Source organism: Aotus nancymaae, unplaced genomic scaffold (assembly GCF_030222135.1).
Source record: "Aotus nancymaae isolate 86718 unplaced genomic scaffold, 86718_ANA_hifiasm-v0.15.2.pri h1tg000004l, whole genome shotgun sequence".
NCBI classification, from domain to species: Eukaryota; Metazoa; Chordata; class Mammalia; order Primates; family Aotidae; genus Aotus; species Aotus nancymaae.
This window is the reverse complement of record NW_026988415.1, coordinates 52785335-52857423: the sequence shown is the minus strand read 5'-3', so window position 1 is coordinate 52857423 and position 72089 is coordinate 52785335. Positions and strand designations below refer to the sequence as shown.

The window sequence follows — 72089 nt, the reverse complement described above, 5'->3', positions numbered from 1 at the left end:
CCAGGACAGGCATGGTGGCTCACACCTGTAATCCCAGCACTTTGGGAGACTGAGGCTGGTGGATTACTTGAGGTCAGGAGTTTAAGACCAGCCTGGCCAACATGGTGAAACCTGTTCTCTGCTAAAAATACAAAAATTAGCCAGACACAGTGGTGTGTGCCTGTAATCCCAGCTACTCATGAGGCTTAGGCACAAGAATCTCTTTTTTTTTTTTTTTTTTTTTTTTTTTTGAGACAGAGTTTCACTCTTGTTACCCAGGCTGGAGTGCAATGGCACGATCTTGGCTCACCGCAACCTCCGCCTCCTGGGTTCAGGCAATTCTCCTGCCTCAGTCTCCTGAGTAGCTGGGTTTACAGGCATGAGCCACCATGCCCAGCTAATTTTTTGTATTTTTAGTAGAGACGGGGTTTCACCGTGTTGATCAAGATGGTCTCGATCTCTTGACCTCGTGATCCACCCGCCTCGGCCTCCCAAAGTGCTGGGATTACAGGTGTGAGCCACCACGCCCGGCCAAGAATCTCTTGAACTCAGGATACAGAGGTTACAATGAGCCGAGATTGCACCACTGCGCCATCGCACTCCAACCTGAGTGACAGAGCAAGACACCATCTCAAAAAAAAAAAATATATATATATAGTGACCAAAATTCTGGTAGTGATATGGACAGTGAAGACCAGGCTGAGGAGGTCTCAGATGGAAATGAGGAACATATTAGGAATTGGAGCAGAGGTCACTTTTGTTATGTGTTAGCAAAGAGATTGGCTGTATTACACCCCTGCTCTAGGAATATGTGAAATTTAAACTTAAGAGTAATGATTTAGAGTATCTGGCAGGAGAAATTTCTAAGCAGCGAAGCATTCAAGATGTGCCATGGCTGCTTCTAACAATGTATGTTCATACGTGTGGGCAAAGAAATGACCTGAAACTGGAAATTATATTTAAAAGGGAAGCAGAGCACAAATGTTTGAAAAATTTACAGCTGGAAAAGTGGTAGAAAAGAAAAACCCATTTCCTGGTGAGGAATTCAAGCCCACTGCAGAAATTTGCATAAGTAAAGAGGACCCAAATGTCATTACCCAGGACAATGGGGAGTCTTCAAAGGCATTTCAGAGACAGCCATGGTAGCCCCTCCCATTATAAGCCTAGAGGCCTAGGAAAGAAAAATGGTTTGACAGATGTGGGACACTGCTTCTCACATCCCGGCTGCTCCAGATTGAGGTGTGGCTCTAACAGGCCCAGGTGTAGCTTGGGCCACTATTCCAGGGGGTGCAACCTGTAAGCCTTGGTTGCTTCCATGTGTTGGTAAGCCTGAAGATGAATGGAGTGCAAGAGTTGAAGCTTAGGAGCCTCTATCTAGATTTCAGAGAATGCATGGAAAAGCCTAGATTTCCAAGCAGAAGCCTGTTGCAGGAGCAGAGCCCTCATGGAGAACATCTATTAGGGTAGTGCAGAAGAAAAATGTGGGGTTGGAGCTCCTACACAGAATCCCCACTGGGGCACTGCTTGGTGGAGCAGTGAGAAGAGGGTCACCATTCTCCAGACCCCAGAATAGTAGATCGACCAGCAGCTTGCACCGTGAACCTGAAAAAAAAGCTGCAGGCACTCCACACTGGCCCATGAAAGCAGTTGTGGAACTGAACCCTACAAATTCACAGGGGAGGAGCTGCCTGAGACTTTGGGAGCTCACCTCTTGCAACCATGTGACCCAGATTTGGGACATGGAGTCAAAGGAGATTATTTGGAAGCTTTAGGGTTTAATGACTACTGTGCTGGGCTTTGGACTTATGTAGGGCTTGTAACCCCTTTCTTTTGCCTGATTTCTCCCTTTCGGAATGGGAGTATTTACCCAATGTCCTATACATATATTGTACCTTGGAAGTAAATAACTCATTTTTTATTTTACAAGCTCATTGGTAGAAGGGACTAAACTTTTCTCAGATAAGGTAATGCAATCACTTAAGACTTTGGGGAACTGCTGGGAAGGCAAAATTATATTTTGAAATGTGAGAAGGACATGAGGTTTGGAAGGGGCCAGGGACAGAATGACATCATTTGGCTCTTTGCCCTCACCCAAATCTCAGATTGAATTGCAAACTCCACTGTTGGAGGTGGGGCCTTGTGGGAGTTGATTAAATCATGGTGGCGGTTTCTCATGAATGGTTCAATATTATTCTCTTGGGTGTTGTTCTTGTGATGGTGAGCCGTTTCTCATAAGATCTGATTGTGTAAAAGTGTATAGCACCTCCCTCCTCTCTCTCTTCGTTTTTCTCTGGCCACATAAGATTTGCTTGCATCCCATCTGGATTCCACCATGATTAAAAGTTTCCTGAGGCTTCTCCAGAAGCCATCATGCTTCCTGTACAGCTTGTGGAAATGTGAGGTAGTGAAACATTTTTTGTTTATAAACTACCCAGTCTCAGGTATTCCTTTATAGCAGTGCAAAAACAGACTAATATAGACTTTACAAAAAGAAGAAAAACCAAGTTCAAGAAAAGTGAAAGGCAATCAAATTACAAGTTAAACATATGGCCAAGAGCCATTCATTTATTATTATTTTGCAATTCAACTATTAAAAGAGAGTAAGAATGAAACAGCAAACTTGCCATTTCTATATTTAAGGAATGCTTTATTCACAGAATTACACGTTTTCACGTGTTATACATGTTTTACACCTAAAGTTGGGAAGGGTTGGACAGATAAATCTTTATTTTTGTTACACCAAAGCACAAAGAAAAAACAGCATTATATAAATAGTAATTTAGTGTACTTTTTTTTTAGTGGAACAATTAATTTTAAAATTCAATGAGCTTTATACAAAGAAAAAAGTCTGTAGACACCAAAAACATCAATAAAGTAAATAAACAATTAATTTCCAAAATGAAATTACAAGCTGAAAATAAAAATTAGAAAATGATTTAATGTATAATACTATCAAGGAGAATAAAATACTTAGGAATAAATTTAACAGAGGAGGTATGATACATGTATGCTGAAACTGCAAAACATTCCTAAAAAATTATAAAAATTCTAGATAAACATAAAGGCATACCACCTTTATGGATTAGATGAGTTAGTATTGTTAATATGACAATACTCCTCATATCGATGTAGAAAGTCAATGAAATTCCTATCAAATTTTCAGGTGGCTTTTTATTTTTTTACAGAAATTGACATGCAGAAATCCTAAAATTCACAGTGAAATTAAAGAAAACCAGAATAGCCAACATAATTGTATAAAAACAAAAGTTGGGGCACTCACACATTCTTACTTCAAAACTTAATATAAAGCTACAGTAATCAAAACTTTGTGGTACTAGCATGAATTAGGACATATGAATCAATGGAAGTAAATTGAGAGTCTAGTCAAAATGAAAGAAAAAAATGTTAAAGGCAACTGGAGAGAAAGGCCAGGTTATTTGCAAAGGGTAGCCCTTTTTAGCCCGTGTTCTCCAGCTGACAGAGGTTTCAGTCCTCCCTAGAAGAAAGCTCTCAGGGAGAGGAGCAGGATGCCATCTTTGCTGTTTGGGCTACAGTAAATCTCTCAGCATCACTTCTATATGCTGAGAGTGAACAATCTGGAAAAGAAAAAACAAATCCCATTTATAGTAGCCACACATAAAAGGAAATTCTAAGGGGTTACCTTAATCAAAAAAGTGAAAAATGTCCATGATGAAAATAATAAAATACATATAAAATAAATTGCAAATAACACAAAAAATCAAAAGATATACAGTGCTCCTGAATTGAAAGTATCAACATGGTTAAAATGTCAATAATACCCAAAGCAATTTACAGTTTCAATGCAAGCCCTATCAAAGTATCAACATTTTTCACAGAAATAGAAAAAAAAATCCTAAAACTTATACAGAACTACAAAATAAATAGCCAAAGCTATGCTATGCACAGAGAACAAAACTGGAGGAATCACATTACCTGACTTCAAATTGTTCTACAGAGCTGTAGTAATCAAAATAGCATGGTGCTGACATGAAAACAGACACACAGACCAAGGAAACAAAATAGACAACCCAGAAATAAATCCATACACCTATAGTAAACTCATTTTTGACAAAGATGCCAAGAACTTACACTGGGGAAAAGATGGTCTCTTAAATAAATGGTGCTGGGAAAAGTAAATATCCCTATACAGAAGAAAGAAACTAGATCCCTACCTATCACCATATACAAAAGTAAAATAAAGATGGATTAAAAACTTAAATCTAAGACATCAAACTATAAAATTACTACAAGAAAACATTGAGGAAAATCCCCAGGATATTGGTGTGGGCAGAAATTTCTTGATCATTATCCACAAGCACAGGCAATTATAATGAAAATAGATAAATGGGAACACGTCAAGTTAAAAAGTTTCTCCACAGCAAAGAATATGATCAACAGAATGAAGAGATAACCCACAGAATCAAAATAAAATGGAAAACTACCCATCTGGCAAGATATTAATAACCAGAATATATATTAATAAGAAACTCAAACAACTCTATAAAAAACATTCTAATAATCCAATCCAAAAAATGGACAAAAGGTTTTAATGGACATTTCTCAAAAGAAGACATACAAATGGCAAACAGGCACATAAAAAGGTGCTCAACATTATTGATTATCAGATAAATGCAAATCAAAATTACAATGTGTTATCACTTCACCCCAATGAAAATGACTTGTATACAAAAGATAGAGAATAACAAATGCTGGTGAGGATGTGGAGAAAAAGGAACCTATATATACTGTTGGTAAGAATGAAAATTAGTACAACGGAGGTCTCAAAAAAGAAAAGAAAAAAGAAAACCCTAAAAATTGAGTTACCACATGATTCCAAAATTCCACTGCTGGGTATATATCAAAATGAAAGGGAATCAGTATATCAAAGAGATAATTACACTCCTATGTTTGTTGCAGTACTATTTACAATAGCCAAAATTTGGAAGCAAACTGTCTGTCTACTGATGAATGAATAAAGAAAATGTGGTACATATACTCAGTGGAGTACTATTCAGCTATATAAAAAAAATGAGACCCAGTAACTTGCAACAACACATAGATACGGGGTCAAGTAGGATTATTTTGAAGCTTTAATATTTAATTACTCTCCTGCTGGATTTTGGATTTGAATGGGACCGGTTGCTCCCTTTTGGTTTTTTTTTTTTTTTTTTTGGAGGGGGGGTTGATTTTTCCCTTTTGGAATGGGAATATTTATGCAATGCTTGTACCCACATTGCAACACATTTTTTATTTTCCAGGCTCATGGGCAGAAGGGACTAACCTTGTCTCAGATGAGACTTGGAACTTTGTACATTTGATTTAACATTGAAATGAGTTAAGACTTTGAGGGTTATTAAGAAGGGATAATTATATTTTGCAATATAAAAAGGACATGAGATTTGGGGGTCCAGGGGAGAAATAATAATGGTTGAGATCTGTGTCCCCACCCAAATCTCATGTCAAAATGTAATCCCCGATGTTGAAGGTGAGGTCTTGGGGCAGTTAATCAAATCATGGGGTAGATCCTTCATTAATGGCTTAGCACCATTTCCTTGGTTCTAGTGATAAAGTTCTCATGAGATCTGGTTGTTTAAAAGTGTGTAGCACCTCCCTGCCACTTGATCCTACTGTGGCCATGTGATGTGTGTGCTCCATCTTCACCTTCTGCCACAATTGTAGGATTCCTGAGTCCTCCCCAGAAGCCAGACAGATGCCAGCATCATGCTTCCTGTACATTCTGTGGAACCGTGTGCCAATTAAACCTCTTTTCTCATAAATTACCCAGTCTCAGATGATTGCTTATAGCAGTTCAAGAATGGACTAACAGAACATACAAATGGCAAACAGGTATATGAAAAGGTGCTCAATATCAGAGAAATGCAAATAAAAACTACAATGATATATTATCTCATCTCACTTAATGTGGATTTTCTGCAAAAGACAAAAACAAATGGACATAACAAATGCTGGCAAGGATGTGGAGAAAGGGAATCCAAATACACTGTTGGTGGGAATGTACTTTAGTACAATAACTATGGAAAATAGTTTTAGTTTGCTCGAAAACTAAAAATAGAGCTACCGTATTATTCACCGTTAGGTATGTATCCAAAAGAAAAAAAAAGTCAGTATATCCAAGAGATATCTGCACTCTCACGTTTATTGCAGCACTATTTACAATAGCCCAGATTTGGAAGCAACCTAAGTGTCCATGAGCAGAAGAAGGGATAAAGAAAATGTGGCACATATGTACAATGGAGTACTATTCACCCATAAAAAGAATGAGATTCTGTCATTTGCAACAACATAGATGGAACCAGAGGTCATTATGCTAAGTGAAATAAGCCAGCCAAAGATAGACAAACTTTGCATGTTCTCACTTATTTGTGGGTGCTAAACATTAGAACTCATGGAGATAGAGAGTAAAACAAAAGGGAAGGGATTCGAGGTGGAGAGCGTAGTGGGGATGGTTAATGGGTACAAAAATATAGTTAGATATTATGAATGAGATCCAGCATTTGATAGCACAACATGGTGACTACAGTCAACAATGATTTAAAGAGTATAATTGGATTGTTTGTAACACAAAGAAAGAATAAATGCTTTAGGTGATCAATACCCCATTTACTATGATGTGATTATTAAGCATTGTATGCTTCTATTAAAATATTTCATTTACCTCACGTATTAACATACCTATTATGTATGCACACAAATTTTAAAAAACGAACTGAAAAATGAGAAGCAGACACACTTTTGGACCAAAAAACCAAGCCTCTCTGCTGTTTCTCAGAAATAATTGGAAAAGGAAACTAGATTGTGATTAGGTTACCTGATCGGATTAGTTAGGTTACTTGGGAAAAGAAGACTAAGCCTAGGTTATTACGGTATAAATGGGAAAAGTAATCACTGTAGGTCAGAGATGTTGGAAAAACTTTGGTTTTTAGTAATAGTTAATTATCAAAAAAATGGAATGAGAAAGAAGCATGGCTTTGTAAACCTCCCATGAGCTAGCTCTTCCGTGACTTTGGATAGGATTTAGATGCAATGAGTGCAGGATTTCTCACCTATGCGATGAAGAAATATGTAATCTTTAACATTCTGGTAATTTCAGCATTACTGAAATAAATATTTGTTCTTAAGATGACCATTCTGAAGGGAACAACTCCTGTGTGTATGCTTTAATACATTTTATTTAAAAATGCAAATCCAATATTGCATAGCTCAAATATGTGCCTATATAGAACTTGCACAATTTGGTACTTTTTTTACTTTAGTTGCACATAATTTTCTTCTTGACCCATATATAGCCACCATAATTCTTACATGTTTCTGTTTCTCCCACTTTGTTTTCTTTTGATCACAACTGTCAGTTCTGATCATGATACCATATTTAGAATGCCAAAAATTATGTATGTAAATTACCTAAAAGCCTGGAACATATAGATAAACAGTATCTACATTTTTGTGTATTACACATAACATACATACAGTCATGCCACACATAAAGACATTTCAGTCAATGATGGACCACATATAAATGGTGGACCCATAACATGATGATGGAGTTGAAAAATTCCTATCACCCAGTGAAGTCACAGCCATCCCAACATTATATCATGACACATTATTAATCTGTTTGTAACCTGTTTGCTGGTGTAAACAAACCCACTGCACTTCCAGTTGTAGAAAAGTATAGCATATACAATTACATACAATACATAACACTTGATAATGATAATAAATGACTATGTTACTGGTTTGTATATTTACTATACTTCCTATCATTATTTTAGAATTTATTCCTTTTTCTTATTCAAAAATAACTATAAAACAGCCTCAGACATGTCCTTCAGGAAGTATTGTCACAGATAACAGCTCCACGTATATTGTTGCCTCTGAAGACTTTCCAGTGGAACAAGATGTGGTGGTGGACGACAGTGATATTGATGACTCTGACCCTGTGCAGGCTTAGGCTAATGTGTGTTATTGTGCCATATTTTTTAAACAAAAAAAGTTTAAAAAGTAAAACAAAAAAACAAAATATTTAAAAATAAAAAATGCTTACAGAATAAGGATATAAAGACAATAATTTTGTCTACTGTGCAATGTGTTTGTGTTATTAGCTAAGTGTTATTAGGAGTGAAAATATTTTATAAAATTAAAAATTTATTGCCAGGCATAGTGGCTCATGCCTGTAATCCCAGCACTTTGGGAGGCTGAAGCAGGTGGATCACAAGGTCAGGGGTTCGAGATAAGCCTGAAACCCCGTCTCTATTAAAAATACAAAAAATTAGCAGGGCATGGTGGTAGGCACCTGTAATCCCAGCTACTCGGGAGGCTGAGGCAAGAGAATCACTTGAACCTGGGAGGTGAGGTTGCAGTGAGCCAAGATAGTGCCATTGCAACAGAGGGAGTGCCCGGGCAACAGAGGGAGACTCTGTCAAAAAAAAAAAATTAAAAATTTATGAAGTCAAAAGTTACAGTAAGCTAAGGTTAATTTATTATTGAAGGAAGAAAAGTATTTTTTTTTTATAATTTTAGTGAAGCCTAATTGTACAGTGTTTATAAAGTCTACAGGAATGTACCAGGCCCTCACATTCACTCACTGACTCACCCCGAGTGACTTCCCATCCTGCAAGCGCCGTTCACGCTAAGTTTCCCATACACGTGTACCACGTTGTAATCTTTTATATTGTATTTTCCTCTACCTTTTGTGTGTTTAGATATATCTAAATACATAACTACCTCTTATTTTATTTAAATTGCCTACAGTATTCATAACAGTAAAATGCTGTATAGGTTTGTAGCCTAGGCATAGTAGCCTGTAGCCTAGGTGTGTAGAAGGCTATCCCATTTAGGTTTGTGTAAGTATACTCTATGATTTTCATAGAACAACAAAATCATCTAACACTAGAAAGTATTCCTGTCTTTAAGCATACATACATATATTTTCATATTCTGTGACTTTTTTTTTTTTTTTTATTTGAGACGAAATCTTGCTCTGTTGCCCAGGCTGGAGTGCAATGGCACGATCTCGGCTCACTGCAACCTCCGCCTTCTGGGTTCAAGCAATTCTCCTGCCTCAGCCTCCAGAGTAGCTGAGATTACAGGCATGCGCCACCACATCCGGCTAATTTTTTATTTTTAGTAGAGATGGGGTTTCACCATGTTGGCCAGGCTGGTCTCGAACTCCTGACCTCAGGTGATCTGCCTGCCTCGGCCTGTCAAAGTGCTGGGATTACAGGTGTGAGCCACTGTGCCTGGCAGACATTTTTCATTAAACAATTTATCCTAGGTTTCTTTCCGTGTCAATATAGATCTACATTATTACTTTAAATGGTCTTCAAATTATTTAACCTTATGAATAAATCATAACTTATAAACTGAGTTTTCTATTGCTGGACATTTACACCGTTTCCAATATTTCAGTATTGTAAGCAACACTGAAATGAACAGCATTAAAATTGTTTTTTCTTCACTATTATTTCCTTATGACAAATTCCTTGAACATTTGTTGGTTCGAAGAGTATGCACATTTTACAGGTTTTTGTTAAGTATCATCAACCATACACCAGATATGTGTACTGTTTTACCTTTCCATTTGCATTATGTGACAGTGCATTGTCATTTTAATTTCTATCTTTTTTATTGCTAGCAAAGGTGATTTGTTTTAATTTTTCTGAATTGCTTATTTCTTTCTCTTACAAGTAGTTTTATCTTTATATGTTGTTTCATAAATGGCGTTAGTATGGTCTTTACTTGCAAATATCAAAACAGATCCTAAAATTGAATGAGGAATGTAACTCAGTTTCTTCTCTTCTACCTTTCTTTAGGTATAAGTTACCATTAGGAAAACTATCACAAGGCAAGTTGCAAGATACAGGCCAAGTAAAGAAACTTAAACATCAAGAAATTTTTATATATATTTTTAAAAGTGCCTAATGCATTTTTGCTGAATAGAAATACACAAATACCCTTTGTGAGCCACATATAATATCAAATAAGTGATTCTACTCCCAATAAAATAACGATTCCCTTTTTACATATAAATATTACTATAATTAAAGTTTGCCAATACCATTGGTGATCTCGTTTCCTCATAAAAATATATTGAATGAAAATCAAACTGCTGGATTAATAGTTCGTTCTTTAAATGTGTAACTTAATACATAGCCATCTATTCTGTTGGTTCTTGTAATGTTACTTCATCAGTAATAATTATACATGAGGAAATACTGACACTATCTTAACAAACCTAATCACAACCTTTGAAAAGACTTATTTCTAAAACTGTTGTTCAGAAAATCAAGCAGAGATTTCCCTATGCCAGAGAAATTTTCTGAGGCTTTCCCATGTACAGCTTAGAGATTGCTCATTTAGTATAAATTACAATCAGTCAGGGTTTATTTTTCTAAAGCTTCATCATCTAGGCAGATTTTTAAAAATTGCCATGGTCTTTTTCTAGGACGTCAGACTACTTAAATACAGCTGTAGTCTTTCACAGGATAATTTCAATTAATCGGCAACCTGCTGACACCATTATTATGCTAAGAAAACACATTTCTTCCAATATTTACACTTATATCACATTTGTTGAAAATCTTTCTTTGTACTTGAACCCAAGAAAAATATTTAACAAAATAATAAATAGATGTGATTTATTTGTCCTCATGCATTTTTTTCATTTGCCTTTAAATCTAGAGACTGAAGAACTATCATAAAATTTGAAGTACACGTAAAGTATTCTAAGTAATGCATTCTATTCCCAGAGTCCTTGTTTTCTATTAAATTAAAGGAACTGTTTTGTTTAATGCAAGCCAGGCTGGTGTGAGTTAATACGAATTCCAGCAGATCAGCATTATGATATTTGGCCTGAAGTTGTAAATAGTGGTAATAGTTTAAGAAAAATATTTCAAGAAAGACCTCTACTTTCCTCAATTGTCATTTCTCACTGGTACAGTGCAAATATTTTAAATAGATGCCATTTATTATGTCAGTCATTGCCTTTCACCTTTTGTGTTCTCTTAAACTTCTGCAAGCAATGAAAAGAGAACCCCAGGACACCCACTGTTGGTGGGAATGTAACTTAGTACAACCCCTATGGAGAACAGGTTGGAGATTTGTCAAAAAACTAAAAATAAAACTACTGTACAATCCAGCAATCCCACTGCTAGGTATGTATACAAAACAAAGGAAATCAATATATCAAAAAATATCTGCACTCCCATATTTACTGCAGCACTATTTACAATAGCCCAGATTAGGACACAACATAAGTGTTCATCAACAGATGAATGGATAAAGAAAATGTGGTAAATATATACAATGAACTACTATTCAGTCATTAAAAAGAATGAGATCCTGTTATTTGCAACAACATGGGTGGAACTATAGGTCATTATGTTAAGTGAAAAAATGCAGGCACTGAAAGACAAACTTCACATGTTCTCACTTATCTGTGGAAGCTAAAAATTAAAACAAACCCATGGAAATAGAGAATAGAAGGATGATTGCCAGTGGCTGGGAAGGATCAGGGAGGGGTGCTGGAGAGTAAGGATAATTAATGGGTACAAAAATATAGTTAGATAGAATGAATACAATCTAGTATTTGATAGCACAACAGGGTTACCACAGTCAACAATAATTTATTATACATTTAAAAGAATAAAAGATTATAATTAAACTCTTTGTAATACCAAGAAAAGATAAACACTTGAGGTGTTCAATACTCCATTTACACTGATGTGATTATTATGCATCACATGCCTGTATCAAAGTATCTCATGTATCCCATAAATATATACACCTACTATGTTCCAATAAAAATTAAAAATTCAAAAAAATAAGGCAGTGATTTTACCCCAGAAAAATGGATTTCCTGATAAAACTATATTTTTTTCACAACCAATTCAATAAATTATTGACTGTTCTCTACATCCCCTATTAATACCTTGGCCAAAACTAAAAGAGGTTTTCAGGAAAGCATTCCAAACTCAAAATAGTCTTAAAATTCCTATCTTACAGTTTCACTGGTGTTATCAATGAAATATAAACATAGAAATGGGGCTCTAGTGTTCTAGAAAGGGTCCCAGTATATTAAACATTACCAAAGAAAAAAGTGTATATCCTAGACTTTCATAGACAACAGATTGTGTGGAATATTGGAGAAACTTTGGAGGAACAGATAAAAATTCAAAGCGACGTTGAAAGAGTGAAGATTTAGTGATGATACAAACAAGTAAGTGTTTAACAGAAATCAATTAAGAGTTATTGATTCAGGGAAGAAAAAAACAAGAACGGGCAGGAATAATTACATGAAATACATCTTTCATGAAATACACGAAAGATGTATACATGAAAGGATCTTTTTCTCTTGAAGCAGGCCTGGATGAATTAATACCAATATTAACATCTGTAATATCAAGACATTTCTCCTGGAGTCCCAAGCAAAAATTACTTATTGCAATTGTGGCACTAATAATAGTAATTATTATTTGAATGGTTACTGTAGCCCAACACTATGCTAAGTGTTTGAAAAATAGTATCTCATGTAAGTTTTACAATAATTCCATGAAATAGTCATTTAACAGTTCCATTTTATAATTATGATAAATGAGGATTAGAGAGTCAGATGACTTGCTTAGGGTCACACAGCCAACAAGTGACAAAAGTGAAAATCAATACAAACCTCTACAATATCCAATTCTCTTACATTTCCCTTTGGGCTCTCCTCAAGGATGCTAAGGAGCAAATTGCTTTACCAGGTTCTTTTCCCTTCTTACATCTATTGATTTAAAGGCTGTCTATGGCTGCTAACAATAAGAAAACAGATGGGTAATAATAAAATACAACAAGTTGGAAAGCTAAAAGAAATCTTCAAGAGTAATGGAATACCCTACAATTAATTGAAATATAAATTTACTAAGCCCATTCTCATTATATCCCTGGGTATGACGGATGTGAACTGGGGGCTAACCACTACCTAATGGTCTCCCTAAGCTATAAATCTTGACAAAGTTACCCAGACATGAGCTACAAGTGGTTTCAGGGGATACTACCACTAGATAAGATGGAATTATTAACTTTCCTCTTTAGTTGGGCACCTCAACCCCTGGCCTTCAGTTTGCCCTTATTTCTTCTCTGCTGTTTCTCTTGGCCCTATCTAGCCTTGGGTATGGACAAGGAAGGAGCTTTTGTTTTTAAATATATTTATTATTGTACTTTAGATTCTGGGGTACCTGTGCAGATCATGCACTATTGTTGCATAGGTACATACATGGCAATGTGGTTTGCTGCCTCCATCCCCCTGTCACCTATATCTGGCATTTCTCCCCATGTTATCCCTCCCCAACCTCCCTACCCCCCACTGTCCCTCTCCTAGTCCCCCCAACAGACCCCAGTTTGTGATGCTCCCCTCCATGTGTCCATGTGTTTTCATTGTTCAACACCTGCCTATGAGTGAGAACATGTGGTATTTTATTTTCTGTTCTTGTGTCAGTTTGCTGAGAATAATGGTTTCCAGATTCATCCATGTCCCTACAAAGGACACGAACTCATCATTTTTTATGGCTGCATAGTATTCCATGGTGTATATGTGCCACATTTTCATTGTCCAGTCTATCATCGATGGGCATTTGGGTTGGTTACAGGTCTTTGCTATTGTAAACAATGCTGCAATGAACATATGTATGCATGTGTCTTTATAATAGAATGATTTATAATCCTTTGCATATATATGCAGTAATGGGATTGCTGGGTCAAATGGAATTTCTATTTCTAGGTCTTTGAGGAATCACCACACTGTCTTCCACAATGGTTAAACTAATTTACACTCCCACCAACAGTGTAAAAGTGTTCCTATCTCTCCACATCCTTTCCGGCATCTGTTGTCTCCAGATTTTTTAATGATCGCCATTCAAACTGGCATGAGATGGTATCTCAATGTGGTTTTGATTTGCATTTCTCTAATGACCAGTGATGATGAGCATTTTTTCATATGTTTGTTGGCCTCTTCTAAGTGATACAGTATGGTGAAAGGTGATATTACATAGCAGTTAAGAGTAGGAACTGTAGCCAGACTGCCAGGTTTAAAGCTTGGCTTTGCCACACACTGGTTGTGTGAGCTTGGGAAAATTACTTAATCTGTACATAACTTTGTACTGTAAACACATATAAGCATTTGCTCTTGTTACTACTAAACTTTCAGACATTACAAAGGAAGATCTTGTAATTCCTTTTTTTTTTTTTTTTGTCCCTGTGGGCAGTTCTGGCCACTCGCAATGCTACTACTCCCTTTCCACCTGGTTTTATTTCCTATTGTATGGTGACACATTAGTGATTAAAACAATGCAACATACCACTCAACCATTTAAAACAACAACAACCTATTGATACAGGTACAACTTAGATGAACCTCAAGATTATTATATTGAATGAAAATAGGCCAATCTCAAAAGGATACATATTGTATAATTCAATGTATATAGCCATCTATATTATTTTGTCACTTAAATAATGGGAACAAATCAGTGGTCACCAGGAATTAGAGAAAGAGAGAGAGAGGTTAGTATAAGGGAGCATCTTTGTAGTAATAAAAAGTTGTGAACCTTGGTTGTAGTGGTAGTTACACAAATTCATATATGTGATAAAGTTGCTTAGAAATACACACACAGACTAGTACATGCAAAATCTAATGCAATCTGAATAAGGTCTGTGGATTGTACCAATGTCAAAATATTTCCTGGTTTGGATATTGTACTATAGTTGTTTAAGATGTTACCATTAGGGGCAGCTAGGCGAAGGGTACACAAGACCTTTCTGTTCTATATTTCCAACTTTCTGTATGTATTTAATCATCTTAATATTTTGAGTTTAGAAAAATTAGTGATTAAGAATGCTTTTACCAGTGGGTAAACCCGGACTAATTTACCACTTTGGCCAAAGTCAGTATTCACCAAGCTGGTATTTCTAGAACACTATTTAGTTAAGGGGGTTGCTGGTTGTGCTGCAGAAAAAGTTTTCTGTGATCAATACAGTTAGAGAATACTACACACTTCTAGTTTGAGAGTCCCCTCAATGTTGCTCTATGGCTGTCATGCTTGGCTGTGCATCAGTGTGCTCTGAATAAAAAAGGAATAAAGGATCTTAAATGAATCAAAGAACTAGCCACAACCCCACACCACATATTGAAAATAATATCTTCCAGTTACAGTGACATTTGGACTTAAACAATGCAGGAATCTGAGTTAATGCTTGCTCCCATAGATTTCAGACAGGGTGTATATTCCCTTAAGTATTCAAGCCCTGATCATTTCATTCAGGGCTGTGTCACACAGTGAAAGCAACAGGGATGATCCCTTAGGAAAATAGCACTATAACACAGAAGGAGAGCTGGAAGAAAGGGGAAATTATACCGGAATATCATCTTCATTTTCTGAGAGCCTTGAGAGGAAATAGACAAGCAACACACGGTTATACAGAGGTTGGCCAGTGAGTCGAAAATGAATTCACTAAAGAAGATTACCATAGAACACCTCTAACTCAAGGCATTTCACTAAGTCATGCTGACCTGAAGCTCATTCCACAGATTACAATGAGCTGTGGAATGAGCTTCCTCTCCTAAATTAAGAGGAGAAATAACTTCAGCAGAAGATGTGACAATTTAGAGAAAGATGATTATGAGACAAACATGAATTAAAGCTTCTGAGATGCCCAAGTTCATTTTCTCCCACCTCTTCACACATTACACAGCAAACAGTTATTTCCATTCGAAGCGGGAAAAAAGGACACAATGCCTAATTACAGATGATTTAAAAATAACAAGCAAAACAGCATAGACAAAAGACAAACAAGTGGGAGAAAAACTAAAGACAAGTTTTTAAAGATGATTCAGATGTTATTTAACAAATAAACTTCAAAATTCTACTGAAGGATATAAAAAAGACAGTTAAATGGAAAAGCACACATTGACCTTAGGTAAGAAGACTGAATGATATGAAGTTCCTGATTCTCTGTAAGTTGATCTATAAATTCAAAACATATCAATCTAAATATTAGGTTTTGATGGGGGAGAGGGTTGAAAAAATAATGATACTGCAATTCCTTTGGGAAAAAATAGGTGAAAATATCCAAGAAAATCTTAAAAACTAGTTTTATAAAAAATCTATTATTACTAGATATTAAAATGTATATGAAAAAATTTATGTTTAAAAAGATTTATACTGCCACAAGAATAACACTTCTAAACAGAAGTCCAAAAATAGGCCCAAACACATAAAATAATAAATTAGATAATAAAGTCAGCAATTAATTTTATTGGATATTCAATATTTAATAAATGGTATTGAAAAAACTGGTTGTGTTAAGAGAAAAAATGTGGTATAGCTATCTTGATCTTTACATCAAAATTATTCAAGAAAGATTTAGCTTTAAATAAAACTATAAGAGTATTGGAAGAAACAAAAGTAACTTTAAACAATGGTCTTGGTGCAGAAAGATTTTTCTAACAAAAATACCCCAATTCCCTAATAAGAAAAAAGATAAATATGACTATTAAAACTTCTGTAGGGAAAAATATAAAAACAAATGAAAAAATAATGTTCGTAACATATGCAACATTTTTTCTTAATCTGGTGCTTAACATTACTAGTCACACAGAAAAAGATGCTCTGAAGAGAGCAGTGGATCTCCCAGGGGGCTTCAGCCCCCTTTCCAGGGGAATGAATGGTCCTGTCCTGCAGGGGTTCCAGGCACCACTGGGGTATGAAGAAAAAGCTCATGCAGCTAGCTCAGTGTCTGCCCAAATGGCTGCCTAGTTTTGTGTTTGAAACACAGGACCCTGGTGGCGTAGGCACTATAGAGAATCTCCTGGTCTGCAGGCTGTGAAGACTGTGGGAAAATTGTAGTATCTGGGCTGAAAAATACTGTTCCTCACTGCACAGTCCCTCACAGCTTCCTTTGGCAAGGGGAGGGAGCTCCCCAACCCCTTGCACTTCCTAGGAGCGGCAATGCCTCACCCTGCTTCTGCTCCCCTTTGTGGGCTGCACCCACTGTCTAACCAGTCCCAATGAGATAAGCCAGGTACCTCAGTTGGAAATGCAGGAATCACCTGCCTTCTGCATCTATATCACTGGAAGCCTCAGACTGGAGCTGTTCCTATTCAGCCATCTTCGATCGGGCAGCAATTGTGCATATTTATGGGTGCAGTGTGATGTTTCAAAGTATGTATACATTGTATAATGTACATCAAATGGATATCCTCATTTATTTCATCAGTTTTTTATAATGTCATTTAGGCTGTTTAACACATTCAAATAGGAAGAGAGAAAGTCAAATTACCTCTGTTTGCAGATGACATGGTTGTATATTTAGAAAACCCCATTGTCTCAGCCCAAAATCTTCTTAAGCTGATAAGCAACTTCAGTAGTGTTAATACAAAAATTAACTGGACAAAGAAAATGTGGTACATATACACCATGGAATACTACATAGCCATAAAAAACGATGAGTTCGTGTCCTTTGTAGGGACTTGGACAAATCTGGAAATCATCATTGTCAGCAAACTGACCCAAGAACAGAAAGCCAAGCACCGCATGTTCTCACTCATAGGTGGGTGTTGAACAACGAGAACACGTGGACTCAGGGAGAGGAGCATCATACACGGGACAGTTGGGGGGGTAGGGGAGAGACAGTGGGGAGTGGGGAGGGAGGGTATGGTGGGGAGGGATAACATGGGGAGAAATGCCAGATATAGTATGCACCTAAAGCAAAATAAATTATAAAAATAAAAAATAAAAAAATTAACTCAAGATGGATTAAAGACTTAAATGTAAGACCTAAAACTATAAAAACCATAGAAGAAATCCTAGGCAATACCATTCAGGACATAGGCATGGGCAAAGACTACATGACTAAAACATGAAAAGCAATGGCAACAATAGCCAAAATTGACAATAAATAAATAAAAGGGCTTCTGCACAGCAAAAGAAACTATCATCAGAGTGAACAGGCCATCTATAGAATGGGAAAAAAATTTTGCAATCTATCCATCTGACAAAAGGCTAATATCCAGAATATACAAGAAACTTAAACAAATTTACAAGAAAAAAAGAAACAACTCCATCAAAAAGTGGGCAAAGTATATGAACAGACACTTTTCAAAAGAAGACATTTATGTGGCCAACAAACATAAGAAAAAAAGCTCATCATCACTGGTCATTAGTGAAATGCAAATCAAAACCACAATAAGACACCATCTCACACTAATTAGAATAGTGATCATTAAAAAGTCAGGAAACAACAGGTGCTTTAGAGAATGCAAAAGATGGGAATACTTTTACACTGTTGGTGGGAGTGTAAATTAGTTCAACCATTGTGGAAGATAGTGTGGCCATTCCTCAAGGATCTAGAACCAGAAACACCATTTGACCCAGCAATCACATTACTGGGTATATACCCAAAGGATTCTAAATCATTTCTACTATAAAGACACATGCACATGTATGTTTATTGCAGTATTGTTCACAATAGCAAAGACTTGGAACCAACCCAAATGCTCATCAATGATAGACTAGGTAAAGAAAATGTGGCACATAAACACCATGGAGTACTATGCAGCCATGAAATGGATGAGTTCATGTCCTTTGCAGGGGCATGGATGAAGCTGGAAACCATCATTCTCAGCAAACTAATACAGGAACAGTAAATGAAACACCACATGTTCTCACTTATAAGTGGAAGTGTAACAATGAGAACACATGGACACAGGGAGAGGAACATCACATACCAGGGCATGTGCGGGGGTGGGGGGATAGGGGAGGGATAGCAATAGGAGAAATATCTAATGTAGATGATGGGTTGATGGGTGCAGCAAACCACCATGGCACATATATACCTATGTAACAAACCTGCATGTTCTGCAAGTATATCCCAGAACTTAAAGTATAATAAAAAAAAAAGAATATACATATATAAAAAAGTAGAATTATTACACATCAATTATAAATCAAACTAAAAAGAGTGAAGATTTACATTCTGATATAGAAAGTACTTCAAAATATAATAAATGAAAAATGAAAGGTATAAAATAGTAATTATCATGTTTAAAGACATATACATAGAAATGTTTTCATATAAATGTCAAATTTCAAATAAATTTCAAATGATTTCAAATTATTTTGTACTTTTCAATATATATTCCAAATTTTCTATACTGGACACATTTTATAGTCAGAAGATGTAATAATACAAAAATATAGCTTTTGGTGAAACAGTGCAAATAAAATATGCTTAATCATCTTCAAACTTAGGTGATTAAGCATAATGACTTAAAAATAACAAACACAGTTGAAGAATAAAAGTTGAGTGAGGAAACCACTTGGAAACAGTAACTTTCAGTAGTAACACTACTACGGAAAGTAACATCTTAATTACAATTTTTTTCCTTTACATATTTGTGTCATGCAAAATTCAAAACTATAAATAATCTAGGAAAATTTATATTTAATGGGTTCCTGAAAATTCTTAGCTCTGTGTTACTTTATTCAAGTGCTAAAATTTTGTAATGTACCATTGCATAATAAATAAGTCTATTTTTATAGCAAAATAATGTAGATACACTTGGTACAAGATAATTAAACACTTCCTACTTCTGAGCTGAAGTAAAACGTACACTTGGATACATTCTTCAAGTGTATTTTTCCTCAAGTGAATATTAGCTTCATTGAAAATGTCTGAGAATATTTACTATAGCTCTTTAATAGCTATATGATATAAAACATCATAAGGACTAAATTACATAGCAATAAATAAACATCCTTTAGAGAATTTGATGTGTTCTTCATTTCAAAGAAAGGTATATTTCTAAATGCTATCTCTTTTAATACTAAAGCATTTTTCTTTTGACATTTTAAAAATATACTCTACAAAAAACACAAAATGTAAAATTTTAGGTAATGCATAATTGTGTTGAAATATTATACTGCAGGTTATACACTCTGCTTCTTCAAATCATGTTGTTTTCTGAGTTCAGATGTTCAGTGTTTTCCAGATCTTGAGAACTCAGCTTTTCCATCATATAGTTGAGTCAAGATCTGTCAGCCTTTCAGTTTTGCTGTCATCCTAGGTTCCAACAGACTCTTCTGTTTAATGTAAATCTCATTTCTGAATTAGAAAAGCATGTAACTTAAATTCTATCAATCACAAAGTTATAAATGAACCTGACTTTTTTCTTCATGGGTTCCACTTTCCAGTAATGTAACATTTCAAGAAAACCAAAGGAAATAAAGCACCGAAGGAAATAAATAGTCTTTGGGAATTTGTTCAGTTTAGGTTGGAGTGTCCCTTTTAAAATGTGATTATCTTACTTTTAGAAGGATATTCTTTATTTTCCTTTGGTCTAGGTGACATTCTTTGCAGACCTTATTTTCTGAATATTCAAAGAGAAAGGGATCAGGAAATCTCATTTTAACATCAGCTCCTATCTTCTTCAACACCTTGGTTTTGAAATATTTTATTCAAATAAAATATAACTTTAAAAAGTCAGCACATGCTCAGTACTTTATGGAGTTTTTTTCTAAATCATTTTTCTCCTTTCCTATCTTTGGCCCTCCTTTTGTCTCTCAGCTGTACCAGTCACCTCAGAATACATATCCTCCTTATTGGAAACCTCATCACTTTCAGGACTTTCATTCTGTAATCTGCAGGCACAATCCCACATTTTCATACATGTGCTCGTGAACTCAAACATCTAATAAAGTGAAGATATATACCTTTTCCCAGAGCCTGCAATTCCCGATAAAAATCAGCTTCTATGTTATCACATCGCCCTGAAGCTTTTTAAGGGCAAATGAACTGGCATTGCCAGATAGTGTAGCACCTCCAGGCTTGGAACACTCCAGGCTGCAGAATGGGGCATTTGGATCCTTTGACTGTGTTGTCACTTTCTTCGCTTAGCTCAGGTTCCTTCCATTACCTTTTTAGTAGTCTCTGTCACTGCTGCTTAGGAATGTCTTGTTATATGAGTCTGCCACCTTAAACTAAAAAGACCCAAGATTTAGAATGACTAGGTGGATACTCAGAGCCCAACTCAGGAGAGGAATGAGCTCATTAACAAGGAGGTGGTCTGGATTGCAAAGGAAGACAAAGAGGGTGGGGGCGTGGTCTGGAGGAGGAGGTGACCTATTTCTTGGGTTGGAGGCAGCTGGCCTCAGCTTTGAGTCACAGCAACAAGAAACAGCACACCATAAGGAAGGTGTAGAAGACCCATTGAACACTTCTCACTACCTCCCCTTCCCCCTTACCTTAGCTCCCAGCGGGCTTCTCCGTCTGACATCATTCATTACCTGAGCAAGTGTGATGGGTAAACATGCAGCCCAATACATGTGCCAGCCCAACAGATTTCCTGGCTCTGCCCACCTTCCTTAACATGTAGAGGTGGCTGAAGCATACACTACAGACTAATTGCATTTCCAGTATTCCATCCTTACTGATGGATGAATCTTTGGCTCTCTGCAACCCTACCCCGTCCCTAGATTTAAAGTTAAAAAGAGCAGTAATAAAACCTTATCAAGTGACAAACTGGGAAAAAATATACCAATCCACAAAAAGGGCATATCTTAGTATAGTGTGCTTCTGAGTGATGTTTATCTTCTGCATTTCTGCTTCTATTTTGAAAATATTATATTATAACATGTGTTCCTTTAATATGGAAAACACAGAAAGGGAAGGTGCTAAATACTTCAGTAAGAATTCTAAGATGCAAAAAGCATATTGCATCCCATGTAGAAGTTTTCAGGGTCCTGCTCTCTGTGATGTCTGGCAAGTACAGTATATATCCAATTTAAACACCTATGCAGCAGGAGCCAAGTACAGTATATTTATTATAGTCTTCATTTGGTTCTGGCATATAAGTAAATCTGCCATATCCATTCTTCATGGAAGCAAAAATCTCAGAAATAAAACAGGCACTGTAAAAAAAAAAATACTGTGGTATTGCTAAAAACGATTTGCTTCCTGATGTTGTGGAAATCATAAAAAATACCTAACTATCCAAACACATGTGGTTGGTTAAATACGACATTGGTTGTAATATTTTTACATTACAGAAATCGGGGGAGGGACTGTTGTTAAGCAGAGACAAAAGCAAGATGCTAAACTATATATGGTACTGTACGGAAGACTATTGTAGATCATTTTATGCCTAGAGAGCCAGAAATTCTAAAATCCTGTTTTACTTTGGCTACAGTTTCCTATGGGGTTTTCTTTCTTTTTTTTTATTTCATTTTAGGTTTTGGGGTACATGTAAAGAACATGCAAGATTGTTGCATAGGTACACACATGGTAGTTTGATTTGCTGCCTTCCTCCTCATCACCTATATCTGGCATTTCTCCCCATGCTATCTCTCCCCAACTCCCCACCCCCTGCTGTCACTCCCCTATTCCCCGCCCCGCCACAGACCCCAGTGTGTGATGCTTCAAGAAAAACATATGTGGACTGGGAAACGACAAATGTGAGATAAGATACCATTTTATCATTTGCTGTGCTTCTCCCTTTATATCCAGGGCAAAGCTGCCTGGTAAACCGAGTTTAAGTGTGAGGGAACCTGCTCCCACTTATCACAAACCAAAATCTTAGGATCTAATTACTCTGTGACAAGCTGCATGGTGAAGAGATGAGAGCCTGATGTCACCTGTAAGAAAAAATTAGCCAAGGTAGTGTGACCTCCTCCCAAGTCAAGGTGAAGGGTGCATCCATAATTTGTCTTATATATAAATGGCCTTTGTGAGTGAGGCATTCCAGCTTTCCTTCCCCTCTTCTCTCCAGTTCCCTCTCCCTCTTCCCCCACCCCCCTATTCCTTCTGCTACATACCTTCCTTCCCTTTCCCTTTCTCACCTCTTTCTTCTCCATCCCTCCTTTATCCCTCCTCCCTTAACCATTCCCACCCTCTCCTCCCTTACCCTTCCTTTCCCTCCATGCCCTGTTCCTTCTCTTTGTCCCGTTGCTTTCCAAAACCTTGAATGAGTGTCCTCTAACAGAAAAACTAAGATGTGGAAAATACATCAGAACGTTAATAATAGTTATCTTTTATTAAATTGTGATCCTCTACTTTTTTCTATGATAAGCATCCCTCTTTTATAGTCAGAAGAAAAGGCTAGATTTTTATAGTATAACACACTTTAATATTTATTTATTTTAGGTTGCAATAAAAGAACATGAAAAACCATATCAAATGAAGTGATTATTTTCAGTGAAAGTAGAACACAATACAAAGAAAACATGGTATCTTTAGTTTACAATTACACAATATAAGGTGAATGGACTTTTTATAAATACTACATCATATTAACACCTCAGTGGTAAACAATAACATCATTATGATTAAATTTATAGGCCACTATATGTCACATACACAAGCGCTCAATTGAATCAAATGTGGTCTTGACATTCTTAAATGTATGCTAATCTTTTTCAAGCAGTCAAACTTCAAAATACACTGTTTTAGTTAGCATAAGTACTGTATTTCTATAGCAAACTAATGAAGGCACAGCTAGTGCAAGCAGATTTAAACTTTAGTCTTCTGGGCTGGAAAAAAGAACAAAATAAAACACTTGCATTGGTACTTCATAAACTTTTTTTTTTCAAGCAAATATTTGTTTCAGTTAACAATTCTGACAGTTTCACAGCTACAGTGTAACAGGAATATGACCAAAGGACATCACAAAGGTCAATACTCTGTAGCACCAAACTAACATGCTTTAGATAACTGACAACAGCTTACATATTTTGAAGAATATTATACTACCACAGTCTAGATAGCATAAACTGGCACTTAGACACTTTTTAGGACAATTTTTCAAATACAGACTTACCAAGAAACTACAAAAACATGACTATAAGAAATAATAGTATTCAGGTTACAGGTTAGGGTTTTACTTTTTTCAAGACTGTATGAATCTGCTTCACTTCTTGAATTTTTAAGATTCTTGAAAAATCTTTCAGATTGACCTTTTTATTTTCTATACTTCCCGTTTCCGTAATCTTTGCCAACTCGATAGTAGGAACCGTATTCATTGACTTCTCCAGTATAGTAATAGATTGATTTCAGGATGACATTATCATGTAAAATCTGCCCAATTTCAAAGTCCTCATCAAGGATAGCATCTTCTTGTGGTTCCAGCTTTCCAATCATAGGAATCTCAGGAGGACTAAAGAAATTGAAGAATGATGAATTAGGAACCACTCTTGGCTGGATTTCTCCAGTAGCAGTTGTGCGGCTCTGGATAGTTTTCACAGTAACATCTTTTCCTCTTCTCCAGTCTATCTTGCAGCCTTTGCAATCTTCAATTTCCCATCCCCAAGAAAAGAAGGGATCATGGTGATCTGGTTTTGACTTTATTATATATGTCTTCACCAGCACCTCATTTCTGAAATATGGATTGGGTAGAAAATGAAATTCAAAGGTATAACTTACAGGCTGGCCAGGTTTTGAGAACTTCAGGTTAACATCCGACAAGAACTTCAGAATGGGCTCATCATACTTCTGAATCATAGGCCCCAGCTTGTCAACATTCTTTAAAACAATCAGCCAATAGTCAGGAATGCCTTTAGGGTCTTCTCTTTTAGGCTTTCCCCTCCTAGCTCTTTTAAGACTTACTCTTTCCGGAAGCCTTTCCTCAGGAACTCTTTTATGAGCCTCTCTTACTCCAGCCCTTGGCTTAGCCTCTGTTGCTTTAGGCTGTTCTTTATCTTCTGCCTTTGCCTGAGGGGCTTCTTTAGGATCTTCTTTTACTTCAGGGATTGCCTCCATACCCTCTTCAGAATCTGCTTTTTCTTCAGCCTTTACCTCAGCAATTTCTTTAGGAACTTCCTTTTCTTCATCCTTTACCTCAGGAATTTCTTTAGGAACTTCCTTTTCCTCATCCTTTACCTCAGGAATTTCTTTAGGAACTTCCTTTTCCTCATCCTTTACCTCAGGAATTTCTTTAGGAACTTCCTTTTCCTCATCCTTTACCTCAGGAATTTCTTTAGGAACTTCCTTTTCTTCATCCTTTACCTCAGGAATTTCTTTAGGAACTTCCTTCTCTTCAGCCTTCACCTCCGGGTTTTCTTTAGGGTTTTCTTCTTCCTCACCCTCTAAGGGAGGCATTTCACTAGGGGTGTCATCCTGCACCTCCTCATCACTGCTGAACTCCTCATCCTCTGAATTCCATTCACATTCTTCTTCTGTAGGCTCGTATTCTGCATTGATGATTTGAAACCGCCTATCATACAGAGGCTTGTTGAGTTCAGCATATTTTCTTTCAAGATCATGAATTGCTTTTAAGAACATCGTGTCTACCTTGTCACATTCATCTTGAATGTTTCTAAGCGCTTGCACACGATTTCTAACAGCCTGAGGCAGCTTAATCACGAAATCTGTTCTCCACGGAGCCCGCCGCGCCCTTCTGGAAGGCTCAGGTACCCTCTTCTTTCTATATAAGCCGCTGCCGCTGCTAGTGCTGCTACTGCCGCTGCCGCTGCTGCTGCTGCTACTGCTGCCGCTGCTGCTGCTACTGCTACTAGTGCTGCTGCTAGAGCTACTGCTGTCAGATTCCTCCCCAGAATCACTAGCCGAGCTAGCCATCTCCTCTTCCGCAACACTTTGGGCGACAGGTTCCGAGACCTCTTTAAAATCTGCTTCTGCCATTTTGCAAGCCTGCAAAACTCTACCGCGAAGACCGCGCGCCCAGAGATGGGCAGAAAATGACTCACGGATGCTTGGGTGGCGGCGGCGGAGGCCCGGGCTGCGGAGGTGGTAGCGGCGATGGTAGCAGCGGTGCGGTGCAGAGCGGAGTTGGAGCTGAGGATGCAGAGGCCGGCGCCGAGGTGGCAGCGGCAGTGGACGCCTGGGCGACAGCGGTAGCTGCAAGGCCTCTCCGGCTGTAGCTAAGGAGTGCCGAGGTGTGCCGCAGCCGAATGGCGCAGTATGAGACCCCGAGATCTCTTCTCGTTTTAGATCGCGAGCCCCCTCCCCTTGCAGTCAGACCTCCCGATCATTTCGTTCCCAGTGTGCCTTTAGTTCGCTCCTCATTTGCTGGTCCACCTTAATTGACAAACCGTACGCCCAACGAACGGCCAAACGCCACTGCTCCTGACTCCGCCCACCTTCGCAGACGCTGCTCGCTGGCTGAGGTGCGACCCCCTGGATGGTGTCCCCCCTACCCCCAAAAAGTCTGTATTTATAGTTTTATAATTCAAAAAACAACAACAACAAAAAGTAGACATGAGGTAAAAATGCCAGCCATGGTTCCTAACAAGGGCAGAAGAGGCGTGTCTTCCTTCTGCTATCTGCCCATCCCGATTTCTCGTTTAGTTTTTCACGGGTCTCCTGACAAAAACCTGTTTAAAAAAAATTGAATGAAAATGGTCTAAATGGCGTCATTGGGTAGTGTGACTATGGACGATTTAAAAACAAAACGATTTTCTCTAAATATTCTATGAGCATGTATTTTTACACTGGATAAAAAGGGAGAGTCGGTTATTGGCAGAGGGGGGAGGGACTAGACAGCAGGCGTATTGCATTCCACGAAGCTGATTTAATAAGTGCTGTCTGTGATGTTTGGCAAGCCTGGTTTATATCCATCTACAAGGTTTGCGAACCCATGTTGCCGTGAGTCAGTTACACCATTTTTATTATATTTCTCTTTTTAGGCTGGCATATGTTATACCCCAACCTTGCTGCTAACTTGCCACGTAGCCCTTCTCAATGCTTGCAACAACCTTGTAGATAAAACAAAGAGGTATTAAATGTTAGGTAGTATTGTTAAAAAGCAAATGATGTGCGTTATACTTTTGTGCAGCAGGTTTCAATTTGAAGAACAGTGGGATGGGAGGGGGAATTTGTGCTAATGAATGTGCATCTTCTGTCAGTGTATGCGATGTCATCTGCCACCAATTTCCTTCTAATGTTGTAAAATTCTAACCATATTAAAGTATGATTTACAAGTCCAGTAATATGTGAATAAACTTTTGCAAAATGAAGTTTAAAAACAGGTATTTGTTATTTTTATTTACAGGATTTTTTTTTTCTGCTACAGAACAACTCCCTTGGTACAATAAAAAAAGACGAGTATTTACTTTTCATTGAAAGGTAAGAAACATATTTAGCACATTTTAAAGAATGACAAAAATTACTCATCTCCATCTGAATAAAAGTTTACAGGATACAGTCATTTAGAGATGTATTTTAGATAATTATCTTGATAATTCTATGGAAACAGGAAAATCCACAGAGGTGATTTGGCATCCTAATGCAGAAAATAACCCACTTAACCGCATTAACTATCTAAACCTGATCATAGAATACAAGTGGTAAATTAAAATATGAAATATGATAAATTATTCATTTCAAATGAAGAAATATATTAAAGTTAGATTAATCTTTATAGGATTTGTGCTTTGTCATGTAGTCACGTTTTTTAAAAGTTAGGAAACGCTTTTCTGTTTCACAAATGCATTTACTTTTATTGTTTCTCTCTAATTGTCAAAGTCTGTGAACATTGCAAAGATAAAACCTCAATATAGAAAATTCCAGTGGTAGTGAAAGCACAGAATCTTAACCACCAAATGATAAGGATTACTAGCATTTTGATGCACTTTCTTCCAGAAATTTCCTTGTGCATATATATACCTGCCTATTTAGGTATACTGCTTTATCTATGTGATACCGTATTATGTTTTGTAATCTGTTCATTTATCAATTACTAATGACTGTATTTTCATGGCAAATGACTGACATCTTATTTTTAAAGAAATGCATATTCTATGGAAATAATTGCCTTAATTTATTTGACCAAATTCCTGTTATAGGGTGGCTATTTCTATACCATCTCTCCCCTTAAATGCATACTATTTTCCTGTTATGATAAAAGTGTCCCTGGATACCTAAAACATATATTTCTATGCACTTGTGAAAATTGGTCATGAGATAAATTCGTAGAAATGGATGCTCTGGGGATAATCATTTCGTATTATGAAAATATTATTGTATTCATATTGCCAAACTCTCTGCAGAATATCACAATTTACAATTCCAATAGTGCATAAAGTTTCTTTTTTTGTCATTCAACTAATATATTTTTGTGCCTGTCATATGCCCTGCAAATGTGGTAAAGGACTGTAGTATAATGGTGAATGAGACTTACTAAGTGTATATTCTTTCGTTGAATAATTTTAATCAAAACAAATGTTATAGAAACAATGATTTACATCGATGGGGTTATAACATAAATTTTGTTCTGCAACTTACTATTTTTATTTTAAATTATGGAGATTTAAAAAAATGTATGCTCTTATGTTTTAAATTTTGTAGCATCAGGAATTAGTATTTTAGAGTCAGTCATGAGTTAGGAATCCAGATTGTTAAAATATTTATTTTTATTAGCTAGCTCATCTTTCTAGTACCATTTATTTGGTAATCTTTCTATCTCATGCTTGCTTGAAATGCTACTTAGATCACATTAAAGAAATTGCTTGTGTCTGTTTCTAAATTCTTTTCTGATTCATTGGTCAGACTTTTTCTGCAAACAACTAATGAGTCGGTTTTAAGATAATTTTACATTCTTTGAAAATGGTATGTGTTCATTGATAAAGTCAGACAGTACACTGAAATACAAAGAATAAATTAAAAGTAACTCAAAATACCATGGAGAAGTAATCACTACTTACATTTGTAATCAACATCTCCAAATTAATTTATCAATGTTATATATTTGTATTTCTTAGATTAGTGGTAAGATTGTCTTTTCATGTTTATTGTTTATTTGAGAAATGTCTATTCATATTTTTATTTGTTTTCCACTGAATTAAGCAAGAAATTAATCAGTGGTGAAATCCTAAAGGTAAAATGATTTTGGCTTTGACTTACTTAAGGCAACTATGATTTCTTCAGGAAATAACTCATGATATTGGGCAAATGTGACTAAATAACTTTCAACTACTTTCATATTCAAACTGGTTTTTTTTGTTTTTTGTTTTTTGTTTTGTTTTTTTAATGGATGCTTGGGGGGTTTTTCGGATGCTTTTCAAGGATTATGGATTACTACTTAACCACTCACACTGATTCTGGAAAAGTTTGGAACAGAACGTGGGGAAGAAAAATAGAAAAAAACTTACAAAAACATCACATAAAAATAACCTATTAATCAACAGTTGTGATTTTCAGTTTGGAATTATTTTTTCCATAGATGTAGACAATGAAAAGGGTTGAAAGTAGATGACTTTTTCTAATCACAATACTCTACTTTAGTTATGTATACATAAGTATCTTGTAACGTACTTTTATTTTTGTGGCTTTTTTTGGATCAATTTGTTTATTTAATGTCATGTAGTAGGTATCTAAATGAAAATAATATCCTATTTGTTCTACTGTGAAATATGAGTTTTATCATCTCATATATTTGTTTTTCTTAGTAAGGTTAAATATAAATTATTTGCATAGTGATATGTTCTTTGTTCAATTCATAGATGATATTTTTTGTGGGGAGGGTTAAATGTTCCTGTTTCTACCTGAGATGATACATAACACAGAATCTGATAATATGCTCAGACTGAACATAGTACATTAATATCTGTTGTTACCTCCCTTAATATGAACATACACACAATCCCTTCCACCACCCACTCCTGCCACACAAACACACAAAGTATGTAATGACAAGTATAGCAGTATATCTTTTGTTGTACATATCAAAAAGCAAAGCATTGCAAGTTCATTTATTTTTGAATGGCTCTTTCTCCTGTTCTTCTTGGACAAGTTTTATCTGAATACACAAGTTAATTCCTTTTTAAAAACCATGTTATTGATGTATAATAGACACACAATAATGGCATGTAAAATATACAGTTTTGTAAGTTTTGATAAATGTGTGAATCGGTGAAAGTATCACCACAGACAAAATAATGAGAATTGTACCATCCCCAACAGTTTCCTTATATATCTTTGAATCTCTCCTCTTGTCCCTAGACAATCACTGGTCTGTTTTCTGTTCCTATAGATATTTGCATTTTCTAAAATTTTATAGGTGGAATAATGTAGTATGTCCCTCTTTTTTGCCTGTTTTTCACTGCCAGAATTATTTTTGAAATTCACCCATGATGTTGTGTGTATCAGGAATTTATTTTTCCTGTTTACTGCTGAGTAATTATTCATTACTTGGCAATACTACAATTTTTGATGGCATTTTTGTTGTTTTGAGTTCTGGGCTACTACAAATAAGGCTGCTATGATCATTTGTATACAAGTTTTGTATGGACATATGTTTTAATTTCTTTTAGAAAAATACATAGGCGTGGAATGACTGGATCATATGGTATGTGTATGTTTCACTTTTTAAGGAATTACCGATTTTCCAGAGTGGTTGTTTTGCATTTCCATCAACAGTGCCAACACTTGATATGGACAGTGTTATAAAAGTTAGCCATTCTAATAGATATTCTTAAAAAATTGGGATTGTGGTTTTACTATTAAGTTTTGAGAGTTCTTTATATACTCTGGATGTAAGTTCTTTATCAGTTATGGCATCTGCAAATATTTTCTCCCAGACTGTATATTTTCTTTACATTCCCTTAAGGTTGCCTTTCACTGTTTAAAGAGAAAACATTTGTAATTTTTATATTGATACATCATACATCATATTTTGAGGGCACATGTGATTTTGATACATGCATACAATGTGTAATGGTCAACTCAGGGTAATTGGGTTAAGAAGTTTGCAATTTTCGAAGTCCAATTTATCTTGTTTTTCTTCTGTGGAGCATACTTTGGGTGTCATCTCTTAGAAATCTTTGCTTAACCCAAGGTCACAATTATTTTCTTCCTTTTTTTTTTAAGTTTTATACTTTTAAGTTTCACACTTAGGTCTGATACATTTTTGCAAAAAGTACAAGATATGCTTGAAGATTTATTTCTTTTGATATGGATATACAGTTGTTCCAGCACTGTTTGTTGAATAGACTGTCTTTTCACCACTGACTTGCCTTTCCGCATTTGTGAAAAATTAGTTGTCCTTGTATGTGTGAGTCTATGTTGGACTCTCTAATCTGTTCCTTTGTGTACTGATTTTAATGACAGAATTGGTAGTTATCCATTTTTAAGATACATTTGGGAAAGAATGAGAATAAAATTGTGTAATAACAGAATTTCATTACAGTGGAGACAGTCACAGGAGCTGGATCTTCATCCTTGACATTTCATATCTCCTCCCAAGTATGTGAGATAAAGGGTCAGATAACAGCAGTAAAAACCTAGAAAACAAATAACAGAAAGAAACATAAATGTTCTTCTATTCTGTAGGAGTTGCCATTGTGTAGGTGTCCACAGCCCAGCCACAGGAAATAGTAGTTAGCATTATTCAGGAGCACAAATAATGTCTTTGTTTTTCTCACATCTGATAAAGAGAGACCTACTTGCTAAAATGGAAATATTAAATGGAAAGTATCTTCAAGCTGTTAATAAATTATGGTTAAAAAAAGAATAGTAGTAAAACATTGGTTGTTATGATGATATTATTAATAGTAATAAATAAAACATTGGTTGTTTTATAATGTTTTAAACCATAGCAATGGTTTTCAAAGCAAAAATATTTCATTTTATGCTTATTCCAATAATAAGGATATACTCAAATGAACAGAATATGGTGTGTCATTATAGATTTTTATTTTCTAAGGAAATATTTCTGAATTGCATTTCTTGCACTATAGCCTTAACTGCATGGAGTTTAAAAGAGAAATTACAATTAATGCAATGGACGATAAGGAATATTAGCTCCTAATTTGGATATTTAATATAGCACTATTTTTTAAAAAATTTAATTGTTATATAAAAATTACATATATTTTTGCCATATAATATGATGTTTTGGCATATGTATACATTATTGAATGACTAAATCAAGCATTTTAACATATATATTACCTCAAATACTTATTTTTTTCTGGTGAGAACACTCTAAATCTACTATCTTACCTCCCTCCTGTCTAACTGAAATGTTGTATCTTTTGAACAGTATCTCCTCAAACCCCTAACTCCCAATCGTCTAGTAACTGCCATTTTACTGTTTCTATGAATTTGACGTTTTTATGCTCTACATGTAATTGAGATCACATGAGATTTGTCTTTCTGTACCTGGCTTGTTTCACTTAGCCTACTGTTCTCTAGATTTATCTATGTTGTCACAAATGACATGATTTCCCTTTTTAAAGGCCAAACAATACTTTATTGTGTATACATACCACATTTTCTTCATCCATTCATCAATTGATGAACACTTAGGTTTAATTCCATATCTTGGCTATTGTACATAATGCTGCAATGGACATGGGAGTTCAGATATGTCTGCAATATATTGATTTCGTATCCTATGGATATATACTCAGTAGTGGGGTTACTAGAAAATGTGGTAGTTCCATTTTTATGGTAGTTTTGAGTAATGTCCATACTGTTTTCCATAGTGGCTATACTAATTCACATTACCAGCAACAGTTTACAAGGGTTAACTTTTCTCCACATCCTCTCCAACTTATCTTTTGTCTTTTTGGTAATAGCTATTCTAACAAGAGTGAAATGATATCCCATTATGGTTTTAATTTGCATTTACCTGATGATTGGTGATGTCAAGTATTTTTTCATATACCTGTTGTCCATTTGTATGCCTTTTGAACAACATCTCTGAATTCTTTGCCCATTTTTTAAAATTATGTATTTTTAAAATTACTGAGTTGTTTGAGTTCCTTATATATTTTGAATATTTAACCCATTATCATATGTATGGTTCGCAAATGTATTCTGCCATTCCATATGTTGCCTCTTCACTTGTTTATTTCCTTTATTGTGCAAAGCTTTCTAGTTTGATGTGATGCATTTTGTCTATTTTTGCTTTTGTTGCTAACGCTAGTTTTCAACGTACAAACAGCATACATTCTTCAAAAATATAAAACCACATCACAGAGGAATGCTTTTACAAGGGTAATCAAGAATCTTTTGCCTGTAGTACTCATCTGAAGAATTTTCATCCTAAAATTCAAATAAAACAAACCTTTTTATTGCAAGTTTGAAAGTATTATATTTAGTTTTACTAAAAAGGAAGGAAAAATCTAAATACTTTGAAAAGTGAACAATGTTTATTATATATAGACAGACAGATGTATCTTATATACATGATACATATGTATATATCTCATATATAAGACATATATCTTATGTGATATCTTATATATCTTTATCTATCTGTCTGTCTATTGACCTTTTCAATGGCTATTTCCACATTTTGCAATTTATTTGGACAAAGAGGAAGCCAAAAGTGACATTTTCTGCTAATTTTTATCCAGAATATCCAAATACATTTAATTAATTTCTTTTTTTATTTTTTATTTATTTTTATTTTTATTTTTTTGAGATTTGATTTTCTTCTTTTATTTTTTCAATTTGAAGGCCCAGCCATTTTAGTAATAACCTTTTATCTGGTATACATACAAACAACCCATATTTTTTAATTGAAAGACATATAAAACCAAATAATTCCATTGGCTACAATATATATTCCATTTGCTATCTAAACTTAATTTATAAGATTTAATGCAGAATCTTTTTTAAAAATTATTATTTTTATTTTGTTTGAGACAGAGTTGCTCTGTCTCCCAGGCTGGAGTGCAATGGCATGCTCTCGGTTCACTGCAACCTCTGCCTCCAGGGTTCAAGCGATTCTCCTGCCTCAGCCTCCCAAGTAGCTGGGATTGCAGGTGTGCACCACCACGCCTGGCTAATTTTTGTATTTTTAAGTAGAGGCGGAGTTTCACCATGTTGGTCAGGCTGGTCTCGAACCCCTGACCTCGTGTTCCACCCACCTCAGCCTCCCAAAGTGCTGCAATTGCAGGTGTCAGCCACCCCACCCAGCTTAATGCAGAATCTTTTTTTTTTTTTTTTTTTGAAATGGAGTTTCGCTCTTGTTACCCAGGCTGGAGTGCAATGGCGCTATCTCGGCTCACCGCAACCTCCACCTCCTGGGTTCAGGCAATTCTCCTGCCTCAGCCTCCTGAGTAGCTGGGACTACAGGCACGTGCCACCATGCCCAGCTAACATTTAATTAATTTCATTAGGTCGCTCCTCTGAGAAAAAAATTAGTTCTTCTCCATTCTGGCAGTTGTTTCTATGAAAGTATATGTTTAGTATGTAGTGTAGACTAATGTTTCAGCAAATCTACTATTCATACTTTCAAGGTGATGACAGCTAACACTTCACAATTCTCTAAGAAGTGAGTAAACAAACAAGATGTCAATGAACTAATTGTTACTTTTGGTTAAAAAAAATCTGCTTCTTAGAGAAAGAAGAAATAAAGGTATATGTTCTCTAGATTCATTAATTTAGCAACTCTCTTAAAACAGATGTAAACAAAATTTTAAAATTATAATATTGACCAGGTTTGTCTGTCTTCTCTTATAACCGGTGTTTATCTATCTAAAAGAATAAGAATTTTTTTTTCTTTAGAGCTAACTATATACTTTAATTAACACTGTTTCATTATCTACATCATGAGAATATGTTTAGCCTTTTTTGTAAGAAAGATTAAATATGACAGAAAAGAGAACTACATAAATGATTAGGCTAGTTGACCAATCTGCTTGTAGCAGCGTCCAAACTGCTCCTTAGCCTCTCAGATATGCTATACATGGTTCTTTGAAAGGTCTTTCTGAAAACACTTATATCCTTGCTCTAATCCCAAACTTTTAGTGATACTCCACTGTCTTGAATCAAACAAGTGTATAAGTACAAGCTGTGTCTTTTACCCTTCAGTGACCTTGGGCAAATTTCTTAACTCTCTATGCCTCAATTTTCTTATCTGTAGAATGAGGATAATAATAATACCCATCTCATAGAGCAATGGTGAGCTTGAAATGACATAATACATGTAAAACATGTATAACATAGTGCATGTTCAATCAGTTTTTACTTAACTTATCTCCTCGAGGAATACTTATCCAATGGAACATAGTTCTTTAACTCTTCCTTTCCTTCAGGGCTTATTTGCTTAGAGTGTATTACATTTTTGTATGCTTTATGATAAACATTATAACAGAACCACATAGGTCATTTATTATGTGTACACACAATGTTCTTTTCCTGTGTATATTTTAAGTTTACCTAGGACTGGGACCAAGATATTTTCTTATTTATAATCCCTTGTTCTTGCTCAGAGTATTGCTCTGCACAAGAATACATTTATACTGTACTAATTAACTTCTTGAATGAATGAACTGGCTTTCTCACAGCAGTACCATTATTTTTTTCTGAGACAGAGTTTCACTCTTATTGTCCAGACTGGAGTGCGATGGCATGATCTTGGCTCACTGCAGCCTCCACCTCCCAGGTTCAAGAGATTCTTCTACCTCAGCCTCCCAAGAAGCTGGGATTATAGGTGTTTGCCACCACACCCGGCTAATTTTTGTATTTTTAGTAGAGATGGGGTTTCTCCATGTTGGTCAGGCTGGTCTTGAACTCCTCACTTCAAGTGATCCACCCGCCTCAGCCTCCCAAAGTGCTGGGATTACAGGTATGAGTCACTGCACTCAACCAGCAGTACCATTTTTACTTGCTGTCCAAATAAAATTTGTTTTTAGCCTTTAATTGCATCCTAATTTTATTTAACAATTGTCTCTTAATTGTGCCCAAATTACTGATACATATCTGTCATGCAACAAATTACATTAGTTTACTAAATTTTCAGGCTATAAAGAATTGGTGTTTTAACAATCAACTTCTAAAACTTCTAAATAGTAATACCTCACAAACTATTAATCGTTAGGAGGACACACACAATCTTCAGAAGAAAAATTTCAGAATCTAATGATGATCCACATTTAATATTAAATTAAAATGTCTGTGTACTTAACCCTTTTATTTCATTAGTATTTTCTTTCTAAATGGCAATACTCCTAGATAATAATTATTGCAAAATTGCTTTACATATAATGAGCATGTAAAGGAAAATGTAGATCAAATTACCAGAACTTCTCATTTTAATAAATAGTACTCTGAATATCTCATAAAATGGCTACCCTGATGACCCAGTTACCTTTATTCTTATCAGAATCTGTTGCTTGAATTAAGCATCATCAAACTTGCCACATTGTATTTTCCTATCTAATAGATTACTAAAAACAACTTCCCTCCAATTTCTTTATTGTTTAAAAGATACTTTTCTTTGGAAAGTCAAATCATAGTTCTATTTGTAGTTTTTTGACGCACCTTCATACTGTTCTCCATAGTGGCTGTACTAGTTCACATTCCTACCTAAAGTGTGTAAGAGTTCCCTTTTCTATGCATCGTCACCTGCATTTGTTAATTTTTATCTTTTTTATTATAGCCATCCTAACTGGGGTGAGATGATATCTCATTGTGGTTTTGATTTGCGTTTCCCTGATGATTAGTGATGTTGAACATTTTTTAAATATATTTTTTGGCCATTTGTATGTCTTCTTTTGAAATGTCTGTTAAGATAATTTGCCAATTTTTGAAATTGATTTTTTTGGCTGTTTTGAATTCTTTGTATATTCTGGATATTAATTCCCTGATTGGATGAATAGTTTGCAATTATTTTCTCCCATTCTCTAGGTTGACTTTTCACATTGTTGATTGTTTCTTTTGCTGTGCATAAGCTGTTTAGTTTGATATAGTCCCAGTTGTTTATGGTTGCGTTCGTTGCTTGTGTTTTTGAGGTCTTATTCATAAAGTCTTTTCCCAAACCAGTTTCCTGAAGCATTTACTCCATGTTTTCTTGTAATAGTTGTATAGTCTTGTGTCTTACATTTAAGTCTGATCCATTTTGAGTTTATTGTTGTATAGGGAGAGAGGTGTGGGAGTCTAGTTTCATTCTTCTGCCTATGGTTATCCAATTTTCCCAGAGTTATTTATTGAAGAGTCTGCCCTTTCCCAATGAGTGTTCTTGTTGCCTTTGTCAAAAATCAGTTGGCTGTAGATATGTGGATTAATTTTTTTATTTTCTGTTCTGTTCTATTGAACTATGTGCCTCTTTTTATGCCTGAAGTCAAAACTTTTTAATACAAAAATCAGTTATTAAAACATTTAGATGGTTGGGAAAATGCCAGAAACCAGAGCTTAAGGACACATCTGCCTTGATTACTTAGACCCAAAGAGCTGGTTCTCAACATGTAAAAACGATGTTCGTAATAGAGTGCCAAACGAAAAAAGCAAGTAGTGAGACAGTATCTTTTATTTGATCCCATCTATATAAAAAGTATGGATGTATATATGTTATATGCATGTGTGTTTGTTTTCATTAACATAGAAAAATTTATGACAATAATACACTGAACTAGTGTAATTAGATTCAAGGAAAAGTTTTAACTTTTTATTTTCTATTCTGAATCACTTTTTGAATTTTTAAAACAAGCATGTGTTATTTTTATAATTAAAAAACAAATATTTAAGACAATAATGAATAACATTGTTTGGTTAAATTGGGTCATTCTTTGGTCAGAGTTTATATAGAGAGCTGAAATAGTATTTCAATTACCACTTTTGCAAAGTAGGAACTATCTTTCACTTGAACAGCACTCATATAGGCTGGTCTAATGTATCATCATAATGGGTGCCATGTAAATTGTATCATTTTTAAGGAGTTTATGCTTTATTCTGATTGGTGGTTGAAGCTTTTACATAGTTGTTCTTTCCAAAAAGCATAGTATTTTCTTGGGATGACAATAAAGTTATCAGAGGCAGTACTGCCCTCCTCTCCGTTATGTTCACAGTCTAAGTTCTGTGAAATTACTTTTATTTTAATTGTTTCTTCTTATTTCAAAACTTCTATTCTTTTTCTTATTGACTCATACTGCTGTTTTCAATGGAGAAAAATGACTCTTGCTTCTAGGGACTTTTCTTACCTGAAAACTGAAGATTGTGAGTGGGTTAACCATTCTTCTGAAAAGTTTATTTTTACTCTTGTAGGAAAAATTTTAGCTAATTTCTACAAATGTCTATCTTAATTTTATGATACCCCTTTTTTCTGTAGTTTTGCAATGATTTGAAGAAATTTCAACCCATATTGCTTGATCATAAAATCACTAGGCAAATTGCACTTTTTCTGCAAATGATGTGTACCTAATTTAGCTGCAAATGATCTATGCTTGTTTATAAGTTTATAATGTGCTTACCAAGAGATTCTGTTTAATTCACTAAGACTTATGCTCACTGGACTGAAATTTGAAGTTGTTGGACCAAAGTTATTATAAAATAGTAAAAAGAAAAATTAACAGGATGCACATTTCAGAGAGACAGCTATGAAAACTGATAGAATATTCTAGTAATTGTTCCCTTCTACACTGTCTTACATTTCCACCATCATTTTGTTGTTTAGACTCCTGTCATTTCCCACATGGATTATTCACCTCACCTTCTTCATTTATCTTCCAACCTCAAACTCTCTTGCTTCTCTTCCAGCCTGCATACTCTGAAAGTAACCCTTTTGCCAGGCACAGTGGCTCATGCCTGTAATCTCAGCACTTTGGGAGGCCAAGGCGGGCAGATCACTTGAGGTCAGGAGTTCAAGACCAGCCTGGCAAACATGGTGAAATCTGGTCTCTACTGAAAATACAAAAATTAGGTAGGCATGGTGGCAGGTGCCTGTAATTCCAGCTACTTGAGAGGCTGAGCCAGGAGAATCGCTTGAACCCATGAGGTGGAGGCTGCAGTGAGCCAAGATGGCACCACTGCACTCCAGTCAGGGTGACAGACCGAGACTCCGTCTCAAAAAAAAAAAAGAAAGAAAGAAAGAAAGAAATTAACCCTTTTAAAATGTAATTTTCTTGATATCATACTCTTCTCTAAAATCTGCAGTCACTTCTCATTTAAAGCTAGCATGACATAGGGATAAGAATATCAGTTTTGAAGATTTAAATTAGGGTTTAAACCTTGGCCTGCCACATAGCCTGTAGTAGGTAATTTTATACAACTTAGAATCCAGAGTCAAACATACCCACATTTGCCACTTGCTAGCTGTGTGGCCTTGGGAATTTACTAAATTTAACAAATATACTCTCTTCTTTTCAGTGAAATGTGGAAAATAATACATAGCGATGTCAATTAGGACTTTTTAGTTACAAGCAGCAGAAACAGACTCTGTCTAATTTATGTAAAATTTAGTTCACTGGAAAAATATCAGGGTATCACAGAATCAATGGGAGGCTAGTGAGTTGGGTGTGGAAACAGGCAGAAACTGAAATAGCCATGGAGACCAAGGAAACAGGTAATACAACATGGCCCCATAGCCAGAATAGTCTAATCATGATGTTGAGACTGAGATAAACTGGAACGTCAGTCATTTTCAATTCAATTACTTGCTACTTGGCTATAAGAGGATGAGACTGTTTGTCATAGTCTCACTTGACTGCTCTCAAAAGAAAATAAGAGTGCCATGAGACAGAGGAAATGGATTTCTAATATCTAATGTACAAAAGATGCCCACTAGGCTTGTGACCCACCAGTCATGTAACAGTGCTCAATAAAGGGCTATTTCAACAAGTCTAGACTCATTTATCAGGCATTCATGGCCATTCACTTTCTGGCCTCAGCCTACTTTTTCAAACTTAATTTTCCTCTGCATAAACCCTAAAGTAATTCAATAATGGAAAACAAAATACCATATGTTCTCACTTATAAGTGGGAGCTAAGTATGAAGAAGCAAAGGCATAAGAATGATACAATGGACTTTGGAGACTCGGATGGAAGGGTGGGAAGAGGTGAGGGATAAACGACTACATATTGGGTGCAGTGTACGCTGCTCAGGTGATTAGTGCACCAAAATCTCAGAAGTCACCACTAAAGAATTTATCCATGTAACCAAAGACTACCTGTGCCTCTAAAAATATTGAAATAAACTTAAAAATGTTTTTAAAATTTAAAAAGAGGTGTGATTGGCACATAATAGTTATACATATTTACAGGTTACAATATGGTGTTTTGGTACATGTATATACATTGTATAATGATCAACTAGGGCAATTAGCATATGTATCATCTTAAACATCATTTCTTTGTGATGAACATTCAGTAACCTTTCTTCTAGCTATTTTGAAATATACAATGCACTGTTGATAACTCTAGTCCTCTTACTATGCAGTAGAATACCAGAATTTGTTCTTCCTAGCTGTAACTTTGTAACACTGATCAATCTGTTCCCATCCCTTGACTCACTACCTTCCTCATCCTCTGGTAACCACTAATCTACTCTCTACTTCTATACGAACAACTTTTTAGATTCTACATATTAGTGAGATCATGTGGAATCTGTCTCTGGATTATTTTACGTAACATAATATTCTTCAGATTCATCCATGTTGCTGAAAATGACAGAATTTCACTCTTTTTATTGCTAAATAGCATTCCATTATGTTTGTATACCACATTTTCTTTGTCCATTCATCTGTTGATAGACATTAGGTTGATTCCATTTCATGACTGTTGTGAAAATTGCTTCAATAAACATGGGAATATAGACACATCTTTGATATACTGATTTTCTTTATTTGGGGGGGTGGTAGGGGGGATATGTACCCAGCAGTGGGATTGCTGGATCATATGGTAGTTCCATTTTTAGTTTTTTGAGGCACTACCAAACTGTTTTTTCAAAATGGCCATACTAATTTACATTCCCACAAGCAGTGTGTAAGGGTTGCCTTTTCTCCAAATCTCCCACATGTTAACATTCGACTTATCTTTTCTAAGGCTTAGCTCTCCTTTTTCTGGTCCCCGGATCACTGATTTTCTGTTTTCTCATTTTCTCTTAATCATGTATTGCTCCTTAATATCTTTTGAATGGTAGTCTTGTATCATTGTCTAACTATTTATGTGCCTTACTTTCCCTTTATAGACTATAAACCCCTTGAGAGGAGAGATCATGTATCATTTATTTATTTGTTTCCATGATAACCCAGTGTTATGTGTGTAGTAGGTGTTCATTAACTTATAATAAATGTTTTTTTCATTTCATTTTTATTTCATTTCACTTTCTCAAAATCGTTTTTGCCAAATGAACTTATGAGGAATGAATGCAAGAATTTGTATCTTTAATTTAAATCAATATTAATTTAATGACCTACTGTATATGTAGCACTATATTGATTGCTTTGTGGGTATAGAAAAAAACAAACTTGAAAATTGATTTAGGAGTAGTTCACAATCTAATATAGGAGAGAAAAAAATACAAGATTGAGACACCTCCAGGGCAATTATATATATAAGTAAAATAAATAATGCAAAAAATTTAAATATCAGTGCTAAGGATATAAGAAGATGTAAATGCATGACTTAACTATATATATATATGTGTGTAGTACAAGCAGATTGCTGTGTCTGGCATAAAGGAATTATATTGGAAAATATTGAGATGTATTGGAGAATGCAAGGGTTATAAATTTAGATTTAATATAATAAGTAACAGCAATAGTTTTTAAATTAATTTACAAAATTTTGGTAAAAGTAATAGTCAATTGAACAAAATAAGGTCCATCTATCCAAAGGAATGCTAATCTGTTATCAGTAGTGATAAATATTTATTAACTTAGAAAGATGATCATGATGTAGCATTTAGTCATGCAAGCAGGTTGCAGAATATTATGTATATAAACTTGTTTTTTTTTAAATAAAGGGTATAAATATACATGAAAATATCTGGAAGTATAGTCAACAAGGTATTAACTATGTTTACTTATAAGCAGTGTACTCCATGGTTATTTTTTGTTTATCTGTTTTTACTTTTTTCAGCAGATATTTTTGATTGGAAAAAAAGGCTTATGTAAATTTAAAGACACTACAAGTTTTCAAGGACTGTAGTGATATGAAAATAGAACATGAGATAGATTGCTTTAACACCTATGCATAAGGATATAAAACCAGCAAGACCTGTTTGATCAGACAATGGAAAGGGCACATTTAAGAGATGCTTTGGAGAAAATCAGTTTTACTAGGTTTCTAATTTAATGTGGGATTAAAATAAGGAGACTGAAAACAACACTGAAGTTGTGAGAAACATAGGAAATTATAGGTGCCACTAATAGGTATGGGAAAATTGAGAAGGAAAGCTTATTGAGGCCAGAAGTGGAGGAGTTAACTTTTGCTGGGAGAGTATAAGAAGTAACTGAATATATGAGATGAAAACTGGAGAAAAAAAAAAGATTAGAAGTCAGGGCTGGAGATATAGACTTGGTTGTAAAGAGTGTTAGTATAGAAGTAGATATTAGGAAAATGGGTACATACAGTGAGCCTAAAAAAGCTAAGTAAGGACTTAAAGAAATCCACTAAATTGTTTCTATTTACTAAATCCCTGTGGGCTTTTTTCTTTAAAAAACCTTTATTGAAATATAATTACAGGCCGTAAATTTCACTCATTATATGTGTATAATTCAATAATTTTAGTAAATTTATAGAGAGTTGTGTGACCATCACCATAATTGTTAGAATTTTCCTGTCTCCCCAAAAAGTTATCTTGGGCCTGTTAGCAGTCAATCCATGTTTCCACGTCGAGGCTTAAGCACACTCGTCTGTTTTCTGTCTATATAAATTTGCCTTTTCTATACATTTTGTCTAAATAGAATCATACAGTATATTCCCCATTGTGCCTAACTTCTTTCACTTATGTTTTTGAGGTCCAGCCATATTATAGCATGGATCAATAGTTTTTCTTTTTAGTTGATGAATACTATTCCATTGTATGACTGTATCACATTTTATTCATGAATTTACCAGGTGATGGACATCTGGATTGTTTCCAGTTATTTTTGCTATTATATGTAATGCTACTATACATGTTTACATACATGTATTTGTGTAGACATATGTTTTTGTTTCTCATGCATATATCTCTAGGAGTAGAATTGCTGTGTTGTACAGTATATTTGTGATTAATTTGTTAAGAAACTACAATTTTTTCCAATGTGGCTGTACTATATGACAATACCACCAGTAGATGCACCATGGTCTACTTTCTGTGCATTCCCATCAAAACTTGGTGTAGTTTGCCTTTTTTATTATGGCCATCCTAGTGTATGTGTAGTAGTTTCTTGTGGGAGTTCTGATTTGCATTTCACTAATGACAAATGATGTTGAACACATTTTCATATCCTTTTTAACCATTTGTGTATTTTCTTTGAAGAAATGTTCATTCAAATTATTTGCCAATTTTTAATGTTTTGGTCTTAATAATTATTGACTTGTAAGACATTTTCAAATATTCTGGATATGATCAGATGTACGATTTGCAATATTTTCTCATGGGGTGTGGCTTATGTTCTTTTAATGATGACTTTTGAGGAACACAAGTTGATGAAGTCTAATTTATACATTTTTCTTCTATGGAACATGCTTTCAACATTTTACCTAGGAACTCTTTGCCCAAACTCAATTCATGAAAATGTTCTCCTATATTCTCTTCTGAAATTTTATAATTTTAACTCTTACCTTTAGGTCTTACATTTAGGTCTGTGATCTACTTTGAGGTTTTTTTTGTGTTAAGTGTCTAATTTCTTTCTTTTTATAAAAGACGGATATGCAATTGTCCATTTGTTGAAAAGACTATCCTTTTCATCACTGAACTGTCTTTGTACTTTTGTAGAAAATCAATTGACCATAAATGTATGGATTAATTTTTAAACTATTAATTCTGATCCACTTATTTATATGCCAACACCACATTATCTTAACTATGGCTTTATAGTAAGTTTTGAAATCAGAAAGTATGAGTCATCCAATTTTACTCTACTTTTTCAAGATTGTTTCAGCTATTCTGGATCCTTTATATTTTTATATGAATTTTTCAATCAATGTGTCAGTTTTAGGATCAACTTGTCAATTTCTTTGAAGAAGCCAGCTGGTATTTTTATAGGGGTTGCATTTAACCTATCAATCAAACTGGAGAGAATTGCCATGTTGACAGTGTTGACCCTTCCAACCCAAGAGTATGAAATGTCTCTGCATTTAGTTAGATATTCTTTAATTTCTTTCAGTAATGTTTTGTGGTTTTCAGTGTATGAGTCCTGGCAGAACCTCTGAGCTAAATGAGCTGGGGATGGGAAATATGGGAGCAGCTTTAGGCCACAGTTACCTACTATGCTTATCCCAAAGTCAGAGATTTTTCAAGCATAAATGCTTCTCAGATGGAAGTATGTTTTTGGTTAATTTCCAGACTACCAAAATGGTTGCTTCTGTTAATTTTTTCCAGGCTTATACAGGTTGAATATTCCTTTTCCAAAATGCTTGTGACCAGACGTGTTTCAGATTTGGGATTTTTTTGGATTTTGAAGTATTTGCGTTATACTTACCATTTCCATAGCCCTAATGAAAAATTCAAAATCCAAAATATTCCAATGAATATTTCCTGTGAATGTCATGTTGCCACTTAGAACCTTTTGGGTTTTGAAGCACTTAGGATTTATGATGTTTAGATTAGGTATACTTAACCTCTAGTACTTTTGGGGGGAAAGGATTTCCTGATCTTCTTAGCCAGTCGTAACTGGATGCCATCTGTGTATTTTTATGAGAATTTATGTTCCAAGTAATTCTAGCTCCAAATGCTCAGTAACATAATATGTATTGAGATGCCAATTCAGTCAAAAAACATGTAAACTACCACTTTTCTTATAAAGACAAAACATTTAGGTTACTGAATAGTTTCCTTTTTTGCATTGAATAGACTATGTTTAGCATTGTGATGAAACAGTTACTGAGACGGGCTATGTAATTTAAACAAACAAACAGATTTATTCCAGCACTTCCTGTATGTTTAATGCCACAGGAAATAATGGATAAATAACTCATCATTGCTACCCTAAGGATCCTGTAGACTGGGTAGTAGTTATGCACTGCCATTGAACCATTATGGCACTGTCATATTTTTAATTATGTAGTTACTTGTGATTTATTTAATATGAACAGCCATAAAATCTATGAGGTTAGGAACCATGATTGCATTGTTTACTTTCATGTTGTAAGCATTTCCTAGCACAGTGTTTGGAACATAATAGACACTCCATAAATATTGTTTGAATAAATGAGTGAACAACATGTAATGGAAATATAGGGTAGAAGGAAATTATTTCCTACTAAGAGGATCAGAGAAGTCAGGGATTAAAGGAAAGGTTTCCAGCCAAAGGAAACAACATGATTGTTTATAGTCAAAGAGTTAGAAAAGACCCAGAAATATTTGAGGAACAGTAGGGTATTTCCTATAGCTGTAGCATAGGAGTCATAGTGACGAGTCAAGGAAGAAAAGAGAATAAGAGGAAGAAAGTTAAGGGGAGATGGGTTTGGAGAAACAAGTGGAAGCCAGGGTCTTTTTGCCAAACTAATGACATTTTAAAAAGTTAGGGTTTTATTTTAAGGTAGGTAACTAGAGTTGGCAGTATGGAAGATGGACTGCACACAGAAAAGAATAAATAATATGTATGTAAGCTGGGCAAATCCAGTGTACAATATTTGCATAGCTATCTGTATTATTTATAGGATCCTCCTAAAAGCTTACCTGTGAGTGTGTGTGTGTGTGTGTGTGTGTGTAATATCACTGAGATATATATTCTTTAATTTCAAAATTTGCTTTGGAATTTTTGTTAAATAGACCTATATGGTCCTCCCTTTATATCCTTTTGACAGCATGATAATTCTTAATATTAACAATTCTAACAGTATGAAATTACATCAGTATAACACATTTGTCTTTTTGAAGTGTGCTCATATCAGTACGATATTTGATTTTCACAAAAACCCACAAGCTAGAGACAGGGTTTTTCATTTTACAAATGTGAAGACTATCATAATAAAGGCTAAAAGATCAGTCTATGGTTTCACAACTATTAAAACTTGAGATGCAACATTAAAACCCTTTTTGAAGTCCAAAGCCCTTCTAAAGGTAGCATGCATCCATGCATTTTAGTACTAATTTTACTGTTTTTGCTTTTTGTAACTAATGTTTCTTATAAAAGTTTAATAACAAAGTTTTAACTTTTCAGTAACAACAAGGTTAACATTTGCTTGTTTCAAATTGCTCTTTTGAGATATTTACACAGTGTAAAATGTTGAACAAAGAATTATCTAGATAATAGATTATGAATATAATCTTTGTTAAAATTAAAATGTTTATTGTTATCCAGTGCAATAAAGCACATGTATTTTAGACCTTTTAAAAAACCCAGGGTATTTTTTATAAAGGGAAAGAACAAGTGAGTGCAGAGAAAAATAACATTGGGTTGTCAGCACAAGGGATCATCTTGTATGTTTAAGAGAGAGATTAAGATAAGCAGAGGTAGAAATGCAAAATGCAGACAAAAAATGTCAATATTACAGAGCATCTTTTGAGAAGGATATTACATGCTTGTTTATAATATTTTCATTTGGAATATCTTTTGATGCAGTAAACCACTTTGAAAATATTCTCCAGTTAATATAACAAAATGGAAAACTTCTTCCATGGTATTTTTACAATTAGTAGACATTATACTAAACAATCTTGAAATCTCTTTAAAAGTTGATTGCTTGTATTTTTAAAATTCATTGTATCATGTGAAATCACTACAAAGGGGTCAGAAATACAAGGTGAAATTAAGAAAAATTTAAATCCCCAGTAAAATAAAACACCTGCAAAATTAACCCAAGAGAAGGCTGGCGAGTAGATGATTCAATTTGGAAACGCTCAGTTTTGGTTGAGTCTAAAGGAGACACAAATAGACCGTGATTATAAATTGAAAAAGTAAAATCTAATCATTTAACAAGAGAGTGAATTATCAGAAAGAAAACTGCTCCATTAGGGAAAATGAGAGAGCTAGTTGCAGGTTTCCAGCACTGTCAAGAAAGAGTGCCATGATTAGTAGATTGGAATATTCCGGTCTCCTTCTCAATGATGGAGATGGGTAAATACATCAAATTAAACCTTGAGGCAGTGATCATTAAGAAAGTCTACTGACTCTCTTTTTAATGATTCCAGGCTCACCAAGGAAAACTCTGATTATGATTTTTGTGTATGATATACATACAAAAGTATGTACATCCTCTAACAGAGACAGAATATGTTGGTTATCCAACTAACATTCCTGTGTTTATACTATTTTCAGTATAAGCTATTACCTGGGCATTTTAATTTATACTTAAATATCTTGTGACTTTAGATAGAGAGAATAACTCTCACTACTCCTGGTGCTACTGGCTGGTCTAGAACTCCTGAATAGCAGTGTCTAATTGGAAGGAAACAAATATTATGTCTATATAGAAGGGCATGTAGGTGACAACATCCATCTGTTTGCAATTGGTAAAAGAACTAGGTGATGATAGAGAATAAGCATATTTTTCCTATTCTCCGTATTGTTTTTACATGACATTTTTCCTATTTCAGTGGTTTCCAGACTTTAGTTTCTACCATAATCACCTGAAGACTTTCTTTTTTTTTTTTTTTTTTTGAGACGGAGTCTTGCTCTTTCCGCCTAGGCTGAAGTGCAATGGCATAATCTCAGCTCATTGCAACCTCTGCCTCCCTGGATCAAGAGATTCTCCTACCTCAGCCTCCAGAGTAGCTAGGATTACAGGCACATGGCACCACACCCGGCGAATTTTTGTAGTTTTAGTAGAGATGGGGTTTCACCATGTTGGTCAGGCTGGTCTCAAACTCCTGACCTCAGGTGATCTGCCTGCCTTGGACTCTCAAAGTCTTGGGATTACAGGCATGAGCCACCATGCCCGGCCCCTGAAGACATTTTTTAAATTCCTAGGTCTTACTCCCAGAGATTCTGATATACTTGGTCTGGGATGAAACACGGGAATCTGGATTTTTAAACATCACTCTGTATAATTCTCATCCTGCAGGTTAATAAACTGTGAGCAGCACTCTTCTGCAGAGGAGAACTTTCTTAAAGGGATGGATCTTAAAGGGATGGTTCAGTGATGGGCAAAATTTCATGGGTTACTGTTAGCTTTCTGTTAACTGACTGAATTGATAACATTCTAACCAGTTTCAAGCCTTTGGTTGGTCAGAACTGTGTATTAAAATCACAACAAGCATTGAGGAAGTAGCAGGTAGCTTGATAAGAATAACTGATTTGGGTTGGGGCCAGGGCAAGACGAAATGGCTGCCAGCTTCACGGTGCCATGTGCTTGGAGGTGAAGAACAGAAAATAAAATCCTTTGAAGGGGCCCTCCCTGTTCTGTAGCAGAATCAAATAAGTGTCAATGCCAAGGAATAGCCTGGAAGGCAGTATCCCATTAGAATCGCCATCATCTTCTCATAGCCACCTCAAAACAATTTAAGTAAAAACAACGTGCCTCTTATGAAAGTACAAGTGTCCTTTCCAGTGTCCTTTCTCTCGGACCCAGATTACTGCCTCTAAAACTTCTCTGATACAAAATCTTGGAACTTCTTCAGGAAATGAACAGTTATTTAATTGAATATTTACAGTTAGAATAGGATTAGGGACATAGGGGAAGGGGAAACTAAGAGCTGGAAATTGCTTAAGAGTAGTATAGGCTAGGGTTATAATCAGGAAGTGTCCAAAACTAGGGATTGGATTCATCAGACTGTAAAGTCTATATATCCCTTCATTTGATTTTTCTAATTTTAATGTGTATAAGAATCACCCAGAGATCATGTTCAAAATATAAATTCATGACCAATCCCCAAAATTATGATTTAGAAGATATTCTGTAAAATCAAAACTCTATATTTTTAATAAATATAGGCAGGTTATATATACATATAGTCAATTAATACTTTGACATATTAAAAATATATGCTTTTAATAAAAATAAGGCAGGTGATTCATGGATATTATTTGAGCAACAATTTTTCAGGGCAAAATTTCTCAAACTTTATAGCCTCAGGATTTCTTTACACTATTACAAATTACCAAGAACCTTAAAAAGCATTTATTTATGTGGTAAATAATATCTGATATATAGTAACGTTTGATATTTGTGGTGTTAAAAGTAAAACTGAGAAATGTTTACAATGTTTAACTCATTTGAAAATACCAAGAATAAACCCATTACCTGTTAGCCAGGTAACACATTATAAAATATAACTATTTTCCAAATTAAAAACATTTAGTGAAAACAAGACATACTATTGCATATTTTTAAAATCTCTTTAATGCCTCACTCAATAATTCTCTTATCAGTTTCCACATTCAGTCTGTTATGATATGATGTTTTAGTTGAAGTATAGGAAGAAAATCAGACCTTACACAAATATGTAATTAGAAAAAAGAGAACTTTGGAGACTCCCTGAAAGGATCTTGAAGATCCCCATGGTCATGGGACCATATTTTGAGTTCCTGTTTCATCGGTATACTGTTATTACTATCAGAAAGTTCTATATTCATCAGGCTTTGTTGGCAATCAAAGTTTAGGGACACTAAGGAGCATTAAAAATGAATTTATTTCTTAATTACTTAATGTGGGGAAAACTATTTCATAAATATTACCCCAGTCGCTCTTCTATTAATTTACTTTATTAGGTTTAAAGCAGTATTGAAATATAAAATAGAAGTGTAGGTGATGGAGAAGAATTTTGTTTAAAGAAATTGGGTTTCAGAACAATGATTAGATTGAGGGTAAAGTGGTTTCAATAGGCAGTGAGGAAAGGATACATTAGGTAAACAGTTACAGATAGAAAATGTGGGAGAGCAGGGAGCAATCTATAGTTATAGTAAATAGTTGTTTACAATTGAATAAATAACAATAATGGTAAGGAAGTGCTAATCGTAACTTTCTAAAAAGGGTGATTAGTTTGGCTGATAAAACAATATTTTGTTCTGGTCATATACCTCTTTAAATTTTGTTACATTTTTTTTGTTACTCTAAGTTTTAGTTCTACAACCTAAAACTTACTGCCATGTTAGTGCAAGAACTTTGACAAACATTATCTCATTTCTCATTTATCTATGGTAAAAGTGGAAGAACCTGAAAAGGAGCCAGGAAAGAAGCAACTGGAAAAGGTGAGCGGAAAACCTAAAGTGTGTGTTATCCTGGAAGCCATTTGAGGTAAGTGTTTCAAGGAGGAGGGAGTGATCTACTCTGTCAAATTATGCTGATCCGTGAAGATAAAATGAAGAATAATCATTGATCATGAGATTTAGTGACATAGAGGTCATTCATAACCTAGACAGGAAAAGTACCCATGGAGTGGTTGAAATGAAAGTTCCATTGCTATGAGTTTGAGAGAGACTGAGAGGAAAGGAGTTGAAAACTTTGTATAAGTAGCTATTTCCAGGAGTTTTGCTAAAAAGATAAGCAGAGAAATGGAGCAATAGATTTTAAAGGATATGAGGTTAATAGAGATTGTTTCTTTTGGTTTGTAAATGAGATAAATAATAGGATGTATATTTATTTATTGTTTGGAGAGCTTCAGTGGTGAATTCTCAAGACATGAATCCTTTCCTTATAGAATCCATCATCTAGTTGGGGGAAATGGTATCAAACAAATGATTATACAAATAATTAGAGTGTAATTATCACACTTAACATTTTCAAAGACATCAAGAAAGGCTTCCCTATGTAAATGATACTAAGGTTTCACTTAGGGAGGGAATAGTATTTGCAAAGGTCTTGGGTAGAGGGAATATGGCATATCAGGGATACTGACAGAAAGAAGCTACTGAGCTTAAAGGACAGACAGAGGGGAGAACAAATGTGGCAGAAGATAAAAGTGGAAGAGTTAATCAGTGACTGAATTATTTAGGTTTGAGTTCATAGATTTAATTAAGGTCTTTAGTTATTATGCTATGTACCTGAAGGATTCTTGATTTCATGAGCTGGGCATAAAAAAAGTAAACTAGCCAAAACTGAAAGGAAAAAATGGGACAGATAGAAAGTAGAAAGGAAAGGTGAATTGCATTACCGCTATTCATACTGCTGCAGACATGACATTACTCCAAGTCTATCTGTAGCTTCATCATTAATTATTTTTTCACTATACTAAATTTATTCAATATTCATAGCATTGAGATATTTCTGTCAAACTGATCAAATCATATAGTAAGCAGGCCCAAATTGTTTGTTAATATGGCCAATAACAACAGATTGTCATTCCCTACTTAATATCCTCCAGCGACTTTCTTTTAATCTCTTAAAAATAATATATTTTCCAACTTTTTCTTATGAAATTCACAAGCACTTGGAAAACCTGAAGAGTAACACCTAAATACCCACAATCTAGAGTCAAGAACTTTTATCATTTTGTTCTATTTGCTTTCTCTGTTTTGCTGCATCATTTGAAAGTAGGTTACAGACCTCATGATGCTTCATATGAACATACTGCAGCATATATTTCCTAAAAATAAGGGCATTCTGTGTAATCTCAGTATTACCATATTTAAACTGCTTATTTTCCTATCATCTAATGCCTAATCAGTATGAGATATCTTAGATCCCTTCTCTCAGTTTTTAGCAGTTTTATTGGAGTTTTTATACCATGCGAATTGTTTAAGTGCACAGTTTGATGATTTACTGCAAATTTACAAAAGTTGTATAACCATCATCTTAATCTAATTTGAGAACATTTTATTATTCTAGAAAGAAATTTCTTATACATGCTTTTCAATTCGACTGGCATTAAATCAAGGTTATAGCTCTTTAAATTTTTTTCCTAAAATAATTTTTCTTTTTTTCCATGAAATCAATTTTTAGAAGAAATCAGCTGTTTGTTTTATGTAATCTTCCACATTTCAGATTTATCTGGTTGTTTCCTCATTATGTCATTTAACTTTTTTCTGTATCCCTCCACCAATTGTCACCCCCCAATATGTTCTGTTAACGTCCTTGTTAGACTCCTTCTGATATATTTGGAATAAAACCCAAATTTGCTAATTATTTCCCTCCCCTAAAATGTAAGCCCTATAAAGCTTTCTCTAATACTAGTGTCTGGTTCACAGTAGGATCTCAATAAAAACTTGTTGAGTGAATGAATGAATCACCTATATTCAGAATATATATTTTTGCCATCCAATTTCAACCTCAGCTTAAGACATTTTTTCTATTTTAAATTGTATTATGATTGAAATAAAGTTACAGAACAATGATTTATTTTCTAAGCCAATAATTCAGACTGATGAAAATCAAGTTTGCTTTCATTTTAGTATGTCATAAACACTTTAAGCATTTCTCTAATTTTTTTAATATATTTTATTGCATTTTAGGTTTTGGAGTACATGTGAAGAACATGTAGGATTGTTGCATAGGTACATACATGGCAATGTAAAGCTGTTGAGTGAATGAATGAATCACCTATATTCAGAATATATATTTTTGCCATCCAATTTCAACCTCAGCTTAAGACATTTTTTCTATTTTAAATTGTATTATGATTGAAATAAAGTTACAGAACAATGATTTATTTTCTAAGCCAATAATTCAGACTGATGAAAATCAAGTTTGCTTTCATTTTAGTATGTCATAAACACTTTAAGCATTTCTCTAATTTTTTTAATATATTTTATTGCATTTTAGGTTTTGGAGTACATGTGAAGAACATATAGGATTGTTGCATAGGTACATACATGGCAATGTAAAGCTGCCTTCCTCCCCATCACCTATATCTGGCAGGGTTTCTCTAGTTTTTAATAAATCAAATTTATTTCCATGATGAGGAATTTAATGCTGAAACATTTTGAAACTGGCTACACCAAATAAATTGCAAGATTTTGATAGTGCTGCTTATCAGAAAACTTAAAGGAGTTACATAAGTAATCTCTATGTTTATGTTCAGCGCTGTTGAGACATTTAAGGCTAGAATTAGCTTCTCCCTAACACAGAGGAAAATGTTATCTATTGAGTTTTGAAAAACATAAGCAAATGTACTGGAATCCTCAGATTCCAGATTCAGGTAATTTTATGAGCAGATTAATTCAGTATCAGTTAAAGAATGAAAAAGATTCAGAGATATCTGGGTGAAAATAACTAACTTCCCAGTATGGAATCCTCATATATTTCTAATGACTACAAGACAACTGCTGTGTGCGATGATGTTGTAAATAAGTAAAAATAACAGATAAGCTTGCAATATGTGGCATGGTGTTAAGTGTCAAGTTAGCAAATTCCGTTGCTTCAGAATGTCTGCCAAAGCCATGGATACAGTGTGGTAGTCTTGGCAACGCAAGAGCCTTTACTTTTTAGATCTTTAGAGACCTGCAATCCAGTGAGGAAAAAGAAATTACAAATGATTATCTACACATATAAATCACAAAAACATATACTATCTTGCAAAGGAAGACAAATACTATTAGATAATCTGGAGGATAAAAGGAAGAAAGTTAAGTAGAATTTATAACTTATACAGGCTGATTTGAATACGTTACATTTCCTTGTGACTGATTATAGGTAACACTGTTCCTTAAGCATTCCCATATTTGCAGGTGTGAAGAGAGAAGGGTAAACTTTAATGAATCAATTTTAACAGCTCTAATAATCAGGTTCAGTAAGGAAAGAAGTTGAAGATAACTTAAATGGTGTTATTGAGTTTTCTGTATATTTCCATTTTCCCAGGTTACCTTCATTGTTGTAAAAATTTGTTGTATCCAGCCACATGGCAGTGCAGAAAAAAAAAAACACTGACTAGTTTTAGCTAGGCTCCCATCTCCACCCTTACCCCACAACAGGGTTATGCTTTATATATCTGAAAATTTTAGATTGACTTAACAAATTCACAGAATATTTTCTTTAATTTGTCCCAGTTTATAGAACCTGATCTTATCAACCCTTTAAAATTCTGTTAACATTAGACTTTCTTCTGCCCTTTCAAAGAAGCATTTGGCCTGTCACCTTCTGAACATGAAGTATAGTTATACAGTTACAAATAACCATTGCATTTTCATCATAGTCCTCAGCTAGAATTCACAACCACTTTTCCTACTATAACATTATTTAATAGTACAGACTATAGATCAGGCTTCTAAGGGTCTAATCTTGACTTTAGCATTTACTAGTTATAAGGCCTTGAACAGATTACCTAACCTTTCTGAGATTCAGTTTCCTTATCTGTCAAATAGGGAAAATAATTGTACCTACTTCATGGAGTTTTTGATAATTAAATGATGTAATTCATACAAATCACTTGGAACAGTACCCATTCATGTTAAGCATTGCATATTTATATTAATTATGATATACTGATGATAATAGTCATAGGAATATCAACTCTTTATATAAACCTTTACAATTTTCAAATGGTTCCCAAAGAGTATTTCATTTGAACTTGGGGATAGGGGATGGTGTTTTAAAAGAGAATGATCATATATCAGCTCTGTTTACAGATATAAGAACTGAGACAGTGAGGTAATATGGTTTTTCTGAGAGCACTCAGCAAGTAAATGGGAGAGCTGGGCCTTCAACTTTAAAGATCATTCGCTGCATCAGTGAAATTAATATAGCCTGCCTAGTGAATTTTCCTAAGATGCTTTATCTCCTTTCATCCAGCCAAATCTTCCTTAGTGATCTTCCTGGAACTGAGAACTGCTTTTCCTCCCTCTAAGGATGAATACTGAGTGATCCCTCCAAATGGTGTTTCAAATCATGCCAGTTATGTAAATATAGTCCTTTTTGATTCTAGTATGATAATGACAAATAAATTTGCACAGTTTTTGATGCTTCTGACCATTCCATCCTATTATTTTCAGTAGCCAGCTATAATTTAGTTATGTTAGCAAATATGCTCTGGCCTTTGGATTTTAAGGACATGTGCATATATAGTCATTTCTAATGTGAGAAAATCTAAAACTCATACAAGTGTATCCATCTTCAATAAATAACTGTAGTACTTGTGGCTGTTTCTCAGCCAGTATATTTGCATTAAATTCTCTGCTCTGTTTTCAGAAATACATTAAAAATTTATGTGTGGGTGGCAGTTTGCAGAAGGCACTGATACATGTAAAACCAAGTAATGCTATTTAAAGCCATGCACAAATAGATATGTTTTGAATTATGTTCACTGGGAAAAATAGTAAAGAACTCCCTTGGTATTTTGCTTCCTATGCTTAAGGCCTTATCTTTGATAAGTTGTTAGACGAGATGACAAGTGTATCTTGGCACAACTAGATGCTAGGGAAATGTTGACATATTTTAGACTGCAAATCAGTTTGTATGCATAGTGCATTGCCTCAAGGGGCATATTATGGTCCTCTACTATAAAGCATATTGCTTTACTTTAAAACTAAAATGTAAATGAAATTATAAGAAATAAATAGAAAGTCCAGTTTGATCTTACTCTGAAAGTTTGAAATAATTTTTCAGTTGCATACTGGTCAAATGCGAATAAAATTGATTTTAGGTGTTCAGTGCTGAACAACACTGGCTTAATAACATTTGTAGTTTGAGGAACCTTGTCAAGGATTTCTACAAAACTTAAAAGACATTTATTAAGCAGGAACTAGGACAATGGGCATAGAACGTGGGGCAAACCTTATTTGTTCAGGGTGTATTTTTATATGAGTAGTCATATCACACAGATGGAAAGAAGCCAGTATTCAATTAGATTTGGTTCATGTAAGGTGACCTGTGGAATAGAGGGACTGGAATTTTTAGGGCTCTAGGCCGTTTTGATTATTTTATGTAAAGTCATGTACCACCACATCTGAACACAGTGCTCTAGAGCAAAATCTGTTGTCAAGAAACAATCAAGAAAGTCGTGAGTGATTATCCAAAGCATATCAAATGCATTGTCAAAACAAGTACCTTCTTGGAAAATCCTTACTTGAATTTGGTATTTATGTGTATAATGGTTTTCTACAGAGGATTTCCTAAAGCATTGACACTGGAACTATAGACACTGTTGTTTTTTAGTTCATGGCTGCTTGGCTAGGGTAAAGTGCTAAAGGGACAAAGCTTGTGAATTTAGTTCCTCTGAGGGCCTTTACACTGTTTTTTAGACTATACTCTTAGCCTTTCAAAGAATTTCAGAAGTATATTGAGGACAGATCCATTCCTATTACTTGAGAAATAAATGTACTTTGTCAGTGATGACTCAGTCATATCACCTTGATGTCACATTATAGTCAACACAGTGTTCTGTGTATCATCTCTAAATAATTCCTGTCTGGTGCAAAGTACTTAGCTTAAACTTAATGTGTGATTGAATGAATTAAAAGCATTTTATATATTTTGTAACTCTGTCTACTGAGAAGGCCTAGAAGAAATAATATCCCAATAGCAATGAGCACACCCAGTGCCAAGGTCTTGTTTTCTAATAAATAGCATTCTACAGTAAAAGGAACCTGAGCTCTGTAGAAATGGCTGATTCTAGGGCTAATGCAGGGGTATAAAAATGATACTGGAGCATCTTGTAAGAGCCAGCAAGTAAGGGAGTACTTAAGAAACAAAATTAGGGAGTTAATATCAGAAGGACACAGGGGCTAACTAAAAGAGCTTTCAGTGGCCAAAGCTGAAAGCAACAAAATAAAATTTTAAGCAGCAAAATAAAATTGTGTTATAATATTATCCAAAGTATAAAATTAATACTCATGAATCCATACTGGTATAAATAAATGACTTAATAAATAGGGATAAATGGAAAAATCTCCCGTGCAGATGAATTCCAGAAAATTTATGTAAGCATACCCCATCAAGAAGTTGGAATGTAACTTCCTATTTAAGTGTGGGTTGCACATAGTGACTTTTTTTTTCCCCAAAGAGTACAGTATGGAAATGGCAGAAGAATAATCTTAGAGTGGAAAAAACTGATAAATACTACTTCAGTCAGGTGATCAAGGTTAGCAACCTTAATGATAAGTTAGTAGTATATGCCCTTAATATGATGTGATGAGAATGATACTTTGCCTTTGTGTTATTTCTCCCAAAACCTTACAATCTAAGTATAGCTATGATAAAAACATTAGACAAACCTAAGTTGAAAAGCATTCTAGACCAAGCACTGTGGCTCACACCTGTAATCCCAGCACTTTGGAAGGCCAAGGCAAGTGGGTCACTTGAGTTCAGGAATTCACGATCAGCCTGGGTGACATGGCGAAACCCTGTCTCTATGAAAAATTATAAAAATTAGCCAGATGTGGTTGCACGTGCCTTTAGTCTCAGCTACTCAGGAGGCTGAGGCAAGAGAATCGATTGAGCCCAGCAGGCAGAGGTTGCAATGAGCTGAAATGGTGCCACTGCACACCAGGCTGGGCAACAGAGTGAGACTCTGTCTAAAAAATAAAATAAACACTCTAAAAAATAAATATCTGATGATTACTCCTCAAGACAGTGATGGTCATCAGAAACAAATTCTGATGAACTGCCACAGTTCAGAGGAGTCTAGAAGACATGATGCCTAATTGTAATGTGGTATCATAGATGGATTCTTGGGACAGTAAAAGGACTTAGCTAAAAACTGAGGAACTTTGAATAAAGAATGGACTTTAGTTAATAATAATGTATTAGTATTGGTTCACTAGTTGTGGCAAATGTACCATATCAATGTAAGATATTAACAGTAAGAGAAACTAGATGCAGGGGATACAGGAATCCTCTGTACAATATTTGTAAATTTTCTGTGAATCTAAAACTATTTTAAATAAAAAGTTTGTTTAAAAAATACATATCACTTCATTGTCATAAAAGCTAAACAATAGTGATGATTTGTTTTTCTGAATTTAAAATTCAAAGTGTCGTGCTATAGTAAGGCCAATGAGAGGGTGAAGTGCTCATTTCTTTAAAACAAACATTTAACAAACATTTATCCTTGGAGCTTCTACCTTCTCACATCATTCTTTTCTATCTTAGCACTTGCATCTACAATATTTTGTTGCTTCTATAAGCTTTCACATATTATCCTTAAGATGGCAGAGATTGACTGTTTGTCACTTGACAATTCTGTAGAGGGAAGAAAGAGGAAGAGATATTTTAAATTCTCACATTTTCCTTAGAATGACAAATGCTCCATGACAGAACTATGCTGGAGGGCATATACATGAGAAGAATTGTTTCCACACTGCAGTTTCCTACCATGTTGATTCCAGTCAGGGTAAGAGTAATAATTTCTGCTTCAGAACAGTCATGTTAACAACTAGAATAGGATGTGTTCATGCTTGGCTTTTATTTAGGAAAAAGGATATTGTACTACACACCCTTGCTAAAGCTATGTATTTCCTGAAAATTATGATATATGATTAAATTTTTCAATAAACCCTCTTTATTTCTTATTTGGTTTGTGATTTAGATTGCACTGTTGTTATTTTCTATATTATCATCCAATGTAAAATGGCTAAACATATTGTTATAATTAAAGATATTGTTGGCTGGGCGCGGTGGCTCAAGCCTGTAATCCCAGCACTTTGGGAGGCCGAGGCGGGTGGATCACGAAGTCAAGAGATCGAGACCATTCTGGTCAACATGGTGAAACCCCATCTCTACTAATACAAAAAATTAGCTGGGCATGGTGGCGCGTGCCTGTAATCCCAGCTACTCAGGAGGCTGAGGCAGGAGAATTGCCTGAACCCAAGAGGCGGAGGTTGCGGTGAGCCGAGATCGCGCCATTGCACTCTAGCTAGCCTGGGTAACAAGAGCGAAACTCCATCTCAAAAAAAAAGATATTGTTACATGTACAGATAATTGCCATTTTATAATTTAACAGACCCATTCCTATCTTAAATCCTTTAAGAAGCTTTCTAAGATACATTTGTTTCAGCAGCATAGTAAGTTACATGAGCTAATGTGAACAAATAACATTAAGGTTTTGTTAAATAGGAGCCTCATCCAAATACCCAGATATTTGCAGAAGAGTTGAATGCTTCAGATTAAGGCTTAGAGGAATTGCCAACTACTTTGAAAAAGATATTTCAACTCAAATTTATGTATCTGTGAGAATTTATCTACAATTATACATCTCACTGAAAATTTATTGGAATCATTTGTAATCTTTAAATGATTTAGAGATGGTCTTTAAGATAACTAGTTTTAGTGATATTTGTGGTAGAAACTACACTGTGAAACATTAAAATATATTTTCAGTGAGCTTACATTTATGTTGATATTTACCTGAGTATGTTTAATATCAGATGGTATAATCACTTTCAAAAAGGAGAAATTGAGATGATTAGTAGTATATAAAAGTAATATGACTATTTTACACTGTATTCAGCTTTTCCTTTGTACCTCGAGGCCTTACCATCTCATTTGATATTCCTTCTGCTTGGGAAATGCAATCTTTTATTACTCACATCCTGTTTACCCTTTTCTGGCTAGCTCTTGTTTCTGCCACAGGTTTCAGATGATATGTCAGTAGCTCAGACTTGACCTTCCCTTCTGAATTAGGTATCTGTTTCTTTTATAACATCCTGTACTTTTCCTTTATCTCTCCAACCATGATTATGATTATATAATCATCATTTGTTTTATATTTGTGTAATAACTATTCCCTTTACCAAACCATAATATCCACTGCATAGTATCTGGCACATAATAGATTTTCAAAAAAGAATTGTAAGAATCGTTGAACAAATATTATTATAATATCCAGATTACTAGCATGATTTTCACAATTTATATCTAACCTTTACAGGATTTTAGCACATTTCATGCAAATAAGTAGATGTATATAAAATCAAGTTACTCCTTGTTCTGTAATAGAAACAGAGAAGGTTAGCCACAATGCTTTCAAAACAGAGTATTTGAGCAAGAGATTTTGTTGGTGTTACTTTTTCTCTTTTCTCAGTCTGATTTATCTTCTAGGAAAGGATCACACAGATTCTTCGGTTCAAGTGAACTCCAGCAACACTTATATGGTGTCAACACAATCTCACATTCTCTGCTGTTACTCCAAGTTTTAATTATTGGTCTCAAAACTCCTGTACTGTCTTAATCTTAGCAGATAACCTTGGCACTTACCACTGAGTGAAAATGAAGGCTATTATGTGAGAAATTCTTCATCTTTCTCTCTTTCACCTCCTGCCATCCTCCAAAAAATCCTGCATCCATGCATCGATATCCATTCTTTATTCTTTGCCTCTGCTCTTGGGAGAAGAGAAATTCTTTCTACCTCTGAGTTTAATGTTATTCCTTTCTGTTTTCTCTGTGATCTTGCCACATTAGCTATTCCCTCTCTTACCTATGTTTTTTCCTTTCTTTGAGACAGAATCTCACTCTGTTGCCCAGGCTGGAGTTCAGTGGCCTGATATCCTGCCTCAGGCTCCCAAGTTGCTGGGACTACAGGCATGTACCACCATGCCTGGCTAATTGTATTTTCAGTAGAGATGGGGTTTCACCATGTTAGCCATGATGGTCTGGATCTCCTGACCACGTGATCCGCCCACCTCGGCCTCCCAAAGTGGTGGGATTACATAAAACAGTTTTAACTCTGCATCTATTATGGTTGCCTTCCTGTCTCTTTACTTTCCATATTAACTGTATCTATATACTCTAGGTCTCTACATTCTCACCTTCAATTCAGTCTTTTAACCCACTGTCACCTGACTTCTGCCCTCACCACTTAGTTCAGATTCCATTAGCAAAGGTTACTAATTACTTCTTAATAGCTAAGTATAATGAACATTTTCAGATCTTATTTTGATTTAACTGATCTGCTGGATTTAATATTGTTGTCTATAGCATCTTTTCTATTTTTATGAATTTTTCAAAGGTAGGGATAATACCTGCTTTATGTAGAAATTTTAAACATTACAGAGTCATAAGAATTCTTATGCTTTCCTTGAAACTTTATTCTCCCTGTGTTTCTGTGACTCTTTCTTTTCTGATACTGGTCCAGCTCTTACTACTCTGGCTAATTTCTTAATGTGTACTTTATAGGTTTTCATTCACTGCCAACCCTTTGCATGTTGGTGTTCAGTTGAATCCAGTGCTCAGACTTTTCTTCATTTGAAATTTCCCTGCAAAGTAATTTAGTTTTCTCTCATGACTCTAGCTATCATTCAGTGACTGCCAGTTCAGTATCTCTAACTCAGTTCACTTTCCAAAGCGCCAATGTCCATACATCCTCTTTCTTACATGCATAATTATCCAGAAATCTCATAGGCACTTCAAGCTTTATCATTCCAAAGTGGAAACTAGAACCTTTTCTCGAAGTCTGTGCCATTTTCTCTATTACCTAGTCATTGTTGTTGCCCTTGGTCTAATGTGTCAAGCTGGAGCCTTATGCCAGATTTGTGTATCTTTTTCACCCTTCCAATTTGTCACTAATTTAAATAGAATCTTCTCAACATGTCTCATATAGTTTCAGTCTTTTCATTCACAGTGTTACTGTTTGAGTTCATACTCTTTCATTTCTTGTTTACATGAATACTTGAGTGGTCTCATCGCCTTCTGTCTTAACCTGACTTTAATCCATCTTTCACTCTGTAAATAATTGTCCTTAAACACTCAAATATGACCATATCATTTTTCTACTTAAAATAGTGTTCTCCAATTAGCTTTACTGTAAATCCCACAGGAGAGATTCCAATCTCCTTACCATACCACCCAAAGCCTTTGTGAACTGGCCTTTGCCTATCTTTCTAGCTGATGTCAGGGCTAGATCTCAAGGAACTGAAATTAGAATGGATCATTCTATTCTGAGTGTCAAGTAACAGAAAGACGCTGCAAGTTGAATATGAACTAAAGTATTTAAGAGTTTCGGTTGGTCAAATCAGAGACACGATGATATTTGAGAGGTGGTTAGGGTAAGAGTAAGAATGAAAATTACAGAAACACCAAGGATTTGCACAGAACTAAAGAGGAAGGAGAGTAAGATCAAGAACACAGGAAGTAAGATGTTGGAAACTGTTACCAAGAGTCACTGAAATGTCTATAGCATTGAGCTTATGATGGGTAGATATGTTAGCTTGACTTAAAGGATCAGGGTTAAGATGGAGACTGATAGAAAAATATATGATATGTCTGATTGTTTTTCTCTTCTATATAAAAGTCTTTATTGGCTCCCTATCAACTATAGGACAAAAATCCAAGATTTTCGAATGACCAAAGAGGGATTCCATATTTAGGCTTCTTTTTATCTCTGCAAACTTACCTACTTCCCTTGCCCTCTTGATCTTTAGGTTTCATCAGCAATAAATACCTGGAGCTCTTTTCTCATGTTTCCTCTACCAAAATTGTCCTTAATATCCTCATATTCTGGGTAAATGCCTGTTCATTACTTAAAATCCTATAGACATCACCACCTCCAGGATGCTCCCTCTGAATCCTCTTCTCTCCCAGAGTTACCCATCTATCCATCCATGCATTTATTTGTTTGTTTATTATTGAGAAAATATTTACTGAGTGATTGATATGGGTCAGATTCTACGTCATGTAATGGGAACACCATGGTGAATGAGATAGGCCACACATGACCTTTACTCTTTGTGGTCTTACATTTAGCAGTGGATACACATGTATAATGAAATAATCACAAATGAAATAATTACCAATTTCATAAATGCTATGAATAAAAGAAACAGTGAACTATCCTACAGAAAAATGAGGATGAAGGGTAGACAGAGAGGCAAACTACTTTAGTATAAGTTTGAACCATACAAAGTTGTTGATATTTAAATTGTTTGTGTCCCACAAAATAGTTTTACATAGTTTAACCTAATAGTTGACTTTCTGAGGAATTGACATTTAAACTGAAACCTGAAGGATGAGATGGAATTGGCCATACTGGCTAAGCCTATAATTCACCATGTTCCAGTAACCAAATGAAAAAAAATTGAGAAAAGGAGTGAGTGAAACAAGACAAAATAAGAGAGAGAAGTAAGTAGGGCAGATCATATAGGACCTTATAGGAGATTGGATTTGATTTTCATTAAAATGTAAAGCCACTGGAGTTCATTAAAATCCCTCTGTTTACAGTGGGGACTACAATAAAAGGGAGTAAGGGTGGGAAAAGGCTACCTATTAAGAGGTTGATGTAAGGAGACAATTTGGTATTGCCTTATATTTTCAGAGTTTGTAATCAGGCTCCCTTTGTTTAAATCCTGGTTATGCCATTTATTAGCCCTGTTACTTCATGTTCAAATTTTGAGTTTTACTCGAATTCTCTAAGCCTCAGTTTATCCATCTGTGAAATAGGGATAATGATAGGATCAACTTCATAGGTTTGGCCTTGAGATTGAATGAGATAATGCATTGCAAACACTAAGCAGCCCTTGACAGAGAATAAACACTTAATAGGGAGTAGAGATTAATAGTCCAAGTAAGAGATGATAGTGGCCTGAACTACGTTGATGACAGTCTATTTGGAGACAAATGAATGGATATGATTCCTATTGGGGAGGTTTAAATATCAGGATTTAGTAATGTATTGGATTTGACAGTTGAGGGAGAAGGAGTTTTCAGGTATGACTCCTGGGCTTCTGTCAAAAGGAGTAGAGTGAGTTATGTTGCACTTCCCTGAGTTGGTGAAGGTCTGTCTGGTACAGATTCTAGCTATATAAATTTATCTCTATATACTATATAAAGCAGGAATGAAAGAAAGGAAAAAAAAGGTAAGCATCATAGAATGTAAAAGGAAGTGGCTATTAAATATTTTAGATATCTGTCAGAATCTTACATGAGGTATATAAAACACTTTTAGTTTATATTATGTTTATACCACAGTGTCTTTAATATGTAAAATTTTTAAATGTGTATATTGTTTGTACCCATGATATAAGATTTTGGAAATCTCTACTCTACTATGTGATAGGCAGTGAATAATTAAGCTTATATGTTTATTTTGTCTTTATATTAAAGGTGATTTGTAATCATTCCATCTGCTTCTCTTACAGAATGGACCTTGCTTGGTATTTCAGTAGATTAAGAATTTAAGGAGTGTATCTATCTTTGTTCTCCTTGGCAACTGAGAGTCTGCCCTGGGAAACATCAGGCACCATGGGGAAGCGGGATAATCGGGTAGCCTATATGAATCCTATAGCAATGGCCAGATGGAGAGGCCCAACTCAATCTGTGGGCCCAACAATCCAAGATTATCTGAATCGACCAAGGCCCACCTGGGAAGAAGTAAAGAAGCAATTAGAAAATAAAAAAAGAGGCTCAAAAGCATTAGCTGAATTTGAAGAAAAAATGAATGAAAATTGGAAGAAAGAACTTGAAAAAAGCAGACAGAAATTATTAAGTGGAAATGAGAGCTCCTCTAAAAAAAAAGAAAGAAAGAGAAAGAAAAAGAAGAAATCTTGTCGGTCTTCATCTCCTTCGTCAAGCTCTGATTCTTCAAGCAGTTCTTCAGATTCTGAGGATGAGGAAAAGAAACAAGGAAAAAAGAAAAAGAAAAAGAAGAACCGTTCATACAAATCATCACAAAGCTCTACATATGAATCAGAATCAGAGAGCAAGGAGTCTGTAAAAAAGAAAAAGAAGTCAAAGGATGAAACAGAGAAAGAAAAGGATGTGAGAAGCCTCAGCAAAAAAAGAAAGAAAAGTTATCCTGATGATGATTTATCATCTGAGTCCTCATCTGAATCAGATTATGAAGAGGATGTGCAAGCCAAAAAGAAGAGAAGGTGTGAAGAGCGAGAACAAGCAAAGGAAAAGGTCAAGAAGAAGAAGAAGAAACAGCACAAGAAACATAGTAAGAAGAAGAAAAAGAAGTCTGGTCCAAGTCACAAGTCAAGATAACATAAAAAAAAAAAAAAAAAGCAAGAATGAGTTTACCGAGTTTCCCTGTGTTAGTAGAATTATTTCTGGACTTTGAGTTGCCAGTCAAATCCCACTGTGCCAGAAAGGGGCATAATGGCTGCTGACAACTTAAATATACGTTTTTGTTTGTTTGCTTGTACTTCCTTCCAGTGGTTAATTCCTCTGGGAGCTAAAATTCTGTTGTCATACCAGTGAATAAAATGTTTGAAATTAAAGTAAAACGTGTTAGATAATGAATAACTTTGACAAAAAATAAGTGTATCTAAGATTTAAATGTATCTTATTTGAATACATCTTTGAAATATAATCAGAAATTTCCAGATAATGATAGTTGGTGTTTTTGATGCAAGGATTTAACATTGATGTCTCAATTCCTTGCTTTTGTAGATAAGTTTAGTTCATTTTACTTTTCTCTTTAATGAATCTTTGTTTACATGGGGAAGAGCATGTGGGGTGGGAAGGGCAAGTGTTTGCTAATCACTGTGGCTAGCTGAATAGTGTGCCTTTGACTCTTACACATCTTATTTTTGCCAGGGCAGCAGCCATCTGCTTCTTACTTAAGGAAATTCTGGGATGTTGTATGCTGCTTCAAGTGAACAAGAAGGACCGAAGTTTACAGCATAAGTAAACCCCCATATCTGTGAAATTTACCTCTTCTTCAGCACTGTTCACTATACAGTATTGAATAATATTTAGTATTACAATATTAAATGATTTGAAGTAACTTTATACCCATTTTGTATGGGAATCATTTTAAACAGACTCTGATGGTTTTTGATTAGGAAATATTCTGAAATTGTTTTTGCATGTTTTATACTATTAAGTTTTAGTTATCTGGCCATATTCTATATAATTGGTGATCCTTTTATAAGATATGATTCATGCTTAGGTTATAAGTTTCAAGTTTTTAGTTTCTTAATCTTGCTATTATAATTTCATTACTGTGTTTAATTGCACCCTTGCCAAAATATTTAGCATGTGAAAAGTTTTTTTAAAAACATATGTAATGCCTTCATATTGAAGCTGGTTACTGTACGCAAGTTAAGTGCCAGACCTCTAGTACGCTATGTGTTACATAAAACTACTGCCAAAATCTTAGTAAGATTGCTGTTGAAAATATTTTTGTCTTAAACATTAATATTGAAATATTATAGGAGTTAAATTTAGGTGATAGTGACATCATTGATCTTCCTGTGTCCATATTTTACTACAATTTGGTGCCTTGTATCTGTTGCTGATTCACTTTTACCACTAATGTAAAAATAAGTGAAAAAATATTTTTATGTTACATTTTTATATATCAGAGTAACATAAATTATAAATTTATGCCTCAAAAACCACCTGTGATGGAGGATGTGCTAATTGTAATGTCATAGGTACAAAGTATTTTGGCATGATGAAAGGCTAAATAGCTATTGTTTTTAAATAGCAGATTTTATCTCAGCTACCTTCAATCACAAGTAAAATTATAAAGACAAAAAACATCTGCTAGATAAATAACATGTTGGCTTGCCAAATTTTTTGCATTGGAAATACTGGAATCTCTCATTAAGGTTCTTGGAACATTATAGTGATGCCATGTTAGATCACCTTGGAGCTTCATAACTTTAGCTTTTTCCTAAAAATATATGTTTATGCTGATAAAAACTATTACATTTATGGGATATTTTGTATCCATATAGAGTTTTTCAAAATGTTCATTAAAATGCTTTCATAAGCTTATATTGTTTGTAGAATATGGCAAAAGTATTTACAGCTCATCATATATCTATCTGCTCCCATTCACTTCCAAACCTCTTGTAGTTAGGCAATGTCATTTGACTACTTCAAGCAGAGGGATTGTAAACAGAAGTGATTTTGCATTTCCATGTTGGAGCAGTAAAAATTTCTGCATGACCCTCCAGTTTTCTTTTGCCTGTGATGGTGACGTGCAAGCAAGTTGTTCCAAATGGGATACTTACAAGATGGATGTAACCTGGGTCCATAAGTGACAATTTAGAAGGACCTGACTGGAGTGCTGATGGACTTGCAGTAAACTTTTTTAAAGTTAGAAATAAACTGTTATATGTTAAGCCACTGAGATTTGGGGTCTTTTTATTACTGCGTAATCATCTAACCTAATCTGACCAATAACACAAAACTCTAGTATGTCTATTTCATCATTTACATAAAATAACTCACCTTCTTGTATCACATTCTTCTGTAGTCTACCCGTTGACGCAGACGTGATAATTATGCCATAATAAAAGGAAATACTCATTTATTTGCATCGGTTTTTATCTAATGATTGAGAGAGTGGTCTACCATATTTCATGCTTATCAGAAATGCTGCCTAGGAAATAAAACTACATTATTCTGTTGATTGTAGTAAAAAGTTCCAGTAAAGTGTTTGAGAAAGAAATTTTTAAAGTACTCATGAGGACTTGATGAAGAAGAGGAATGCTATTTTTTATATTAATTATAAAAGTTATGGTAGAGAAATATGGAGGACAATAGACTAAATAGATTTAGTTAAATATTTAATATGTAGCTTCTAAATTAGAAGCAACATAGTATTTTCCCTATGTGAAAAGCACTAAAGTTCTTATTAGTGATCTGCCTTATCTGATTAGTAAGGAGTACAGCTTTAGGTATAACATTCAATTCGCTTCGGCTATGGAAAGGGCAGCAGTGAGAAAGTAAATAAGAAAGCTGGGAGATGGGAAAAATTCATACACTCTAGATTCACAATTTAATTCTGAGCACAAAAGGAATTTGAAACATCTCAGGCTTCAGGTGAAGGTTTAGACTGGAGAAAAGGAAACAATAAAATTTTGAGTTCTTGTTTTTTACCTTTTGACAACTCTCTTAATAATTATACATTTATTTTGAAGAAAAGTTTCATTTGATGTTGTGACATTTCTGTAGTCACTTCTTTTTGGCCATATTTATTTTATAAAAAAGGACATAGTCTGAGATGTAGGGTTGTAACTACATCATGCCTCATGAAATTTATAGACAACCATTCAAAATCACCTATGTAATTTAACGTTGAGACTTTCTCATTCCTGCCTGAGCTGCAAACAAGCCGTGTTTTTTCATCATATGGCTCTAGCACTTTTTCGTGACTCTTCATGCAACTTATAAAGCTTTAATTTGCTTTATATTATGTATTTGTAGACTTATGGTCTCCATGTGTTATGAGCCTTAGCTCTCAGCTCAGCACTAGGCTGAAATTTTCATTCTGCCATTTTTTGACATGTGACCCAAAATAAGTTATTTCACTACCTCTCTATGACACAATTTCTTCATATACAAAATCAGAGAAAATGATATCTGTATTAAATCATATTTGTGTTGCTATAAAGAAATACATGAGGCTGGGTAATTTGTAAAGAAAAGAGGTTTAATTGGCTCACAATTCTACAGGCTGAACAACATGGCACCAACATCTGCTCAGCTTCTGGTGAAGGCTTCAGGAAGCCCTACACTCATGGTTGAAGGTAAAACGAGTGTAGGCACCTTTCATGGTGAGGCAGGCAGCAAGGGCAGGGGGAGAGGTCCCAGACTTTTAAACAACCAGATCTCTTGTGAACTGAGTGAGAACTCACTTGTCACCTAGGAGATCCTATTAAACCATTCATAAAGGTTCCACTCCCATGATCCAATCATCTCCCATTAGGCCCTACCTCCAATATTGGGAACCACTTTCGGTATGAGACTTGGAGGGGACAGACATGGAGATCACATCAGTACCTATATCTGGGATTGCTGTGAAAATAAGATAAAATAACATTTAAAGTATTTAAATGTTCCTGGCACATAGTAAATGTTCAATAAATGTTTTTTTCATCCTCCACCTCCAATTATCATCATGATCACATATGACATAATAATGATGATTGGATTATTATATCATCACCTATGCTGCATTTTAACATTTTTAAAGGTAGAAGCTGCTTCATCTTTTGTCTGTAACAATGATAATACATGGTGTTATGCATATGATGGGTGTCTCCAAATTTTCATCAAATTGAATTAGTTGATCAAGACAGGAGAAAGGAAACTCTGAATGAATGTAGTGTACTAGATGTTGTGTGTAAGCTCCTTGCCTTATGTTTTACAACAACTGAATTGAGATATAATTCATATACCATAAAGTTCACCTCTTTAAAGAATACAATTCAATAGTTTTTAGTGTATTTACAAATATATGCAAGCATAACCAGACTTTATAAAAACATACTATGGCCATTAAGCAGTCAATGCTCCTGCTTTATGGACATAGATTTCTGGATCTAACCAAGAATCCCATATAACCACAATGTTAGAACATGTAAATCATCTCAAAAAGAAACTTTGTACCTTTTATCTTCCCTACTCCCACCCCACCCATTCTCTCAAGCCTTAAGCAACTACTGGCATACTTTCTGACTTAGTATATTTCCCTGTTCTGGACATTTCATATAAATTGAATTACACAATTATGGTCTTTTGTGACACTTTTTTCACTCGGCATAATATTGTCAATGTTCACCCATTCTTTGGCATGTATTAAGAGCATTTATATCAAGATAAAAAGAAAGATAATCTAGTGTAGTCCATAGAATTTCTACTAGAACCAGGAGAAAAGAAAATCTTCCATATTTAAATATGCCAGACATCATAATCCAATTTGTACTGATTTAAAAATACTGATTATACAGAAGGCTATTGAGAGTTTATATTTCTTGGGTGTAAAAATGTTCAAATATGGATTAATAGAGAAATTGGCTCAATTTTTATGCTAGATGCAGATAACATTAACCTAGCATGAGTATGATTTGTGTTCAGAAATTTGGCAAGTTGAAATTGGTTTAGGGAGAGCATGGATATGATTATTTTCCCTCCAATAGCTACTATTCTGAATGATTTAATCAAGAACTCAAGTGTTTTGAAATGTCTTTTCCCAGAAGCTGTTTACAAAGATCAAAGATACAGATTGTAGCCCTTTAAAGAGGTTGCTGTAATCCTTTTTTTTGTTTCGTGCCCCCAAATAGCTTAACTACTTCTTTATCTATATAGTATCTCATTTTCAACCCATCTACCCACCTTATCATCTTCATTCAATTAATTTGCCTAAATTTGTTTTTAAGATGTGTCCCATTTACACCTATCTAAACCTTCACAGGATTAATTTATCTAGACACTCTTTGGATATAATACACAAGAACATATTTTCTCTATTATAGTCTCTTTACTGACATAAATATTTTACTAGTACAATAAACAAAATAGGAAGTAAAGAATCACAGTTAAGGCCCTGTTACATCTATTACAAATGAACAGGGGGAAACCAGTGGTGAAATCCATGATCTAGTATGACTCAAAGTCATCTTAATAATGTTCCAATACATAAAAATAGAGATAAATATCAACCAAAAAATGGAGACTTTACAAAAGACATATTATGGTCATTAAGCAGTCACTGCTCCTGCTTGATGGACATATATTTCTGAACCTAACCAAGAATCCTATATAAATAATTTCTATAAGTCCAATGATCTTTTGTAATACCACATATATCTGTATCTGTCATATTCAAGAAGTCATTGCAATCAGTAAGGCAAGATTTGATTATCCCCAATATATAGCCCTATATGCACCTGTATAGATTAACCCTTTGAAAAACTGCCCGTAAATATCTGTCATATACCTGCCCAGCCACTGATAGTAGGTTGTACCAAGAGCATTCCCTGCAAGATTGTATCAATCAGAGATCCAATCATTTAACAGGTGGCACACTCCAGATAATTTGAAAAGGGTTTATTTACAAAAGGGCTAGTTACAAAGGTGTCGGCAGAGTATAGGAGAACCATAGAGCTAGTGCAGTAATCTTGGGGCTAGTAACAATAATGGCACCAACAACAACACTTTTAGGCCCAAAGAGACAAAAACTAAGAAAGAGAGTTGTGTATAGAAGGTCACTTTGAGCTGAGCATAGTCACAATCAACCTGAGCTTTCATTTAAACAAATAGATACCCTGAGTTCACTTGCTTTCTTTCTTCTGATCTTTTGTCCTGCTTCCCCATTAGCTGAACCCAATTGGAAATCAGAAGTCATGGGATCACATTGATATCATCTATACAAGTCAGCCTCCCCAGGCACAGGTCAGGTTGAAGAAGGATAGGGAGTGGAGCTGGAGGGGCAAATGAAAGATATACCCAGAACTGCACACCGTTTTTGCACTTCAGCATTCATTCTCGTCCTTCAACTGAGTGAACATTTTATGTCTCCTACCAAGAAGTTTTATGGAGTCACACAAGTTTCATATCATCTCAAGGTGATGTCAGTTTGATCACACTGCAAATATTAACCACCACTTACATTATTCATTAAAATAGTGGTGGGGTATAGAAAGGTGAGAGGAAAAGGAACATAAAACATAGTGCTACATGTTTTTCTTCTATAACTGTTCATGAGGCTAAATCAATTACCATAGCTACCTTTCCTTTCCATTCCACGCTTCCCTTACCCTCTGCCAGCACGTGAATGGATGGGGTTCTTTACCTAGTCAGGTGTAACAAAATTGTATTCCTGATGGATCTGAGTCCTCGTGGTCCTGCCTTTACTGGGTTGTTGCAGTTTTCAGTTGATGAGGACAATTGAACAAGGGAGCGAATAACAAGAGGCACCCCAGTGAAATACTTGAATTCTAAACATAATCCTCTTGGTGCCATTCTGTAGCAACAATCCAATTTTCCCCTAAAATTACAACCAATTACCTAGTCCAATACAATGACTCCCTTCTATGCCTATTGGTTTAGTAGCATAAGGAGCTCAACAAAAGCCATGGGGATATTCTCAGCTTCCTACTCATCAAACCCAGGACTCTTTTTTTCTTTTTTTCTGGTGGAAGTATTCTTCCCTTGTACACTAGGATTTCCAAACATACCAAGATGACTGTGAAAACAGCAAAAAAAAAAAAAAAAAAAAAAACTGTTCAGGGAAATTATGAACTGTAATAGTAAGAGCCACTCCCACCTACCCTTTAATTCTTGGTTATGAAAGAAATTGCACCACTTATTGGCCACATGGTTTAAGCCACATCTTGTATGCTTTAGCACAGCATCCTAACCTTGCAGGTTATGTGTGGTTTTCTTTTTTTTCTATTTGGCATAACAAATGAATCTTTAGTAGGCCGTATAAGATCAGTTAATTCTGTGGGTGTGAACTCACTATAAATGTGTCCTCTGGTTAGAGATAATATTGTGTGGGATGCCATGGCAATGGATAAAGGCATTCTATAAGTCCGAGAACAATTGTGCTCATCAAGGACAGAGTTTTCTCCTTAATAAGGGAAGGAGTCCAATATAATAAATCTTCCACATGCTAACACATCTCAAATTATACCATATTAGGAGTTCAATGTTGGCCTTTGCTATTAGCAGATTGAGCAGTCAGAATTGGTGGTAGCCAAGTTAGCTCTGGCAATGGA

The 72089-nt window shown here is 35.0% G+C and overlaps 2 protein-coding genes across 5 annotated transcripts; one reads left to right on the top strand and one right to left on the bottom strand.

Moving 5' to 3' along the window:
- Nucleotides 1–23156: 23156 nt before the first annotated feature.
- Nucleotides 23157–25769, bottom strand: NAP1L3 (nucleosome assembly protein 1 like 3). Its single transcript, XM_021667316.2, has one exon. It carries the CDS (start codon nt 25684–25686, stop codon nt 24010–24012), a length of 1677 nt encoding a protein of 558 aa, XP_021522991.2. The 5' UTR covers nt 25687–25769; the 3' UTR covers nt 23157–24009.
- Nucleotides 25770–26537: 768 nt separating this feature from the next.
- On the top strand, nt 26538–66706 carry FAM133A (family with sequence similarity 133 member A). Of its 4 annotated transcripts, XM_012464677.2 has the most exons (5): nt 26538–26649; nt 27056–27129; nt 49972–50061; nt 57930–58027; nt 63765–66706. In XM_012464677.2, the coding sequence occupies exon 5, from the start codon at nt 63868–63870 to the stop codon at nt 64609–64611; it is 744 nt and encodes a 247-aa protein (XP_012320100.1). In that variant the 5' UTR covers nt 26538–26649; nt 27056–27129; nt 49972–50061; nt 57930–58027; nt 63765–63867; the 3' UTR covers nt 64612–66706. The 4 variants fall into 4 exon arrangements, with proteins under 4 accessions (XP_012320100.1, XP_012320108.1, XP_012320083.1 ...); XM_012464685.2 differs by lacking the exon at nt 57930–58027 and having other exon boundaries at nt 49972–50015; XM_012464660.2 differs by lacking the exon at nt 57930–58027.
- Nucleotides 66707–72089: the final 5383 nt, after the last annotated feature.

What these genes read in the sequence shown, in the direction of transcription:
- NAP1L3 (XM_021667316.2), bottom strand. Translation starts at nt 25,686, where the DNA reads ATGGCAGAAGCAGATTTTAAAGAGGTCTCGGAACCTGTCGCCCAAAGT.
- FAM133A (XM_012464685.2), top strand. Translation starts at nt 63,868, where the DNA reads ATGGGGAAGCGGGATAATCGGGTAGCCTATATGAATCCTATAGCAATG.